The sequence below is a fragment of the Chelonoidis abingdonii genome, chromosome 11, assembly GCF_003597395.2.
Source record: "Chelonoidis abingdonii isolate Lonesome George chromosome 11, CheloAbing_2.0, whole genome shotgun sequence".
Lineage (NCBI taxonomy): Eukaryota > Metazoa > Chordata > Testudines > Testudinidae > Chelonoidis > Chelonoidis abingdonii.
Window position 1 is genome coordinate 14,160,862 of NC_133779.1, and position 71,898 is coordinate 14,232,759.

The following is a 71,898-nucleotide window of genomic DNA, read 5'->3' on the forward strand; positions in this document are numbered from 1 at the left end:
ACCCACGGGGGAAAAATTAGCTGGTGCTCTGCACCCACCAGCAACCAAGCTCCCCTTGCCCCCATTCCCCACCTCTTCCCCACCTCCCCCTTCCCCAAGCATGCCGCAGACTGGCTCCTCCCCCTCTCTCCCAGCGCTTCCCACTCGCCGCCAAACAGCTGTTTGGTGGCGCTTAGGATGAGAGGCAAAAAATGAGATTTAAATAAAAATCTTCACCTTCCTGGTTTCTGAGTTTCAGGTGCTCGGTTGGGTCACGGTTTCAAGTTTTTCTCTGCAGCCACCAGGGCAAGCAGCTCCCAAACGTCTTCATGCTGTGCCCCCACCTTTGGGCTCACCTCCATTCACACAACCCCCAGGGATCCGAGATTCATAGATTCATAGACTCTAGGACTGGAAGGGACCTCGAGAAGTCGTCGAGTCCAGTCCTCTGCCTTCATGGCAGAACCAAATACTGTCTAGACCATCCCTGCAGCCCAGCAGGACCTGAGAACATGCGCTGGTTTTGGCTCGAGTCAGCCCCCGTCCCTTCGTGCTGCGGCAGGAGCATGCTGACAAGTCCCAACGCTGCGCCACAAATGCACTGTAGCAATGTGGTGGTGGCAGATGGGGGTGGGGCACACTTGTGATCACCCTCTTCCCCCATAACAGGGTTCACTCACCACTGTGGACAGCCCCTTGTGGCTGGGTCTGGGGATCAGCTTTTCCCTGGTCCAGCACCCTCTTCCTTTGCTCACTCACCCCATGGCCCCTCTTGCTCTCTGGGACTCAGGCTGCTCTCTCTTTGTGACTCAGCCTTCTGGCCTGGTCACTGTGTAGTTTTCCCTTTCCAGGATATCAAAGTCTGACAGGACCAGCTCTCCGGTGGCTGACACTTTCACCAGTCCTGCAGCACTTCCCAATGGCTGGTAGGGGGACACAGGTCCTCCCACTACCCCAGGTTCCAATCAACCTGTGGCACTCACTGCCAGGGGAGGTAGGGAAGGCCCAAACTATAACTGGCTTCAGAAAAGAATGAGATAAGTTCCTGGAGGATACATCTATCAATAGCTATTAGCCAAGATGATCTAGGATCAGACACCCGTGCTCTGGGTGTCCCTGCATCTCTGACTACCAGAACCTGGGACTGGATGACAGGGGATGGATCACTCGATAATTGTCCTGCTTTGTTCATTCCCTCTGAAGCACCTAGCACTGTCGGAAGACAGGACACAAGCTAGATGGACCATTTGTCTGATCCAGTGTGGCTGCTTTCATGTTAAGTTGCTTTTGCTTCTGCTGGGTTTCCTCTGTGCCCAGAGCTTTCTCCCTGCAGCCCCCTTCTGCAGCAAACTCCCTGGCTTTACACCTTCCCCCATCTTCTCTCCCAGCAATTAGTAATTTATGAGTTAATTAGCTCCTTCACCTGTTCAGGGCTGGTGTGGGGTGAACACCCCATCCCTCCCTCTCCCGAATTCCCTTTCGTGACCCACAGTTTGGGAAATGCTGATTGCAGCAATGAAACCTGAGATGCTGATGTAATCTTGGGGTGTCTTCAAGTGCTGGAACTTTGGTCTCAGCTTCTAGGAGGTCCCACCAAAAAAGGACGATTCAGATGGCCTCCAGAGGCCCCGGCTCCATTTCCCAGCATGAGGGGTTGAGTTTGGAGGCTGTCTAGCTGCTGAATTCACCCTTCTCCCGAACTTCACTGCAGCCACCAGCATCCATCAGAGAGATCCAACCAGAACTGGCTACTGAGAGCCCACTGAACCCCCAGGAGGAGTTCAGACCAGGAGAACCAGAGAGCTTGGTTGGAGTTAGAAGACCATCTCACCCGGGGTGGAGATAAAGAAAGGAGCATGAGGAAGTGGGAATATTCTGTAGTACAGTATTTTTGTGTGATATGCATGGCAGGGATGGACTTGGCTAGGAATTGCTACAAAATGGGGTGTGAAAAAGTTATAGAGCCACTCGTGGGGCAGAGTGGGAGGTTTGAGGCTGTGCAGGTCATGTGAGCGTGTGGGGTGGAATGAGCAGGTCATTAAAGGGCTGGCTGAAACCAATTCACACCGATGGAAACAATGGAATAGTTGACACTTAACAATGGGAAACACAGAGCATTTGAACTCAGCAGGGGTCTGCAGGAGGAAGACAAGGGACTGAGTGATGACAGGAGGCTAGAATAAGACCTGGCTTTTGTAGAGGCCAGAGAGCTCCCCTGGGACTGGGCAACAAAGGGAGGAAGCCAAGATGGTTTCTTTAGCAGCACGGCTTATGATAGCCCTGACTTGGCTGATTTGGGCACCAGCTGAACATTTGCTCCTCCGTGCTAAGTTACGGACTTCCCAATGCTGGGTCCTGGCTGACATAAATCCTGCTCTGCTTGGAAGAGGCTGCCTGGTGTCACTGCAAATAGTAACAGAGGTGCAATGGGCCTTGAAGAGGGAACAAGTCTCTGACCAGCCGTCTATCTCAGGAGGAATTGCTGAGCAGGAGGGCAGGAGCCAGGGGCTCGGTCTCAGAGGCATGGAGTCCATGGGACCTCCCCTGAAGGAAGAGTGGGACCCCTTCTGGGTCTGGCCCACTGCAGGGCCTTTGGAAAAGCTGGGACGTAGCCCAAGTCCTGTGGATCCATGACAGGGAGCCTTTTGTTTAAGCCGGCCGGCACCACAACACACCATCTCAGGACATGCAGTATCAGCATAACATCTGCCTCAGGAAGGCCCTGGGGAGGGAGCTGGGGTGGGAGGAGCTTGTGTGTGTTAGATGGGAGGGGTTTGGCTTATCTCTCAATAATGATTAATTAACCTTATCCCCTGCCTTCCCCAGAGCCTATTCTCCTGTTTTCAACAAAGTCCCCTCTCCCCTAGTGTTACGCTGTTATTCCTGATAAATCGTTTCTTGGCTGGAGTTTGTTTTACGGACTTTACTGTCCCCTGTATACAGGGCTTTACAGTCCTTGCCAACTAGTCGGATTGTCCTTGATTTCTCACGGGACAACACTCCTGGGTCTGTGACCCTGAGCGCAGGCACCCAGAATAAGGAATCCAGAACCTAACCCACACTATGACTGTGGTGAAACTGCTGCAAATATTGGCGAGAGCAGTGATCTGGGAGAGAAAATGCCACACACATGATTTCAGAAGCTGAGGGTTTAAGAATGTAGCATGAGGGTCATGATGAGAGTCAGTGACACTGGCTAGAACTTTCCCCTGCACTGATGAGACAGACAAAAAAGATGGGAGAAATAAAGTATCTTTGTCTTCCTTTTGCAGATGAGGCACAAAGTGATTCAGGTTTTTCAGAGGCCTGGTCTACACTCAGATTTTGTCCTGGTATAACTATGTTGGTTAGGGACGTGAGATTTTTTTTTTAGGGATACGGTTGTGACACTTCCCAGGGACACCCCAGGTGTGAGGCACTTTTCAACCACCGGCCTTAGCTTGTGTGTGTGTGATGGGTGTCAGCTCCCTAATTTCACTGGAAGCCCAAGCACTCGCCTCTCAGCCTACACAGGCCCTGCTGTCTCTCTGCAGGTTGGCAGTCAGCACACTCCGACCCTCAAGTCCTCCGAGCATCTCCCTGGAGCGCCCAGCCCCTGTTCCCCTGGATGCTCACGGTATTCGCAGACTCGCTGGTCCCAAAAGAACAGCGCCCCCCAGCTTAGCAGTTCCACCTCGCCGCTTATCAAACAGCACATTGGCGTGTTTGTAGTGAAACCAAGTATATGTTTATTGAACAAAGGGATGGAGATTCTACCAGTAGCAAGTCTAGGAAACAGACGACATACAAAATAAAACCGCAACATGCATTCTAGAGCCTAGACTTATTTAGCGAGATACTTTGATGAGCAACCCTCATATGAACTCCCTCCACCATTTCACAGCCCCATGTGGCTGTGAGCTTCCGTTCGGGGCACAAGTCACACCCCATGACGGAAGATGCTGTGTGGTTCCTTGCATTACCTGGTAGACCAGGCTAATTCTTTGATCGTAGTCAGTCCCCTGCTCATTGTTTTGTTCCTGGAGGCAGAGGTGCCGCGTTTCCCTGTTCCCAGGGGGTGCTTGACCCTAGGGTGACCAGACAGCAAGTGTGAAAAATTGGGACAGGGGGTGGGGGGTAATAGGAGCCTATAAGAAAAAGACCCAAAAATCAGGACTGTCCCTATAAAACCAGGACATCTGATCAACCTACTTGACCCCCACTCTGCCCCAGACCCCATTCCCACTCCAACCCTTCCCCCAACCTCCACCCTGCCTCTGCTCCTCCAGAACACCATTGAACAGCTGATTGCAGCATTTGGGAGGCACAGGACTAGGAGCTGAGCTGCAGGGCTGCTAGTGGATGCTGAGCCAGCACGTATGCTTGTAACTTCTCCCTCTTGGGAGTATCGCACTCTTTCAATGAGCATCAGGCTCACTGTGCAAACAGACCGCCACTGTGAAGCGGACCATACACAATGAGCAGACAGGGAAAGAAGAGTTAGTTACCTGCATCTGAGACAACGGTGATGTACTTTACCTTAGAATCATAGAATATCAGGGTTGGAAGGGACCTCAGGAGGTCATCTAGTCCAACCCCCTGCTCAAAGCAGGACCAAGCCCCAGACAGATTTTTACCCCACATCCCTAAAAGGCCTCCTCAAAGATTGAACTCACAATCCTGAGTTTAACAGACCAACGCTCAAACCATTGAGCTATCCCTCCCCCCAGAACCTACCTTAAGAACATAATTTTCAGTACAGATACATGATGCCTTAAATATTATCCTTACGCACATTTCACAATGATTATGATGACCAAGGGGCCACTGGCTCTCAGTAGAGACCTCACATGCCACCCTTTGGTGATTCATGATGCATATATCTGGCCCAGGGGATCCCTGTAAAACCCCATTCCCAGGACCTCTGTCTGCCAGCTAGCAGCAAAGGGTTATAATGGTATAAACCCTAGTGTGGACGCCATTATACTGGGATAAAGGTGCCTTATGCTGGTATAGCTTATTCACCTTCCTGCATGGGAATAATCACCCCAATATAAAGTACTGTATACCTATATAACTATGTCCACACTGTGGGAGAGCTTGTGAGCCTCACAATCCAGATCGAAGGCTTTTGGGTCTAGACAAGGCCTGAGGGTGTTAGCCACCCTATTTTTGGGTGCCTAGAGGCTCTTACAAAAATCCCAGGCTAGGTGACTAACCCAAAGTCACACTGGAAACTGATGGCAAAGCGTTTACAGTGGGAAGCCCTTCTTTGCTTTGCTTCCAGGGGGAAACCCATTGGGGTTTCATGAGATTGCTGAGTGCTTCCTGGATATCTTTGTTCCTCAAGCTGTAAATCAGTGGGTTGAAGAGGGGGGTTAGAACTGCATAAACCACTGCCACCACCCTGTCGTGGTATGAAGGCTGGCTTTGTGCTGGGCGGATGTACATAAAACCAGTGGTGCTGAAAAAGGCCAAGACCACGGTCAGGTGAGAGGCGCAGGTGGAGAAGGCCTTTTGCCGCCCTTCCGAACCCTGGATCTTGATGACGACACTCAGGATCTTCATGTAAGAGAAGAGGATGAGGGTGGTGGGGCCGAGGATGACGAAGGAGTGGAGGGCGACGTCTACGGTGGTGCTGGTGGACACATCAGCGCAGGCCAAGCTGAGCAGCGAGGGGAAGTCGCAGAAGAGGTGCTCTATGCGATGCGCCCTGCAGAGGGGCAATGTGGAGAGCAGGATGATTTCTGGCACGGGCCACATGAACCCGCACGCCCAGCACCCTGCCGCTAGCCACAGGCAAATCTTGGGGGTCATGGCAAATGGGTAGTGCAAAGGCTTGCAGATGGCCAAGTATCGGTCGTAGGCCATTGCTGTGAGCAAACAGGCCTCCGTAATGCCCAACGCGTGGAAGAAATACACCTGCAGGAGGCAACCCCTGTAGGAGATGGGCTTCCTGCTGTCCAGAAGGTTGGCCAGCATCTTGGGGATGGTCACTGTGGTGTACCACACCTCCAAGAAAGACAGGATGGCCACAAAATAATACATGGGGACATGAAGATGCGGGTTGGCCCGGATAAGCATCAGAATGACAGCATTGCCACCAAGAATGAGTAAGTAGGTGAACAACAGGAGGCTAAAGAGCAGGAGGTGAAAGCGCTTGAGATCTGGGAACCCCACCAGGAAAAACTCCACTTCCCATGTCTCGTTGGAGGCTTCCATGTTCCCCGCTGGGCTGATCTGTAACGACACCAAGGTAATAATTACAATACCTAGTGCTTTTCCTCAGTAGGACCCGGTTGTCCTGTGTTCCGGTCTCGCACTGGGAAAAAACAATGTGGAAAGAAGTTTTTGGCACCAGCACAGGCACTGGCTTCTTCCAGGCCCCCAGCAGGAGCTCATTTCCCCCGCTCTGCTCCCACTCAACCCCGTCCTCCAAGCTCCCACCTCTTCCATCCAGTTCCACTCCCTCCCCCAAGTGTTCCCACTCCCCCCTTGCCCCCATGCCTCCTGCATTCTACATCTGATTGGAGCTGAGAGGGAGGCAAGAGAGGAGTTGATCGGAGGGGGGCTGCTGGTGGATGGGAGGCGCTGGAGGGGGAGAGATTGACTGTCAATGGGTGCTGAGCACCCACTAATTTTTTTTCTATGGGTGCTCCAGGATTTGGTGCCTATGCCACAGTGTTATAAAAAGGCATTTTGCAGACCCATAGAAGTGTAGGATTCAAAGAGATCTCGAGAGGTCCAGCCCCTTGCATTCAGACTGTTTCTTCCCCCCCTGCACAGGTGGAGCAGGGACTTGAGCCAGCCCTAACCGCTGGGCTACAAGTTATAAGACAGAACCTCCCCCATATTTTGGGCAAGCTCACCTACCGGGGCCTGATCCGGCTGGTGAGCTCAGAGCACACTTGCAGGATCGAGCCTCTTCCATGTGTTAGGCAGAGAAACACCCATTTCCCCCGAGTCTGTGACTCGTTCTGGGGCCCAGGGAGCTGGATACCCAGCATGGGGCTGCCATGCGTAGGCTCAAAGGCAGGGACAGGGAGGTTTGACTGCAGGTATTTTGGTGCCATGCAAGTTTTAGCACCTCTGTGGGGGCTTTGTTAATTGCATTGAGGCCTGAGCCTGGGAGTTAGGTGCCACAAGTGGGCAGCTAGGTTCCTAAATCCTTTTGTGAATCCAACCCTAAGTGACCAGCCCACAGCCATACACTGTGCGCATGAGTCAGTGGCTGGGGAAGCAGCGTGGTCTAGTGGATAGTACCTTGACATAGGCCTCAGCAGACCTGGGGTCTGTTCCAGTGCTCGGCTGGTGCTCGTGGGGCAGTTGCAGCCCCTGCTATGCCTCAGTTTCCCCATTTGTATAAAGGGCATAATGATACTCAAGGGCGGCTCTAGATATTTTTCTGCCCCAAGTAGGGCGACATGCCGCGGGGGGCGCTCTGCCGGTCACCGGAAGGGCAGCAGGCGGCTTCGGTGGACCTTCCACAGGCGTGCCTGCGGAGGGTCCGCTGGTCCTGCGGTCCGCCCGTCCCGCGGCTTTGATGGACCTCTCGCAGGCACGCCTGCGGGAGGTCCACTGGAGCCACAGGACCAGCGGACGCTTTGCAGGCACACCTGCAGGAGGTCCACCAGAGCCGTCTGCCACCCTCCCGGCAACCAGCAGAGTGCCCCCAGCGGCATGCCGCCCCAAGCACATGCTTGGCTTGCTGGGGTCTGGAGCCGCCCCTGATGATACTCACCTCCTTGGTAAAGCACATTGAGATCCGTGGATGAAAGTGCTGCATGTTATTAGCGTCAGCCCAGTCTGCATTTTTAACACTATGTAAAATGAATCTCCTAATTTAGGAGAGAAATAACAAGGAATTAAGGGACTGGAAAAGAGACAACTAAGTGAGGATGTGATAGAGGTCTATAAAATCATGACTGATGTGGAGAAAGCAAATGAAGTGTTATTTACTCCTTCTCATAACACAAGAACTAGGGGCCACCAAATGAAATCAATAGGCCGAAGCTTTAAAACAAACAATAGGAAGTATTTCTTCACACAACTCACAGTCAACCTGTGAAACTCCTTGCCGGAGGATGTTGGCCAAGACTATAACAGAGTTCAAGAAAGAACTAGGTAAGTCCATGGAGGACAGGTCCAACAATGACTGTTAGCAAGGCTGGGCAGGGATGGTGTTCCTAGCCTCTGTTTGCCAGAAGCTGGGAATGAGTGAAAGGGGATGGATCACTTGATGATTCCCTGTTCTGTTCATTCCCTCTGGAGCACCTGGCATTGGCCACTGCTGGAAGACAGGATACTGGGCTGGATGGACCTTTGGTCTGACCCAATGTGGGTCTTACGACTGATTTTTCCCCCTGCTCTGCACCTTGGGTAGTCTTTGCAAAGGCAGGGATTTTACACAAGTGTAAACGATCACACAAAGTGCAAGGCAGAGGAGTCAGATGCCCAGCAGTTATTCAGAGAGCCCAAGGCCAGCAAGGCGATCATCTGGACTCACCCCCGGTATAACACAGGCCAGAGAACTGACCCCACAATAATTCCTGAGCAGAAAAACATCCTATCTGGATTTTAAAACGTCCAGTGATGGAGAATCCACCACGGCCCTTGGTAACTTGTCCCAATTGCTAATTACCCTCAGTTAAAAATGGATGCTTTATTTCCAGGCTGAATTTGTCTAGCTTCAACTACCAGCCATTGGAAGCTGTATTGAACAGAGGAACTGATAGACTGGGATGAAGTCACCTTTGCTTTGTTAAGTCATAGACTCAGGTCCTTGAGTCTGTCTCTACGAGGTAGGTTTTCTGACCCCCTGGCTCTGCTCTGACCCCTCTTCAATTTACCAACATTCTCCTCGAATGATGGGCACCAGAGCTGGACACAGGATTCCAGCAGTGGTCGCACCAGTGACAAATACAGAGGTAAAATAACCTCTCTGCTCCTACTCGATAGTTCCCCGTTGATGCATCCCAGGATTGCCTTTGCTCTTGTGGCCACAGTGTGGCACTGGGAGCACATGTTCAGCTGATTATCCACCACAACCCCCAAATCTTTTTCAGAGTCTCTCTCCCCAGGGTGAAGTCCCCCGTCCTCAACCTATGGCCTGCATTCTGGGTTCCTAGATGTATAGATTTGCATTTAGCCAGATTAAAAGACACACCATTTACTTGCTCCCAATTTACCAATCAATCCACATCACCCTGACCCATCCTCTTTATTATTTACCACTCCCCCAAGTCGTGTGTCATCTGCAAACTTTTTCAGTGATGATTTTATGGGCCCTTCCTGGTCCTTGATGAAAATGTTTATGTTAATGATGCTCAGTCTCAGGCCATAAACAAACAATCACGAAAAGTTCTGTGTTTTCACCCACTTCTAATGCATCAGGGCATAGGATCGAGTCTGTTCCAGCACCGTAGTCCCTGTCGGTGTTTCTGCACAGTGAAGGAAAAGCTGCACCTGGCATGTGCCAGCCAATGCTTGTGGGGCTCTGGCTGTGGGGTTGTTTCTTTGCTGTGTAGATTTCCAGGCTCTGGCTGGAGTCTGGGATGTAGGATCCTGCAGGGTGAGAGGTTTCCCAAGCTCGGGCTCTGGCTCAAATCCAGAAAACTACACAGCAATGAAAAGCCCTTCAGCCCGAGCCCCAAGAGCTCAAGACAGCTGGTATGGGCCAGCTGTGGGTGCTGTGAACACAAACCCGATGTTCCCAGTAAAGGAAGATTGAATAGAAAGGAAGAGAAACCCTACCACATGAATAAAGATCCCAAGAGCTCATATCTGCTGGTACGTACCTGACATCAGACAGGGCTCCTTGTCGCTCCAACTTCTAGAAAAGAAATCAACGACATTGCCAAGAAAAGAGGAATATAATTTCTTCCAAACAGCCCCAGAGATATCAACTGATAATTGTTGCTGGGATTTTTACTCCCTGGTGGACAGGCTTTCCCAAAGGAAATAAACTCGCTCTGGATTGGAGACAGAAAACAGATCATTTTTAAATAGAAACAAGGCCAGGAAGGAATTGGGTACTGCTCTGTCAGTAAACACTGGACATTATTTTCCAGAAAATATTGACTCGTTTCCATTATGGGAGTGTGACAGGCTGCCCTCTTGGCCGATCCAGGGAGACCTGAAGAGGGGACCCTAGGAGCTAAGTCTGGGAGTCTCCACAGGCTGAGCTAGAGAAGAACGACTCTTTATTGGGGGCTGAGATGGACCCATCTATTCTGAGGAGAAGCACAGCGTGTGGAGAGTCACAAGAACATAAGAGCGGCCATATTGGGTCAGACCAAAAGTCCATCCCGCCCAGTGTCCTGTCTTCTGACAGTGACCAGGCCAGGTGCCCCAGAGGGAATGAACAGAACAGGTAACCATCAAGTGATCCATCCCCTGTCGCCCATTCCCAGCTTCTGGTGAGCAGAGGGACACCATCCCTCCTCATCCTGGCTAATAGCCATTGATGGACCTGTCCTACATGAATTTATCGAGTTCTTTTTTTTTAACCCTGTTATGGTCTTGGCCTTCACAACATCCTCTGGCAAAGAGTTCCACAGATTGACTGTGAACTGTGTGGAAAAAATACTCCCTTTTGTTTGTTTTAAACCTGCTGCTATTAATTTCATTTGGTGATCCCTAGTTCTTGTGTTATGAGGAGGAGGCACCCACCAGTGTCTCCCCCTCCTGCCAGCTGCAGCCTCCCCCGATCAGCTTGTCGCTACCCCCTCCCACCTCCTGCCCACTGCCGTCAGCTCTTTGACGGTGCGCCGGAGGCACTTGGGGGGGGGAGGGGGCAAGAGATGAGGCCTGGGCGATGCATGGTCCAGATGCTGGGAGAGGAAAGGGAAGGACCAGCCCCTTCCAGATGCTACATCCTCTACTGTTTCAAACAGCACTGCATTTGTCAACCAATCCATGTATAATTTTCTGAGTAGAGAATTCTAAAACATATAACCTGTCCTGGCTGGAGTAATTATCATTATTACTTTTATTATCATATTGTGCTTTGTCATTCATTATTTAAAGTAGTACAGTCCTCCTAGAATGTAACTTTAGCTTGTACTAACCTTAGCAGTGCCAGTTTAAAAAAACCCTTAGCTAAACACATAACCTCAGACGCTGGCCAGATGAAGGTGGCTTATTTTCAAATTGTATTTGTAGTTATATCTGTAAAAGAACTTAAAAAGTGCATGAAAATAAATGCAGTTCCAACTATGATACCCTTGAGTCACATGCATGATTGTGCTCAGTAAACATAAATGCCAAAATAATTAGACAAATGAATTCCCTTTCTTAATAAAAAGGAAAAAAACCCTTAATCACATCTGTTATAATTACTCTTTTAGTGAAAGACAATTGAATAATGGCTGTAACACAGAGTTAGAGAAAGGAAGCAGATTTTATTTATTTTTATTTATCTCTATTTAAAATGTGTACAACAAAGTATCAGATGTGTCTTTCTCTGGTTTGAGGAAGGAAAGTGGTGGAATCCCAGGAGGAGTCAACTCCAGGAAGAACATCCAAACACATTGGCACTTTCTAATACAGTTCTTCAAAAAGCCCCACCTCTGCTTGACCATTGTTCTGGGAAATGTCTGGGGAAATGATGGCAGCCAGCCAGCCTCTGCCTTAGAAGACTTCTTCTAGGGATAAACAGCATTAGTCTGTGTAGGGGGGAAACAATCTAAAAAACAATGCAGAGCTCTGCATTGAAACCCAGCAATGTGCTTGTTCTCTCAAGAAACCAGATCCAAACCAGGCAGCATTATCAGAACAACCAGAGAGTGCAGTGGTTTAGGTATGACTGGCTAGAATTTGCCCAGTGGAGGTTGCCAATCATTCAGCACTGATGTACAGTTGCAGTTCTTTATCCTGTCTTAGGATAAGACAACCTGCCTATCACAATGATCATTGGATTTAAAGAGTCGATGGAAAAGGGAATACAGCAAGTTTTGCACTAGACCTATGCCTCATCAGGGGAGCACTTACCTTTCTCAATATTCCAGCAAGTGCTCCTGTTGGGGTGCTAGGTCAGTGATGGTCACAGTTTGAATTTGACTTCTCATAAATAGGAAAAGAATTCCATAAGGAACCAAGTCCAGAAAGAACATCCTAACACATTTCCACTTTCTTATTTAGGTATCCAGAAAGTGCAGCTGTGATTGTCTGTTGTTCCTGGGAATGTCTGGGGAAATGGGGCAGCCAGCCAGCCTCTGCCAGGGAAACCTTTCTTTAAGGATAAGGAGCATTAGTTTGGGGGGGAACCCTAAAAAACCAACAAACTGGAGTTTTGCATTGAAACCCAGCAATGTGCTTGTTCTCTCAAGACACCAGATCCAAACCAGGCAGCACTACCCTACAGGATGGCCAGAGTGCAGTGGTTCAGATACGATTGGTTGGAATTTCCCCAGTGGTGGCTGCTAATCATTCAATGCTGGTGCAGAGTTGCAATTCTTTATACTGTGATCATTGAATTTAAACAATTGTTGGAAAAGGAAATATGGCAAGACAACGCTTGAGAGAGAGAGAGAGAAGAAACGTGTGAATGAGTCTACTCTTAGTGCTATGTGGAGAAAATACTAGATGTTTTTTCGGTCGATCTATGCCTCAACAGGGGAGCACTTTCTCTTGTAAATATTCCAGCCAGTGCTCCTGTTGGGGTGCAAAGTCAGTGAAGCTCCATTGTGTGTCTGTGGGTTCCCCTTTCAACCGCTGGGAAATGTTCTCAGAAATCAGGGATTCTCCTGGAGGTTTGAAGCATCCAATGGACAGGATCCCCTATGGACTCCAACGTAGAAACAATGCCCAGACAGAGCAGCACTTCTAATTTAACTCTTCAGGGAGTGCCAGCTGTGTTTGGAGATTGTTCCTGGGAATTTGGGGGGGAAATGGTGGCTGCCAGCCAGCCACGTCCAGGTCAATGTTCTTGTAGAAAAAGAAAGCATTAGCCTGTGCAAACCAAAAGGAGGAGTTCCCCATTGACACCCAGCAACTTGCTTGCATTTCCCAAGTAACCAGATCCAAATCAGGCAGCACTATCCTATGGAATGACCAGAGAGTGCTGTGGTTAAGACAGGATGGGTTAGAATTTCCTGTTGGGAGGTTGCTCCATATTCAGTGCTGGAGGCCAGGAGCAGTTCTTTGTCACATCTTACAGTGAGACAGCCTGCAGTTCACTAAGATAATTGCATTTAAATGATCGGTGATTTCAGAAGAGGAAACTGAGAATAAGACAGAGCCTGAAAAGATACAAATAAGCCTTGTGGGTTTGTGCTGTGTGGAGACAATGCTGTAGTATTTCACTGGAGCTAGGCCTCAACAGGGGAGCACTTACCTTTCTCAATATTACAGCAAGTGCTCCTGTTGAGGTGGTAAGTCAGTGATGGTCCATTTGGATGGTTTGAATTTGACTTCTCACAAAAAGGAAAAGTTCTCAGAGACCAAAGAGTCTCCTGGAGAGTGAAGGAATGCGACCGGTGGAATCTTATAAGGAACCAGCTCCAGAAGGAATGTCCAAACACATTACCACTTACTTATTTAGGTGTTCAGAAAGTGTGGCTGTGTGTGGCTGCTGTCCCTGTAAATGTCTGGAGAAATGATGGCAGCCAGCCAGCCCCTCCCTGAGAAATCTTCCTCTAGGGAAAAAGAGGATTAATGTGTGTGGGAAAAAAACCCAAAAAACCCAAGCAGAGTTCTGCCTTGAAACCCAGCAATGTGCTTGTTCTCTCAAGAGACCAGATCCGAAGATCTTAATACGTTTGTTAGTCTATAAGATGCCACAGAACTCTGCCGCTTTTACAGATCCAAAGGAGGCAGCGCTATCCTACAGAATGACCAAAGAGTGCAATGGTTTGATATGATTGGTTGGAATTTCCCCAATGATGATTGCTATTCAGTCAACACTGGAGCAAAGGTGCACATCTTAACCCCGTCTTTGGATAGGACTAATTGTTGTTCACAGTGATCATTCAATTTAAACAGTCAATGGAAAAACGGAAAACAGCGAGAAAACACTCAAGAGAAAGGAAATATAGGAATGAGCATCATCGTTTTGTGCTGTGCAGAGAAAACACTGGATTTTTTTTCACTTAACTTATGCCTCAACAGGGGAGCACTTACCCACATCAATATTATAGCCAGTGCTCCTGTTGAGGTGCAAAGTCAGCAAACCTCCGCTGTGATTCTGTGGCTTCCTCTTCTGACCATGTTCTCAGAAATCAGCGACTCCTGATGGTTTGTAGCATTGGACTGAAAGGATCCTGTACAGACTCCATTGCAGGAAATACACCCAGACAGAGCAGAACTTTCTTATTTATCTGTTCAGAGAGTGCCAGCTCTGTTTGGATCTCGGTCCTGGGAATTTCGGGGTGGAAATGGTGACTGCCAACCAGCCACGTCCAGGTGAGCATTACTCTGGGAAACAAAAGGAATTTCCTATTTGGAGGTTGCTCCACAGTCAGTGCTGGAAGCCAGGTGCAGTTCAGTGCCTCAAGCACAGCTACACACAGAGGTGAGAGCTGTCCTAGCACTCTGTGTAAACCACCTCAAAGAGGGGTGTTGCTCCCAGTGCTCGGAGGCTGTCTACACTGGCATTTCACAGCACTGACACTTGCTGAACTCGGGGTGTGGAGGGGTGAGTTTTCACAGCCCTGGTCGAGAAGGTTTCAGCACAGTAACTTGCCAGAGTGAGACAGCCTGCAACTCACAATGATTACTGTGTTTAAACAATTGGTGATTGAGAAGAGGAAATCAAGAGCAAGACAGAGCCTGAAATCATACTAATAAGCCTTGTGGATTTGAGGTGGGTGGAGACAACGATGGATTTTTTTCACTAGATCTGTGCCTCAACAGGGGAGCACTTACTTGTCTCAATATTCCAGCAAGTGCTCCCATTGGGGTGGTAGGTCAGTGATGGTCCATTTGGTTGGTTTGGACATATAGGAAAAGTTCTGAGAGTTCAGAGATTCTCCTGCTGGTTGGAGTGGAATTCCAGAAGTCAACTCCAGGCAGAACATCCAAACACATTGGCACTTTCTTATTTAGGTATTCAAAAAGCCCCACTTGTGTTTGGCTATAGATCCTGGGGATGTCTGGGTAAATGTTGGGAGCCAGCCAGCCTCTACCTGGGAAACCTTTCTTTAGGGATAAACAGTATTAGTCTGTGCCAAAAACCAAACCAAACCAAACTGACCAGCAAACGAGAGTTCTGCATTGAAACCCAGCAATGTGCTTGTTCTCTCAAGAAACCAAATCCAAACCAAGCAGCACTATCCTACAGGACGACCGGAGAGTACAGGAACTTCCCCAATGGGGGATGCTAATCATTCAACTCTGGAGCCCAGGTCAGTTCTTTATCCCATGTTACGGTTACACTCCTTGCAGTTCACAGTGCTCACAAGCATGCAGTCAATGGGACAGGAAAAACAGGAATAGAAAACACTCACGAGAGAGGAACCTATGAATGAAAGTCACTGTCTGGAGAAAATGATGTATTTTTTCACTTAAGCTATGCCTCAGAAGGGGGCACTTACCCCTTTCAATATTCCAGCAAGTGCTCCTATAGGGGCAGTAGGTCAGTGATGACCCATCTGGATGGAAAAAGTTCTCTGAAACAAGGGAGCCTCCCTGGGTGAAGCGGCAGGTGGGGGAAGAGTGAGAGAGTGAATGAAAATATCTTTTTATTTTCAAAGGAAACACATGAAGAAAATGTTCTACACACACAAGTATAAAGCTAATGCCCTTCCAGGCTTAAACATACTTCCTGTCTTGGCTTTTTTACCCAATGTAGGAAAGTGACTTGCCAGGAGAATTTTGATTAGGAGCACTAGGAACTCACCAAGGAAACCAATCAATGTGCTTTGGGGCTGGTCTCTATCAACCAGATCCAAACTAGGCAGCACCTTCTAGTTCAAAACTCTTGGTAAACAGATGGAGCAAAACAGATGTAAAGAAGGACGAGGCAGAAGGCTGAATGGAGAGAAAGCCAAAGACAGAGAAAGAGATGAATGAGATGTAAGGAGAGAGATGCTGAGAACAAAGATGGGGAACAGAAAAACAGAATTACCAGACACAAAAAACCCAATGGTTCATCTAGTCTAATTTCCTGCTTACAGTGGCCAACATCAGATAACTAGATGTGTCCTGTGGCTTCCTTTTCCCAAGAGAAGCACCAGTGTTTTTACCCAAGCTATGCTGCTAAGGTTCATATAATCAAGTGTCAGCTCTGCAAAGCAGAGCAGGACTTACCCATCAGTGTGAGTCTCATTCTCCCCAGGTCCAGGCTGGCTGGGAGGGATTCTCCAGGCAAAGCGTCATCTCATCAGGGACTCTGGCACAGCTGGGCCTCAGAGGCAGCATGGTCTCTCCCAGGGCTTGTGGTGTCTCCTGGCCTTGAGCCTTTCCAGTCTTTCTTATATTCTGGGGCCTCTGCTCAGTGTCTCCCTCCCAAGTCCCTCCCTGCCCTTTAATCATCAGAGGGAGTCGACACGTGGTCTTCATGGACTTGCAGGGAACAATAGCCAGGCACATCAAAGGAGCATCAGGCTGAGCTGGTGATTAAATCAGTTGATGTTGCAAACATCCAAGAAAACCCCCACTGTGCATGGGCACAAGCCTTACCACAGGGAACCTTATGGGATGGGGCTGGCAAATGGTTTCCAAAGGCAGCAGAAAGAGAAGCCACATGGATAGGAATTTGGGGTCCTGTTCTGGGCTCTGGGCACACACTTCTGGACTTTTTCACATAAACTAGACTCCAACAGGGGCTACTCCAGCTCACTGGGTTTTTAACCTCCCCCTGCCCCCCAGCCTGCTCATTAAGTTGTAGACTCATATCCAGGCCCTGATACTATTCAGCTACATTCCATCACTGCTGGTTGAGAGTCCAAAAAACATGAAGACGGAAGACCATACACACCTCTGTGTGGTATTTCAGTGTCTATTCATGCAAGTGTGTCCTTAACTCCGTGTGGGAGTGTATATGCTTTTGCGTTAGAGCATCTTGTGTACCTGAGCATATTTTTTGTGTGACTGTATCTGCCTGCCGGACTGGGGTGGTTTTCTGCTTTATTTGTTTGTGCATGCGTGTGTGTATGTGCGCTTGTGTTCATGTTTGTGTGCGGGCGTTCCACACTTCTGTGCAAGAGTAACGGAGTTACCTTTGGTTTAAGCCTATATGACATTAGCCTCATCCGCTGGGATATTGCTGATACAGGGCTAGCAGCTTGGTTGCAAAGTCAGCAGAGAGAGAAGCCATGTGGTTAGGAATTTGGGGTCCTGGTCTGTGCCCTGTGTATAGATTGCTGTACGTTTATAGATCCACCAGCCTTCAACATGGGACTGCTCTGCTCTGTGTCTGCAATACTGTTCTCCACCAGAAAACAGCAGCAATAAGAGACTGACACCTTCAATATCCCAAACACTTCACGAAGGGGTCAGCCTTCCACCAGCTCCCCCATTCCATCCCTGCTGGTTTCGACTGAACCCCACACTCAAAAAGGATGCATTCTACATCTAAAGGATGCTGAGGACTACGAAACTTTGCTGGCACAGTTACCCAGACAAACACTTCTAATGCAGACGTAGCTAATCTGCTGGCCCAGTTTACACCAGTTACTTGAGAGATATCAGCTACAGCAACCAATTCACACCCCTGAGAGACACAGTAAGGCTGACCTGAGCCCCAGCTTAGCCAACACTTAGGTGTAATGAAGAAATCTTCCATCAACCTATCTTCTCGCCTTTCCGGGAGGTTTGTTTACAGAAGAACCGTTCCATAACTCTAATAATGTCTTCACTACATTATTGCAGACACAGAGCAGGGCCTAACACCAGGCCTCAGAGTGACCCTATGTTTAAAGTTGGGTTAGCTGTAAATGGGTAGGGTGGTATAGGTGTGTCTACTCTACAGCTTATACTGACAGAGGTATCTCTATATCAGAATCATAACCCTCTCTGATGTAGCCATGCCAATGTATGTTTCAGATTCAGACCAGTCCTTTAATGGAGAAGCAGGTTAGGAGTCCAAAATGTGATGGACTAAAGACGTAACCTTCTCAGTCGCAGAATATTGAGCTAAAGCCCATAATGGGAATAAGCTTGAGTGGCAGAAGGTTTTCTTGTCAAAGCTGCAAACTTGTAAGTGTGGAGAAGCCCTGTGTGTGTGTGTGTTTGTGCTTCTGTCCAAGTGACTGAGTGTGTGAATCTGCCTCTGGCTGTGTGTTTGAGTCACTGCTAGCGTGCATGTGAGAGATTGTATTTGTTTGGGTCCGAAGGCATGTTTGTAGGCGTTTCGCTACGTGTTGTGTATAGAAGAATGCGTTGCTGTGTGCTCATGTGTATGTGACTGTCTGTTCCACAGACATAGTTCTGCTTTAATTAGGTGACTATTTCTTAAGGAACAGAGTCCACAAAGAGCAGCAATGTTGTGACGGGGTCCCCAGGGTGCAGCCTGGGCTGTGGAACCTCCAAGCCCTCAGAAGGCACCAGTCTGGCCTACCTGATACTGTAATGCCGATGCCAAGCTGCAAACCTCTGACAGCCTCTGGATGTATGCAGACATCCACAGGCAGGGAGCCACCCAAATGAGTTACATGAAAGATTTCCCAGCTGCCCATGAACTATCAATAGGGAGCCAATTCCCTGTAGCTCCCCAGATTTGCACTCCAGACCCGTATTGTCTTACATGATCAGAAACCTGACCAGTGTTAGCTCATTACCTATTTCACCTTTCTGACAAAAGGGTGACATGGAACAGCCCTCGTTAACCTGAGCAGAGATTTCCCGAGCATCTCAACCAAACACACGGCTTTAGGTAAAACATAAAACAGATTTATTAACTACAGAAAGAGTGATTTTAAGTGATTTAAGTGGTAGGCTAAATCCCTTAAAAGTCAGAGACACTTACCTTAAGAAAATGAAAAGTAAACACACATTCTAAAGTCTCATTTTTTAGTCTAAGTGGAGCTGAAGCAAACAGCTTTTCTCACTCCAACTGATGGCAGAAGCAGGTGACAGTTCCTGAATACATAGGCAGGAACTACCTTCCAGACTGGGACCACCCTTCCCCAATTCAAAGTCTTTTTCCTCCAGATGTTCTTCCAGGTGTTGTGTGGGTGGGGGTCAGAAGAGATCAAGTGATCATGCCACTGTCTCTCACTTTCTTCCAGCTGTTGAAAAGATCCTTGCTGGGACATGGGTTAGTTGCCCTCACATTTCATATGTGCCTCCACCTAGAAGTCTCTAGGATAGTGGATTGTGTGTAGATGAGCCGTTTATGCCTGTCTCTCCATTTATGGCTACTCCTTTGTTGTAACTGAAGGGCTGGTTGTGGGTGTCCCTAACCTCACAACATAGCTCAGTGACACATATAGCAATACTTCATAACTTCACATACAATGGTCGTACACACAAACAGTACAACAGGTTATTATTGTTCAACAGTTCAATATTTTCAAATGATACCTCACAAGGCATACATTATACAAAACACGTCAAAATAATGTCACAGCGGTGAATATGGCAGTTCCAGGGTGCTACTTTGAGATACAGAGTGTCACAACTGTATTAGTCAGACACTCAGACAGTCCTTGTTCGGGTCTGGTAGTGTGTGGTTTGTGGAATTTGTATGTAAATGATTATATGCACAGTGCTGCTGTTTGGGTATAGTTCTTGAGAATCTCTGGGTTTGCACTGGCAGACTGACATCACCTTCCAATCTGCTATTGTGCAAAATCTCTATATAGACCTGTCCTGGTCTGTATCGCTCCCTTTAGGTCTTTATTCAGCACAGGAAGTAGCCATATGTTCTTCATTGCCTGGCAGAACCAGCCAGGTCAAAGGAGTTAACCTGCAATGGGGTGCTAACTCCCTCTCAACCAGCTCATTCAATCACTGGGGATTAGACTCAAATCCATGTTAGAACTGGATGCAAGTTCATTTTAGATCCTGCAATGGGGAAGAGTCCAAAATGTGATGGCACAAGGAGAAACCCATCTCGATAGCACACTGTTGAGCCACAGGCTTTTCTGTGTATACAGGCTTTTCATCATTGTATCCACTCATGCTCCACATCTAAACATATTCATCATATGAACAACATACCCTCATATCTCGATGTCTGTACCTTGACCCGTTAACCTTTTGCCCCCAACTGGGGATATTGCAGACTATGTAGTCTTTACACCATCCAATTTTAAACTGAACTTCGCACCCCTTAATAATCTGTGCGTTATTCCCTGGTAACCAGAAACGTCTACACTTAAACTCTGTATCATTCACATTTTTTAAACATCATCTTAATAAGATTTCATATTGATGTGTGAAGATAAAAGCCAAGTACAAGACACTTGCAGTTTTCATTGACTAGGTTTTCTAAAAACTATAATAATTACAGACAAATGCAAAAACGAGAGACCCTGTTTTTATAGACATGTTTATTCATGACAGAAACATAACTTCAATATCATCTAGAATGTGGATTTCAAATGAGAGTTCAGCAGTGAAAGGATGCATATATATGTGCATTTAAAAAGCAATACATTTGTATAATCTTTTCAGAAAGCTGAGAGGGGATCCGATTCTTCTCTTAAATACATCAAAGGGATAAACAGCAGGCTGGGAGAAGAGTCTAAGGCCACGTCTACACTACATAAGAACATAAGAACAGCCATACTGGGTCAGACCAAAGTTCCATCCTGTCTTCTGACAGTGGCCAATGCCAGGTGCCCGAGAGGGAATGAACAGAACAGGGAATCATCAAGTGATCCCTCCCCTGTTGCTCATTCCCAGCTTCTGGCAAACAAAGGCTAGGAAAACCATCCCTGTCCATCCTGGCTAATAGCCATTTTTGGACCTATCCTCCATCAAGTTATTAAGTTCTTGTTTGAAACCTGTTATAGTCTCAGCCTTCACAACATCATCTGGCAATGAGTTCCATAGGTTGACTGTACATTGTGTGAAGAAATACTTCACGTTGTTTGTTTTAAACCTACTGCCTACAAAATTACCTTGACCTAACTTCCTTCCACATACAACCACTACAGTACTTTCAACGCTTGTGTGTGTTGTCACTTTGCTCCTTGTGTTAGCTGTGTGCATGCTCACCAGAAGCTCATCCTTTGCACTGTCAGTGTGGGGCATTATGGGAAGACTCCTGAAAGCCATTAATAGTCGACTTAAGCAATGCAGTGTCTACACTAACACTATGTGTTGACCTCACTACATCAACCTTGACTCTACACCATTCACAGAGGTGGAGTATTAAATTGGTGTAGCTTGACAGTTATGTCGGTGGGAGAAAAAATTAAGAGTAGAGACTTCCATAGCTTGTCATTGTAAGCTGCCTTGCCTTGACCTAACTTGCAGTCTAAGGAGCGTAAGGACCTGTTTACAAAGGAAAATGGGCCAGCAGTACTAAAACAGAGTAGTGATTATGCTGGTGTAATTCCCCACATGGACACACTATTCCTGAATAAAAGGGACTTCATTTTGGAATAATTACTTCTGCTTCTCCTTTTGTTCTAGAATAGAGGGGCAACATAGGTTGTTATGCCATAGTAGTTATATAGGGAGTCGCTCTGGACCAGGGCCCCATTGAGCCATAACAATATTATATGACCACTATAGCTCTGCCAGTCATTTTCCTTATGTAGCAAGCAGGCCAGTGTTTCTATATGCATGAGTGAATGAGTCTCTGTGTATTTGACTGTGTATTTGTCTACAAGCACATGGGTGTGTGTGGCTCTTTGGATATATTTCTTAGGGATCTCTGGGGTGAGCATGGCAGCCTGAATGCAGCTTCCTATCTGTACAGGTAGAAAATCTGTGAGCAAACCAGACCTAATCAGTATCTCTTTTCTAACTCCCCCAGGGTATTTAATCACCAGAGGCAGTTACCAAATACTCTTCATTGCCTGGAGGAGAACAATAGCTCTCTCTCTCCAGCCTTACCAAAGGAGTGTGAAACTGAACTGCTGATTAGTTCACCTGAATGGGGTGTGAACTCCCACTCAGGCAGCTTCTTCTGTCACTGGGGGATGGATTCAAATCCATGTTAGAACTGGATGCAATTTAGAGAGTGGGATGGGGAAAAGGGGTTAACACTCCACAACGAGATGCCGCAAATACAAAACATCTCAATAACACAATTTTGAAGCAAAGACTTTCCTGTCTAGGGAAGGTTTCAGGTAGAAACGTTCTTGCATATGTGTTTTTCAAACACCAAATAAATCCACAGTTTTCACTGACATTTTATTTTAAAAAATGATAAATGGTGCTATTTTTACTTTAAAAGTATTACAGAGAACATCCTACATGACAGGTCCTGTATTTGTAGACAGATTGCTTATTTATGACATAAACATGACATGAAAATGCTTGTGATTTTAAATATAAGTTCAGCAATGAAACAATCCAAATATGGGGGGGGGGGTGTTTAAAAAGTAACAGCAATATTTTAAAATCTTCCTGTTAACTTCTCACCACTATCCCTACAGAAATATTAATGAGTTATCAAACCAGGCAGAAACAGCATGTGATTATTAATTCTCATATGTTGTGTACATATTAATATCTCTCTATTTTTCCGATTGAAAACTGTGGCACAGAGACATATAGTAACTTGCTCAAGACACACAAAGAATCAATGGTACAGCTTCATTTATAATCTTGGAGTCATGATCCCAAGTCCTATCTTTCACAACCCACGATTTCTAACTCCCAGCCCTTCTACTCCAACTCAGAAACACCAGTCCACCCAGAGCCAGGGATAGAACTCAGCAGTCCTGGCTCTCAGCACACCTCCATCTAACCAGTAATGCTTAGTCCCCTCCCAGAACCCATTAAGTGCTAGCTCCTAGACTCCTCTTCTCTAACCCACAAGACCACCTAGAGATAAGGGGAGAACCCAGGAGTCCTGGGTTCTCTCCTACACCTCAATATAAGCACTGGATCCCACTTCACTCTCAGAGCTGGAATAGAAGCCAGGAGTCATAGTACCTGCTCCTATTTTCAGTCTCCTGGTACCATCCCAATTTCACAGCTCCAGGAACAGAATCCAAAACTAGTTGGGTTTTCTTGTTTAGCCACTCAGCAGGTGCACGTTTCTGGGTCAGTGTGTGGTTCATGATGTTTAGCGTGTGACCATGTTTATTTGCCTTTCTGCTTTTATGCATGATTGTGTGTCTGTGTGTCTTTTAGATCTGGCCCATGTAGGCCTCACTTGGTCTGAGTGGGACCAGTACTCAAAAGCACGGCAAGAGATAAGCTGTGTAAAAAGAAGTTCAAGAAATAATTAGAAGGGCAGCTATGGCAAAGTTCATGTGGAAGGAGACTTATCAGACAGGGTGAAAACTAACAAAATACACGGAGGGAACTAACCAAATATGCTGTGTGCGTGTGGCACACCAAGAGAGCATGACACAAACAGGAACTGGTTCTAAAATAATGTGACCACTCATAATGTGCATGAAATGACATAGATTGGAAGACTCATGCACAGGGTCACATTTGTATATAAAGTAACCAATATTGTTTGAATTTGTGCTATACCCCTCACCCATCCCCTATACATGAGTCTGATCAGATCTGTGTAAGTGTTAGTATACACCAGTAAAGAAACCTGAGTGATGAGTCTGAATTAGAGATAAGTTCTTGAGATCCACAAGGCTAAGGGCAGGAGAGAAAATCCAGCAGACTATGCACAAAGATCCACCTATTTAATTAAAGGTGAGATTTTAAACTAGGTTAGATCCCAAAGGAAATAACTCTGGGCCCAGTTCTGTTCTATATCTTCATCAATGATTAAGATAATGGCATAGAGAGTGCACTTATAAAGTTTTCAGATGACACCAAACTGGGAGGGGTCGCAAGATCTTTGGAGAATAGGATTCAAATTCAAAATGATCTGGACGAACTGGAGAAATCATAAAAACAATGAGGAGTCCAGTGGCACCTTAAAGACTAAGACATTTATTTGGGCATAAGCTTTTTGTGATGCATCTGACGAAGGGGGCTTTTTGCCCATGAAAGCTTATGCAAAGATAATAAGGACAAATGCAAAGCGCTCCACTTAGGAAGGAACAATCAATTGCACACATACAAAATAAGATATGACTGTCTAGGAAGTACTGCAGAAAGGGATCTGGAGGTCATGATGGATCACAAGCTAAATATAAGTAAATATTGCAGCACCATTGCAAAAAAAGCTAACATCATTCAGGGCTGTATTAGCAGGGGTATTATAAGCAAGACACAAGAAGCAATTCTTGTGCTCTACTCCACACAGATTAGGCCTCAGCTGGAGTATTGTGTCCAGTTCTGGGCACCACATTTCAGGAAAGATGTGGAGAAATTGGAGAAAGTCCAGAGAAGAGCAACAAAAAATGATTAAAGCTCCAGAAAACATGACCCGTGAGGGAAGATTGAAAGAACTTGGTTTGTTTAGTCTAGAGAAGAGAAGACTGAGAGGGAACATACTAACAGTTTTTGTCGTAAGAGGAGGCGCTGAGATATAAACCTTAGTATCAGAGGCCTGGTTTATATCTCAGGGCCTCCTCTTACTACAGTTTTCAAGTGCCTAAAAGGTTGTTATAAGGAGAAGGGAGAAAAAATGCTCTCCTTAACCTCTGATGAAAGGACAAGAAGCAATGGACTTAAATTGCAGTACGGGAGGTTTAGGTTGTATATTAGGAAAAACTTCCTAACTGTCAGTGTGGTTAGACAATGGGATAAATTGCCTAGGGAGGTTGTGGAACCTCCATCTTTGGAAAGTTTTAAGAGCAGGTTAGACAAACACCTTATTATCTTTTAGATGTTTGTAAATTGATTCCTTAATTATTTGATCCATTATCTTACCTGATACAGAAGTTAAGCTGACTGGCCTATAATGCCCTGGTTTGTCCTTATTTCCCTTTTTATAGATGGGTGCTATATTTGCCCTTTTCCAGTCTTCTGGAATCTCTCCCCTCTTAAATTACTTTTCAAAGATAATTGCTAATGGCTCAGATATCTCCTCAGTCAGTTCCCTGAGTATTCTAGGATGCATTTCATCAGGCCCTGGTGACTTGAAGACGTCTAACTTGTCTAAGTAATTTTAACTTGTTCTGTCCCTATTTTAGCTTCTGAACTTACCCCATTTTCACTGGTTTTCACTATGTTAGCTGTACAATTACCACCAAACTTCTTGGTGAAAAATGAAACAAAGAAGTCATTTGAAACCTCTGCCATTTTCACGTTTTCTGTTATTGTTTTTCCCTCCTCATTTTGTTCTGTGTAACTGTTAGTGTACACCAATAAGAAACCTGAATGATGAGTCTGAACTAGAGCTGAGTTATTGGGATTCATGAGGCTAAGAGAAATTCCAGCAACCTACACACAAAGATCCACCTATTTAATAAAAGTGTGATTTTAAACTTGTTTAGATCCCACAGTAAGCAACTCTGGGTCTGGTTCTGTTCAATATCTTCATCAACCATATAGATAATGACTTAGAGAGGACACTTATAAAGTTTGCGGACAATTCCAAGCTGGGAGGGGTTGTAAAAGCTTTGGTGGGTAGGATAATAATTCAAAATGATCTGGACAAATCTGAGAAATTGTCTGAAGCAAATAGGATGAAATTCTATAAGAACACATTCAAAGTACTCCATGTAGGAAGGAACAATCAGTTGAACATGTACAGAATGGAAAACGACTATCTAGGAAGAGGATCTGGGGGTCATAGTGGATGACAAACTAAATATAAGTCAACAGTGTAACTGTGTAGCAAAATAAACAAAAATGGGACATATCATCAGAGGTGTTGTAAGCAAGACACGAGAAGTAATTGTTCTACTCTACTTTTCGCTGATTAGGCCACAACTGGAGTATTGTGTCCAGTTTTGGGTGCCACATCTCATGGAAGATGTGGACAAACTGGAGAAAGTCCAGACAAGAGCAAGAAAAAATGATTAAAGGTGGATAAGAAGTGGGCTGTGGCCCATGAAAGCTTATGCTCAAATGAATTTGTTAGTCTCTAAGGTGCCACAAGTACCCCTGTTCTTTTTGTGGATACAGACTAACATGGCTGCTACTCTAAAACATGAACTGTGAGGGAAGATTGAAAAAATTGGGTTTGTTTAGTCTGGAGAAGTGGAGAATGAGCGGGAACATGTTAAATGTTTTTAAGTACATAAAAGACTATTACGAGGAGGAGGCAGGTGAATTGTTTTTATTAACCTCTGAGGAGAGGACAAGAAGCAATGGGCTTAAATTGCAGTGATTTAGGTTGGATATTAGGAAAAACTTCCTAACTGTCTGGGTTGTTAAGCACTGGAATAAATTGCCTAGGGAGGTTGTGGAATCTCCATATTTGAAGATTTTTAAGAGCAGGTTAGACAAACACCTGTCAGGGATGGTCTAGATAATACTTAGTCCTGCCTTCACTGTGGGAGATTTGACTCGATGACTTCCTGAGATCCCTTCCAATCCTACAATTCTGTGATTCTACTTTCATGGGTTGAATTTTGCTCCAGGAACAGTATTCAAACAGGGCAGCCCTCTCACCTTAGACACTCGAGAGTACATGTTTGTGTGTTTGGATGCTATTTGTTGGATATTGAGTGTGTGAGAGCCTCTCTGTGTATTGTATGTTTAGATATGAGAGCCTGTTTTCTCATAGATTGTGTGAGCCTGTATTGTGGGCTGTGTGTTTCTCTGATTGTGTATATAAATGACAGTTGTGTTACTATGTGTTTCCACATGTGGGAGTGCATGATTCTGTATCTGTATGACGGTACATTTGTATATGAGTGCAGGGCTGTGTGTGGTGGTTGTTTGGACTTAGTTCCTGGGGATCTCTGGCATCCTGACATCAGTTTCCTACCTATCTAGTTAGTCTATAAGGTGCCACAGGATTCTTTGCTGTTCCTACCTATAGTGGCACAAAATCTGTGAGCAAACCAGGCCTAATGAGTTTCTATTTTCTAACTCCCCCTGGTTCTTTAATCATCAGAGGAGGTTGCCAAATGCTCTTCTTTGCCTGTAGGGGAACAATAGTTTCGTCTCTATCCAGCCTCATCAAAGGAGTGTGAAACTGAATTGCTGATTAATCCACCTCAATGGGGTGTTAACTCTCAGTCAGTCAGCTCCTTCAATCACTGAAGAATGGAATCAACTCCATGTTTGAATTTGATGCATTTTAGAGACTGGAATGGAGATGAGGGGTTAAGACTTCAAAATGCGATTTTCTACAAATACAAACACATCTCTGCAAGAAACCCTCCTTTATATTTATTTCTCAATATGTATGCCAAATAACATGTAAACTAGAAGTTTCCACTGAATTACTTTACTAAAAATAATAAAATGATACTACTTTTACTTAAAAATACAGACACCATCCTACATGAAAGATCCTGTCTTTGCAGACAGATTGCTTATTTAGGACATAAACATAACTTGAAAATCATTGTGATTTTATATACAAGATCAGCAATGAAACAGTCCAAACAGAGATGTGTGTGCTTAAAAAGTAATAACAATCTCACCTCCATCCTTACAGAACTATTCACTGATTATTAAACCTTGCAGAAATACAACCTACTATTTCTCAGATGAGGTTGCATTGTGCATATTATTATTACTCATTTTCTAGATGAAAATTTGTGACTCAGAGACAGACAATAACTTGCTTAAGGTCACAGAAAGAGCCACTGGCATAGCTTGAATTATAGCCTTGGAGTCATGATCCAAAGTCCAACCCATTACACCCCACACAGCCAGGAATAGAACCCATGATTCCTACCTCCCAGCCATTTCACTCTAATCCATTAAACACCACTCCTGTCCTAGAGCCAGGACTAGAACTTGCAAGCACCAGCTTCCAGACCCTCTCCATCTAACCAGTGAAGCCTATTCCCCTCCCCAAACCAGTGAGAGACCCCCAAACCCTAGCTCCCAGCCTCCTCTGCTCTAACCCCACCCTCCACACAAAGATAAACATAGAACCCAAAAGTCCTGGTTCCCAGATGGCTTAGTATAATCATTAGACCCCCACTGGGAGAGAACCCAGGAGTCATAGTACCTGCAGTTATTTTCAGTCTCCTGCTACCACCCCAATTACAAAGTTCAGGAACAATCCAAGCTAAGCTGTGTTTTCTTGTTTAGCTGCTGAGCAAGCGCATGTTTCAGTGTCAGCATGTGGTTCATAGTGTTTAGTGTTTGAGCATATTTATTTGATTTTCTACATAGTTGTGCATTAGTGTATCTGTATGCTGTATGCATGTCTATTAGATCTGGCCCTTGTAGGCCTCACTTGGTCTGAGTGGGCCCAGTAGTCAAGGGACAAGGCAAGAGATAAGCTGTGTAAAAAGAAGTTCAAGCAATAATTAGATGGGCAGCTATGGCAAAGTTCATGTGGAAGGAGACTTAGTAGAGAGAGAGGAAACCAGCAAAATACAAGAAGGGAACTAACCATGTATGTTCTGCACATGTGGCATGTCAAGAGAGCATGATACAAACAGGAACTGATTCTAAAGTAACCTGACCACTCATAAAGTGCATGAAATGATGCAGATTGGAAGACTTATGCATAGGGTCACATTTGTATATAAAGTAACCAATATTATTTGAATTTGGGCTCTATTCCTCACCCATTCCCTACACATGAGTCTGATCAGATCTGTGTAAGTGTTATGTGATACAGTATGGCCAGAGGGCAGCATGAGAGTGTTAGCAGGGGGGCTTATTCCTTGCCAAGGGAGGAAAGTTTGCTTTAGATTAACTAGAACACCTGTAGCCATTTAGAGCACCTGACTCCAATTAGAGCACCTGACGTCAGTCATGTGATAAAAAACCCCTGCTTCAGTCAGACAGTGTGGGAGTTGAAGGAGGAAGGTTTGGTTAGAGAAGAGAAGAGAAGAGAAGAGCAGAGAAGAGCAGAGCAGAGCAGAGCTGTGGTGGATTGTGAAGTCTAGAAGAAACCCTAGATAAGGGGCACCAGGCTTGTGTAGAAGGGAGGCAAGAGGCCCTTCACAAGCTGAAGGATAGGAGAGGGAAGTAACCCAGGGGAAGGAACCGCTAGTTCAAGTGGTTCACCACAACCCTCAGGGCCCCTGGGTTGGGACCTGGAGTAGAGGGAGAGCCCAGGTCCCTCCCTCTCCACTCCCCTCCTCCAAGGACACTAGTGGAGTAATTAAGAACCAGTTCAGAGGCAAGTAATAGTGCCCTGAACCTACCCCAGAGAAGAGAAAGCGTGAGACCCAGCAGATCAGTACTGGCAATTTGCCACAGTTAGTATACACCAGTAAAAAAAACTGAGTGATGAGTCCATTGGAGCTGAATTCTTGGGATCCATGAGGCTAAGGGCTGGAGAGAAATTCCAGCAGCCTATGCACAAAGATCCACCTATATAATTAAAGGTGTGGTTTAAACTAGTTTAGATCCCACAGGAAGCAACTCTGGGTTTGGTTCTGTTCAATATCTTCATCAATGATTGAGATTATGGCATGAAGAGTACACTTGTAAAGTTTGCAGACAATACCAACCTGGGAGGCGTTCCAATAATTTTGGAGGATAGGATTACAATTCAAAACAATCTGGACAAATTTGAGAAATAGTCTGAAGTAAATAGGATGAAATTCTATAAGGACAAATGCAAAGTGCTCCACTCAGGGAATAACAATCAGGTCCACATGCACAAAATGGGAAATGACAGCCTAGGAAGGAGTACTGTGGAACAGGATCGGGCAGTTGTAGGGGATCACAAACTAAATATGATTCAACAGTCTAATAATCTTTCTGGGATGTATCATCAGGAGTGTTGTAAGCAAGACACAAGAAGTAATTCTTTCATTCTACTCCATGCTAATTAGCCCTCCACTGGAGTCCTACAATACTATGATTCTACTTTCACAGGCTGAATTTTACCTCATGGACAGTATCTAAACAGGGCAGCCCTCTCTTAGTTAGACACTCAAGAGTACCTGTTTGTGTGTGTGTTTCTGAGTGTTTGGATGCTGTTGGTTGGATATTGAGTGTGTGAGTACCTATCTGTTAGTTGTATGACTGCATATGAGAGCTTGTGTACTCTTTGGACATTGATTGTGTGAGCCTGTTTTTGTGGGCTGTGTTTTTTTTCTGATTACATAAGAACGTAAGAATGGCTATACTGGGTCAGACCAAAGGTCCAGCTATCCTTGTGTCCGAACAGTGGTCAATACCAGGTGCCACAGAGGGAATGAACAGAACATAGAATCATCAAGTGATCCATCCCATCACTCATTCCCATCTTCTGGCAAACAGAGGCTAGGGATACCATCCCTGCCCATCCTGGCTAATAGCCATTGATGGATCTGTCCTCCATGAAATTATTTAGGTTCTTTTTTTAATCCTGTTATGGTCTTTGCCTTCACAACATCTTCTGACAAGAAGTTTCACAGGTTGACTGTGCATTGTGTGATGAAATACTTCCTTTTGTTTGTTTTAAACCTGTTGCCTATTAATTTCATTTGGTGACCCCTGATTGTCTTTCTATATGTGGTAGTACATCCTTCTGTGTATTTGACTGTGCATTTGTGTATAAGCATAGGGTTGTCTGTGGTTGTTTGAACTTAGTGCCTGGGGATTTCTGGGGTGAGGATGGCAACCTGACATCAGCTTCCTGCCTGTACTGGTACAAAATCTGTGAGTAAAACAGGCCTAATGATTGAGTGTCTGTTTTCTAACTCCCCCTGGCTCTTTAATCACTACAGGCAGTTGTCAAATGCTCTTCTTTGCCAGGAGGAGAACAAGAGCTTTGTCTCTATCCAGGCTTATCAAAGAAGTGTGAAACTGAAGTGCTGATTAATCCACCTCAATGGGGTGTTAACTCCCATTCAGTCAGCTCCTTCAGTCACTGAAGGATGAAATCAAATCCATGTTAGAATTAGATGCAATTTGGAGACTGGTATGGAGATGAAGGGTTAAGACTTCAGAATGTGATTCCACAAATACAAACACATCTCAAGATAATTTTGAAGCCAAAGACTTTCCTTTCTAGGGAAGCTTTCAGGTAGAAAGGTTCTTGTATATTTGTTTCTCAGAGTGAAACCGTATCAATCATATAAACTAGCAGTTTTCACTGACTTTACTAAAAAAAAGGATAAATGACACTATTTTTACATAGCAATACAGACAACATCCTATATGAGAGTTCTGTATTTATAGACAGATTGTTTATTTAGGACATCACATAACCATACATTGAAAATCTTTGTGATTTTATATACAAGATCAGCAATGAAACAGTCCAAATATAGGTGTGTGTTCTTAAAAAGTAATAACAATCTCACTTCTATCCTTCCAGAACTATTAACTGATTATTAAACTTTGCAGAAATATTACCTATTAATTTTCAGATGAGGTTTCTCTGTACATATTATTATCCCTCTAATGTCAAGATGGAAAACTGATGTACAGAGATGAACAGTAATTTTCTCAAGATCACACAAAAAAGAACCAGTGGCATACCTTAAATTATAACCTTAGAGGTGTGATCCCAATACTTTTCTCTACACCCTACTGTTCTCCCAGAATCAGGATTTCTCACTGCCAGCCCTTTCATTCTAACCCATTAAACACCACACCTCAGCCAGATCCAGAGCTAGAAGTCCTAGCCCATCTAACCAAGGAAGCCTATTCACCAAACAAAGCCTGTGATAGTACCCAAACCTTACCTCCCAGACCTCTCTGCTCTAGACCACACACCGAGAGGCATAAAACCCAGGAGTCCTGGCTCCCAGACATGTCAACCTAACCACTAGACACCTCTTTTCCTTCCAGGGCTGGGATAGAACCCAGGAGTCATAATGCCTGCTTATATTTTAAGTCCTCCTCATGCCACCCCAATTACACAGCTCTAGGAACCGCATTCAACATGGGATTTGTATTCTTGCTTAGCCACTCAGCAAGTGCATGTTTCTATGTCAGTGTGCGGTTCATGGTATTTCTATATGTGGGAGTTCATGATTCTGTGTGTGTTTGACTGTGTCTTTGGCCTTGGCTACACTGGCACTTTACAGAACTGCAACTTTCTCGCTCAGGGGTGTGAAAAAAACACACTCCTGAGCGCAGCAAGTTACTGCACTGCAAAGCACCAGTGTAAACAGTGTCCCAGTGCTGGGACCACGGCTCCCAGCGCTGCAAGCTAATCCCCACAGGGAGCTGGAGTACCTGCAGCGCCGGCAGAGCTCTCTCCCAGCGCTGGCGCTGCAACCACACTCGCACTTCAAAGCGCTGCCGCGGCAGCGTTCCTGCTGCAGCGCTTTGTAGTTTTGAGTGTAGCCAAGCACACAGTTGTGTGTGACTGTTTAGATAAAGTTCCTGGGAATCTCTTGGGTAAGGATGGCAGACTAACATCAGCTTCCTCTCTGTACAGGTACAAAATCTATGAGTAGACTAGCCTTCTCTATTCTAACTTCCCTGGGGTCTTTAATCACCAGACGCAGTTGCCAAATTCTCTTCATTGACTGAAGGGGAACAATAGCTCTGTCTCTATTCAGCCATATTAAAGGAGCATGAACCTGAAATGCTGATTAGTCCACTTGAATGGGGTGTTAACTCCCTCTCAGCTAGCTCTTTCTGTCCCTGAGGGATGGACTCAAATCCATGTTAGAACTGGATGCAATTTAGAAACCAGGGTGGGTAAAAGAGATCAAGATTCCAAAATGTAATGCTACAGGGACCAAGCCCTCTGAGCAGAACAACTCTGAGCCATGGGAGGTTTCCTGTGCATGGAAGGTTTCTTGAAGTATGTGAAGGTGAAATTCAAATGCCAAATAACCAGCAGTTTTCACTGACTTATTTTTATAAATAATGAAAAATGTCACTCTTTTTACATAAAAAGAAACATGGACAATATCCCATGTGACAGATCCTGTATTTATAACTGGTTGTTATGTTTATGACATTAACTTAATTTGAAAATCCTTGTGTATTTTAGATACAAGTTCAGCAATGAAACTGTCCTAGTAAAATTGTGTGTGTGTATGTTATAAAATCTTGCACTGACCATATCACCCCATTCAGCCTACAGAAATATTACCAATTATTAAACTTTGCAGAAATCTGTCCTGACTATTAATTCCATGTGAGTTGTCTGCTCTCTATACATATTATATTTTCCCTCTATTGTCCAGGTCAAAACTGTGGCCCAGAGAAGGAAAGTAACTTGCCCAGGGTCATATAAAAAACAAGTGGCATAAGTGGAATTAGGACCCTGAAGTCCTGATGCCTTGTCCTATGCTCTAACCCACTAGACCCCACTGCCTCTCAGAGCTAAGAATAGAACCCTACCCCCAATTAATTAACTCCCTAAGCCCCACTCCCCCACCAATAGTGTTAACTCCCAGCCCTTCCATTTTAACCACTAGACCCCATTGTCCTCTCAGAGCCAGAACCCAGGTGTCCTGATGTTTGCATCTGTGTTCATTCTCCTAGTACCAGCCTAATTAAACACTATATTTCTGGTTCCAGAAGCACCTAACCACTTTAAATAATAAACAGCTCACTCCCACACCGTTTAGACCAACAGGCACAAAATCATAGGCATTGCCAGATAGGACCAGACCCAAGGTCCATATAGCCCAGGATCCTGTTTATGACAGGGCCCAGCCCCAGGTGGTGTAGAGAAGAGTAGGAGCCATCAAGTGGCAGATGGGAAATAATCCTCCAATTAGACCTCCCTTTGGTCTCTAATAGAAAGAGATCAGCTTCAGTCCTGAAGCAGGAGGTTTAATATCCCTACCAGACTGTTTGAGACCTCTAGAGGCACCGCTTAATGACTACAGTCCTTCAACAGTGCAGAAATGATGAGCTGGGGTAGGCCCAGTTAATACCAGCAAGCCTCCCACACCTCAAGTTCCTTGCCAACCTGAAGAGGGGGAAATGCCTTCCTGACCCCAAATCTGAGTTTTGGACACAGCTGCTCACCACTTAAAACAGAATTCTCCTTCCTACCCTGGAACACTGGTCCACCCCAACTACTATCCTGTCGCCAGCTCTCTGATGCTTTGCAGGAAGGTGAGCCACCCACCTACCTGCTCAGGTTAGGAAAAATTCTTCCTGACCCCAGATGAAACCCTGAAGCATGAGATTGGATTGGTCATTATTAGGCTGGGATTTTCATTGGTAAATATATCCAGCAATCATAATCCAAATGTACAGATAAACAATGTGAGAAGAATTCTGCTTGAGATCTTAGAGTTTGATTTAAGACTATTGAGTTTGTGTATTTTGACGTGCTGTTGACAATCTCTGTTTTAACAGCTGCAGGACATTATTGTCTGGCCCCCTGTTGTTCACCACCCCCATAATTTCCCATCACTGTCATAATTTAAATCTATAATTATGGAGGGGAGGAAACTTAGAAATAAACATCCATTGAAGTTATACAAATTAAAAATCAAATTCTACCAATGGTGGCCAACCTGAGCCTGAGAAGAAGTCAGAATTTACCAATGTACATTGCCAAAGAGCCACAGTAATACATCAGCTCACCAGCTCTCCCCACAATAAGCCCCCAGTGCCTCCTGCCCACCAGCAGCCCTACCAATCAGTACCTCCTGGGGGGTCTTGGGGGAAGGGGTGGAGTGAGATCAGAGCCGGGCAGGGCAGGGGGTTGAGCACTGAGTACCCCTCACCACATTGGAAAGTTTGTGCCTGTAGCTCCATCACCAGAGTCGGCACCTGTGCAAGGAGCTGCATATTAACCTCTGATCTGGAACCACAGGTTGGCCACCCATGAAATTCTTCCAAGTCTAGTCATTATCATGATACAACTACAAGTGTTAAGGGAAATGTAGGCAAGTCTCTTTGCCACATGGTCCATTAAGGAAGGGGATAAATGGGGGAAAGGGAGGTGATTCATGATATGGGGGAGGGCAGGGCTGGCGCTTCCATTTAGGCAACTTAGGTGGTCGCCTAATGTGCCAGGATTTGAGGGGGTGGCGTATTGCCGCCCTTGGCAGCAATTCGGTGGCGGGGGGTCCTTCTGCGCTCCGAGTCTTCAGCGGCAATTCTGCGGTGGGTCCTTCACTCACTCCGGAAGTGCCCCGAAGACCGGGAGAGTGGAAGAACCCCCCACCCCCCGCTGCAAAATTACTGCCAACAACCAGGAGCACGGAAGGACCCCCCCAGGGCACCAAAAACCCTAGCCCTGCTCCTAGGAGAGGGATAGCTCAGTGGTTTCAACATTGACCTGTAAAACCCAGGATTGTGAGTTCAAGCCCTTGAAGGGGCCACTTAGAGACCTGGGGCAAAATCAGTACTTGGTCCTGCTAGCAAAGGCAGCAACCTGGGTTCAATGGCCTTTCAGTTCTATGAGATAGGTTTATCTCCATATATTTATTTCTATTATTTAAGGTGTAGATGGGCCCAGAGTTGACATTCCCCTGTCCCCTCGGGCTCTCATGTTTTCAGAGAGGAATTTTTTTTCCCTATTGCATGTTTCAGAGCTGCCTTCACCTCCTTGTTCCTCAGGGAGTATATGAGCGGGTTCAGCATGGGCGTGACCACATTGTAGAGCACGGAAGCCAGGGTGTCTACATACAAGGGGTGCCCAGAGGTGGGTCGGTTATAATTAAACATGCACGTGGTGTAGAACAAGGTGACCACGGCCAGGTGGGAGGCGCAGGTGGAGAAGGCCTTCCACTGGGCCTGGGCAAAGCGGATCTGCAGGACGGCCCTGGTAATGGCCACGTAGGACACTACGATGCAGAGGAAGGGAATGGCGCCCAGCAGCACTGTCCCAGCCAGCAGCACCACCTTGTTGAGGGAGGTGTCCGAGCACGAGAGCTTCAGCAGCTGGGGGACGTCGCAGAACAGATGGGAGATGTGGTAGGAGGCACAGAAGGGCAGGACAGAGGTGAGGCCTGTGTGCAGGGCCGAGTTGAGGAGGCCGCAGGTCCAGGAGGCCACTGCCAGCTGCAAGCAGGTCTTTCTGCTCATGAGGGTGGCATAGCGCAGCGGGTGGCATATAGCCAGGTAGCGGTCATAGGCCATGATGGCTAGGAGGATGCACTCGACTCCCACAAAGGTGATGAGGAAGTAGAGCTGAGTAAAGCAGGCCTGGAAGGAAATGGCCTTCTCCTCTTCCAGGAAGTTATTCAGCATATGGGGCAGTGTGACAGAGATGTAGCAGATGTCTAGGAAGGATAAGTTCTGGAGGAAATAGTACATGGGGGTTTGGAGGCCAGAGTCTAGCCGAACAATGATCAGTATCATCCCATTGCCAACCAGAGCTGTGAGGTACACAAACAGGAGTGCCACAAAGACCAACTTGTGCTGTTCTGGGAAAGTAGAGAAGCCCAGAAGCATGAAACCCAGCTCAGCTGTCCGATTCCCCATCTCCTGCTCGGCTGCATCTGCAAGGGAAGAGGATGAATTATTAATTTAGTGCATAGCTTCAAGAAGCCAAATAGATCTTCCAAAAGCAATGAGTGACTTTGGTGCCCAAATTTTGAGATACCTTTTAAAGGGTTTGAGCTTACAGGCCCCTTGCCTGGAGTTGTAGCCTTTGGCTTGTCTCTGCCCCTCCTCCTCCCCCCCAGGTGGCAGTGGGGCTTTGTCTTTCCCCCTGCCCCCAGGATGGCAGGGATGGGGCAGCCTCAAGCTTCAGTCCCCCTTCCTGGGGTCGTGTAGTAATTTTTTTTGTCAGATGGGGGATGTGGTGCAATGAAGTTTGAGAACCCCCGACCTAGAGTTTGCCTCCCTGACCATCCTGGCTATCCACCAGGAACTCACTGAAGTTTTTTCTGAACTCATTTATTCTTTTGGCCTTCACAACATCCTCTGGCAATGAGTCCCACCTATTGACTCTGCGTAGTGTGAAGAAATACTTCCTTTTGTTTGTTTTAAACCTGCTGCCTATTCACTTTATTGGGTGACCCTGGGTTCTTGTGTCATGTGAAGGGGTAAGTAACATTCCCTATTCACTTTCTCCACACCAGTCATGATTTTATAGCCCTCCATTATATGCCTCCTTAGTCGTCTTTTTTCCAAGATGAATAGTCCCAGTCTTTTTAATCTTTCCTCATATGGAAGCTGTTCCCAACCCCTAATCATTTTCATTGCCCTTTTCTGTATCTTTTCAAATTCTAATATATCTTTTTAAAATGGGGAAACCAGAACTGCATTCAATATTCAAGGTGTGGGCTTACCATGGATTTATATAGTGGCATCATGATATTTTCTGTCTTATTATCTACCCCTTTCCTACGGGTTCCTAACAGTCCATTCGCGTTTTTGATGGCTGCTGCACATTGAGTGGATCTTCTCAGAGAACTCTCCACACTGACTTCACAATTGAATAACAACGGCTAATTTAGATCCCATCATTTTGTATTTACAGTTGGAATTACATTTTCCCGTGTGCGTTACTTTGCTTTTATCAACATTTTACAGGAAAGTACCAGGAAACGGTGAGACAGTATTGACCAGTGAGTTAGTGACTTCTGGCCTTAAAGTCTATACATTAGTTTAAAATGTGAGTTATTTTGGTGGCTGTTTCTGGGGAGCACTTCCTGAGTGCGAAAGGCAGCCTGGTTTGAAAATTTCACTCTTACTCTTCTTCCTGGCATTCCACTTGATGAGTCCTCTCCCTCCAAAGTGCTCTGCTCAATGCCAGATCCTCTATCTGCACCACATGCTAAGGTGGATTTCTTTGTGACATCCCACCACTTCATCATTCGGTCAGCCTCTCTGCCTTTCTCCTTCAGGCTTCATCTGTCCGATTCTTTTATCCACATAGTTGCCAGGATGGAACTTTACATGATCAAACCGTCTGAGCCTACTCTCCCTACTTTTTCCGTTTATTGGTGTTACTTTAAGCATTCCTCACTCACCCATCACTACATTCACATTCCTGTGGATCAGATCACTTGCTCATGGGTCTTCTTTGTTGCCCAATACTCAGCACCATACATTAAAAATAGATGAAGCACTTTTTTATAGACTTTCCCTTTTAATCTCATTAGTATCTTCCTGTCACATAGTACACCGCTTCTCCCTCTGCATTCGAGTTTACTATTCTAGTTCTAATTTCATCCTCCATTCCCCCTGATACTTGAACCCAGATAATTAACTAGTGGGTAAAATAGGACTAAAGATATCTCTACATTGCAATCACACAATCCGTGATTGCAGTGTGGAAACACCCATAGGCTCCTAAGTCACTCATTTGCTTAGAAAGATTTTACCCTTGAGCTTAACAACACTGAAATTATCTTGAATAAAGACAGAGCAGTAAAGGAAACTTACCAAAGTGCAACACGCAGTCTTCAGGTGGCTTGTGGTGATTGTTTTCTTCCTCTCTTTGTCTTGATAAAATAATTAAGGACTGAAGTACCCACAAACTTGAGAGGGGTTATTTTTTTTGAATGGCCAGTTTGGGATCCGAGGATCCTGATTTTCAGATGTACAGTGCTAGGTATCCACAAACGCCAAGCCTATGTGAGTTTAGATAATATCATACTGGGTGCTACAGAAAATCCTAAAATAGGAAGAGAGGGAATGGGGCGGGGGTGTGGTGAGAGATAGATAGATAGATAGATAGATCCAAATTTACCAGTAACTCTCACAGTGCTGACAAAATGCCTATTTCCAGACAATTTGCATAAAATAGTCTGCAGTGTACAAAAGAAAACAGATCCACCCAGGACTGACTCGAATTTTGTTACGTGTCTAAGGTTCTTTTAAACCACCAGTTCCTTGCAGTGGTTTAGGGAGCAGGATATAAACACACTTGGCACCACTGGGATTGAATCACACAGGGCTCATTATGTTCATGAACAAGAAACAAATGTGAGAAAAGAATTATGTTCTTTGATTGAACCCAGAGTGCCACGAGTCCCTAGTTGTGGCACAGATGGGTGCACCAGAGGCCAGACATATTTTGATCATTATTTTTTAAGTGTGTCTGAAAGTAACACAAATCCCAATCAATGACATTGTTTGGCATTAAATTAAGTTTCTTGCCCCTACATTTGGTCAAAGAGAACACATGCTCCCCTCCCCGATGAAACAGTTTTCAAAACGAAAATGAGGCCGGGATTTTGACACTATTTTGGACAGAAAACTTTTGAAACAATTCAAAAGAAAACTGGCGGATTTCACTTTGACTTTTTCATTCAGTTGCATTTTGACTTTTCCATTTTGTTCTGACTTTCGTATTCATTTTGATATTAATATATTATATTATCAAAATTACACTTTTAACACAAAGCATTTGAATAAGGTCGTTTCCAAATCAATTTTTTTTCAGAATCTCCATTTCATGAACATTTCCAAATTTTGACTCTTCATCCTAATTTGTGATGAAAACCAATTTTGAGATGCTGGAATTTCCCCTGGGATGGAATTCCCTTTTCCAGGCCTCTGCGCTTGCCATACTTGCTATTTCAGGGTTCAACAGAGGAACTTAAAGGAGTTTGTTGAGCAACCCCCTAGCCCCCACTTAGCGGGTACTATTGTGTTCCTCTTTAGACAGGGACAGATGGAGTCAGATTGAAGGTCACCAGAGCCTGCTCCAGGCACCAGCCGAGCAAGCTCGTGCCTGGCATGGCAGATTCTACAGGGCGGCTTCCACCCAAACCTAGGGCGACACAGATGCTTTTTTTGTTGTTGTTCGCTGCTCTGGCTGCCTGTAGGAGGCGGAGAAAGGGAGCGCCCTGCAGCACACTTGGCAGGGCAGCCCACGTCCTTCCCTCCCCGCCGACCACAGAGGCGCGGAGCCCTCCCAGTAGGCAGCGCAGCGGTCGGGGTCAAGTGGCGAGCGCCCCGCTGAAGCCCTGGTCCCCCACTTTCTCTCTCTCCTCCCCTGCTCCCTCCCCCTCCCCCCCATTAGACCAGGCATGCACTCTGCAGCACAGAGTCCCCTGGCTCCGGCCACCCTGTAGGGTTTTTGTTTTGTTTTTTCCCCCGCTTTTCTGACTGCGCCGTTGTTTCTCACCCCCCCTGCTTTTCCGCTTCTGTCGCGCCATTGTTTCTCCCCCCTCCACCCTCTTTACCACTCCGTGTTTTTGGTTTTTTCCCCACTGCTTTGCTGCTTCAGCGGGGGGCCTCCATCTTTTTTTTTTTTTTTTTGCTTGGAACAGCAAAAAAGCTGCAGCCGGCCCTGAAGGTTACATATTAACCTAGAGAAGAGCTGAGTGAATGCTTGACCTTTTTGGTTTTGTTTGCAGTTCAGCAAAAGTGGTTAAAAAATTTGGATTAGATTGAATAAAATGTTTCGTTTAGTGCTGCGCACACACATGCACGCACCTATGTACACTCATGCATGCACAGAAACACATATGCGCTGCACATACAGGCACATTTACCCTCCCTCCTCTCAAATTTTCATGCTTTTGAAAAAGTTTTCCCATTCCACAGCAGGATACACCAACCACTTTCCAAAGTCTTTTGTGAAAATATGTGTCCCACTCTGAAATAGCTGAAAGCTCAGGAGTTGGGAAACTCATCTAGCAAGTGGGAGACCCAGTGTATCCTATGGGGTCACACTATAGGATTAAATATTTAGTATTTAGTAAAATCTAGAGACGAGGCAGTAATACAAGAAAACCAAGCATAAATTAAGCCTATTAAATTAACATAAGTAAATTGACCAGTGGCAACCCAAACTCATAAAATACAGTATAATTTCTCAATAACATAATTCTGCAGCAATTGTGCATAAAATGCTGACCGGTAATCATGGGTTACCTGATGGGAAGGCAGCTGATATCAGTTTGAGGACATAGGAGCGGTCATACTGGGTCAGACCAAAGCTCCATCTAGCCCAGTATCCTGTCTTCCAACAGAGGTCAATGCCAGGTGCCCCAGAGAGAATGAACAGAACAGGGAATCATCAAGTGATCCATCCCCTGTCGCTCATTCCCAGCTTTTGGCAAACAGAGGCTCAGGACACCATTCTTGCCCATCCTGGCTAATAGCCATTGATGGACCTGTCCTCCATGAATTTATTTAGCTCACTTTTGAACCCAGTTATAGTCTTGGCCTTCACAACATCCTCTGGCAAGGAGTTCCACAGGTTCACTGTGTTGTGTGAAGAAAAAATACTTCCTTTTGTTTGTTTTAAACCTGCTGCCTATTAATTTCATTTGGTGACCCCTAGTCCTTGTGTTATGAGGAGTAAATAACACTTCCTTATCTACTTTCTCTACACCAGTCATGATTTTATAGACCTCAATTATTTCCCGCCCCCTTCATTTTTTTTGCAAGCTGAAACGTCCCAGTCTTATTATTCTCTCCTCGTACAGCAGCCGTTCCATAGCCCTAATCATTCTTGTCATCTAATCATCTTCTGAACCTTTTCCAAATCCAATGTATCTTTTTTGAGATGGGGCAACCACATCTGCATATAATATTCAAGATGTGGCCATAGCATGGATTTATATAGAAGCTATATGATATTTTCTGTCTTCTTGTCTATCCCTTTCTTAATGATTCCCAACCTTGTTTGCTTTTTTTTGACAGCCGCTGCACATTGAGTGGATGATTTCAGAGAACTCTCCACAATGACTCCAAGATCTCTTTCTTGAGTGGGAACAGCTAATTTAGACCCCATCATTTTATATGTATAGTTGAGATTATGTTTTCCAATGTGCAGTGCTTTCCATTTAGCAACACTGAATTTCCTATGCCGTTTTGTTGCCCAGTCACCCAGTTTTGAGAGATCCTTTTGTAGCTCTTTGCAGTCTGCCAGGGACTTAATTATCTTGAGCAGTTTTGTATGTTCTATAAATTTTGCAACCTCACCGTTTACCCGTTTTTCCAGATCATTTACGATTTTAGGATAGGGCCCTTAGCACACACTTTAAGTACACAATTGCTATGGTGACTAAGTGACATATATGCTAATAAGTTTGAGATAATTAATATACTAATCTACAGAATAAGGACACCCCAACTTTAGGAGGGTGAGGAAGGGGGTAGTGGTGCAATGAAATTTGAGAACCCCTGATTCTAGATCATGCCTGATAGGTATTTGTCTCACCCAGTCTTTCTGAACCCATGAAGTTGCACCCGAAAGTGGGTCACAAGAACATATGAAAGGGGTCATGAACAAATTTTTAAAAGAGATCCTGTTTTGCATACAGTCTTTGTATGCTTTATGCTACACTGTATGTTAACACTGTGAATAACGATGAAGTGTTTTGAACATGCAGGTGCCACCGACTAGCCAGTCCATTGCAATGCATGAAGAGTTATAGGAAAGACCTCACTGGGCAGTGAGGGTCTCACGTCCCAACCCCCCCCCCCCCCGCTCCAGCTGAATGCCTCAGGAAGGGGCACGAGGGAGACTATTGGCCTGCCCACCTATTTCTGCCATGTGCATGGTGTCCTCTGCTGGCACTCCGTTGCCTCACAAGCCACCTGCTGGGCTGCTTGGGTGACATGTGACAGATCAATGACGGGAGGCAGGTGAGAGAGCGGGAGGCGGAGATCTGCAGGCGAGGAAAGCAAGTGCAGCTCGGCACAAGGCAGATGCCTGGTCTCCCGCCGAGCCCCAGCAGCAATCCCAAGTTGCCTCTGAGGAACTTTCAGTGCCCTGGGTTCATCACCTGGCTTTGGGCGGCAGCGGCACTGAAGAGGGCTCCCTGGAGCGGCTCCTTCCCCACTCGGAGTAGCTGGTAAGCACTGGAGGGGTAGGAAGGAGACTATTCCTGCCTTATAAAGCAGTGGTGGATACCAGAATCCCAGGGGGCTGGAGTGCCAAAGAGCTGTGGGAAGTGGGGAAATCCCGACGGTGCACCTTTGCTGCCACTGCTGTGCCATGCATGTATCTGTGCAAACTTTGCCCAATGTGCTGGGAGCTCATGGTAGGGCCCCTTCCAGCACCACTGGTAGCACCACAGAGCTCACTTGGGGGCTGACTGGGGCTCACTCAGGAGCCAGGAACTGGGCACACCATGTTCAGCCTTTCCTAAGAACTTAGCAGAACTATGGGGCAGCTCAGAGGTATCTGGGCACAGTGCCCCACAGAGCACTGGAGGTGGTAGTGGGCAGAGACAGAGGCCCTGGAATTGTGTTCCACAAGGGGCTAGTACCGTGCTCCTGGGGACAGAAAGCCAAGCTATGGGTGAGATGTAAATGTGGGAGAGGCTACAGAGATTGCAGGATCCATGACAGGGCTGCAGGTGGGAGCGGATGATGGTTCTGCATAGTAGGTATTAAGTAATGTGTGTTTTCTACTTAATCTATTTCCTGGGTTTGAACTGACCAGACCCAAATGAGGCAGCACTATCCTGGAGACAGAGCGGAGAGTGCAGTGGTTTTAAGATAAGGTTGTTTGAAATTTCCCAGCAGAGGTTGCTAATCATTCTGCACTGGAGTACAGGTGCAGTTTTTTATCCTGCTTAGGGTAAGGCTATCGCAGTTCACAACGATCAGTGAATTTAAAAATATAGATGGAAAAGGGAAAAAAAGAGAGAAAACACACTAGAGAAATGAAACACACAAATGAGAGTCCTTGTTTTATGCTGTGCTGAGAAAAAACTTTGTTTTTTCACTTAACCTAGGCCTCAACAGGGGAACACTTACTCTTGTAAATATTCCAGCCAGCGCTCCTGTTGGGGTGCAAAATCAGTGAATCGCCATTGTGATTCTGTGGGTTCTTCTTCTAACCATTGGGAAATGTTCTCGGATATCAGGGATTCTCTTGGAGGTTTGAAGCATCTGCCGCGTAGGACCCCATAGGGGCGCCACTGCAGAAACAATGCCCAGACAGAGCAGCACTTTCTTATTTAGCTCATACAGAGAGTGCCAGCTGTGTTTGGATAGTGTTCCTGGGAATTTTGTGGGTAAATTTTGGCTGCCAGCCAAGCACTTCTAGGTCAAAAGAAAGCAATGCAAACCAAAGGAGGGGTTCACCATGGACACCCAGCAATGTGCTTCTTCTCAAGAAACCACGTCCACAACAGGCAGCATCCTCATACAGAATGACTGGAGCATGCAGTGGTTTAGATGTGATTGGTGGGAATTTCCCCAGCAGAGGTTGCTGATCATTCAACACTGGGGTACAGGTGCGGGTCTTTATCCTGTCTTAGGGTATGACTACATGCCGTTTACAATGATCATTCGATTTAAACATAAAAGTCAATGAAAAATGGACAACCGATAGAGAAAACACTCAAGAGAGATAGGAAACGAGAGTCCCCAGTTTGTGCTACGTGAAGACAGCGCTGTATTTATTCACTTAACATATGTCTCAACAGGGGAGAACTTTCCTTTCTCAATATTCCCCCAAGTGCTCCCGTTGGCGTGGATGGTTTGCATTTGGCTACTCACCGGTTGGAAAAGAAATCAGAGATTCTCATGTAGGTTGGAGCAACACGAGCAGTGGAATCCCAGAAGGAGTCAACACCAGAAAGACCATCCAAACACATTGGCGCTTTCTTATAGAGTTACCCAGAAAATCCCATCTGTGCTTGGCTATTCTTCCTGGGAATTTCTGGAAGAATGGTGGGAGTCGGAGAGCCTCTACCTGGGAAATCTTCCTCTAGAGAAACAGAGCATGAGTCTGTGCAAAAAAAACCCACAAACAAACAAAATATAAAACAGCACAACCACCCCCACCCACAAATCGGAGTTCTGCATGAAACCCAGCAATGTGCTTGTTCTCTCACAAAATCAGATCCAAGCCAGGCAGCACTATCCTTTAAGAATGATCAGAGAGTGCAGTAGTTTAGCTATGACTGCTGGGAATTTCCCTAATGGAAGCTGGCAATCATTCAAAGCTGGAGTACAGGCACAGTTCTTTATCCTGTTTGGGGGTAAGACTATCTGCAATTCACAATGGTCACTGAATTTGAACAGTGGATGGAAAAAGGAAAACACAAGAGAGAGAAGAAACATATGAATGTGTCATAATTTTGCGCTGTGCAGAGAAAATGCTGCATTTTTTTTCACTTAATTTATGCCGCAGCAGGAGAGCACTTACCTGTGTCAATATTGCAGCCAGTGCTCCTGTTGGGGTGCAAAGTCAGCAAAGCTCCATTGTGATTCTGTGGTTTCCTCTTCTGACCATTGGGAAATGTTCTCAGAAATCAAGGACTCTTGGAGGTTGGACACATCCGACAGAGTGGATCCTGTGTGGACTCCACTGTAGAAACAATGCCAGACAGAGCAGCACTTTCTGCTTTACCTCTTCAGAGTGTGCCAGCTGTGTTTGGAGATTGTTTCTGGAATTTTGGGGTAATCTGTGTCTTCCAAGTGAACATTCCTCTAGGAAAAGAAAGTATTAGCCTTTGCAAAACAAAAGGAGGAGCTATCCTTGGAGACCCAGCAAAGTGCTTGTGTTTCACAAAAGCAAGATCCAGACCAGGCAGCACTGTCCTACAGAGCAAGCAGAGAGTGCTGTGGTTACGACATGATTTGCTAGGATTTCCTACTTTGTGGTTGTGCCGAATTCAGTGCTGAAGGCCAGGTGCAGTTCTTTGTCATATTTTTGAGTGACACAGCCTGCAGTTCACAAGGATCATTGCATTTAAATGGTCAGTGTTTGGAGAAGAGGAAACCAAGAGTCAGACAGAACCTGAAAACATGCCGTTAAGCCTTGTGGATTGGTGCTGTGTAGAGACAATGCTTCAGTTTTTCACGTGACCGATGCCTCAAAAGGGGAGCACTTACCTTTCCCAATATTCCAGCAAGTGCTCCCATTTGGGCGGTAGGTCAGTGATGGTCCATTTGAATGGTTTGGATTTTTAACATTTTACCAACAGGGAAAGTTCTCAGAGACCAGAGATTCTCCTGGAGGTTGGAGGAAGGTGAGGGTTGGAATCTCTTAAGAAGTCACCTCCAGAAACAATGTCCAAACACACTGGGAATTTCTTATTGAGTTATTCAGAAAATTCCAGCTGTGTTTGGCTATTGGTCCAGGGAATGTCTGGGGTAAACGGTAGCAGCCAACCAGCCCCTGCCTGGGAAATCATCCTCTAGAGAATAAGAGCATTAGTCCATGCAAAAAACAAAACAAACAACAAACTGGAGTTCTGCCTTGCAATGTGCTTGTTCTCTCAAGAAACCAGATCTAAACCAGGCAGCACTATCCTACAGAACAACCGGAAAGTGCAGTGGTTGAGATATGATTGGTGGGAATTTCCCCAGTGGAGGTTGCTGATCATTCTACACTGGAGTTCAGGTGCAGTTCTTCAACTTGTCTTTGGATAAAACTATTTGCCATTCACAATGGTCACACTGAATTTAAACATACAGTCTATGGCAAAGGGAACAGTGAAAGGAAAAAATAAGAGTCACTGTTTTGTACTGTGAAGAGAAAACACAGTATTTTTTTCACTTTACCAAGGCCTCAACAGCAGATCACTTACCCATGTCAATATTCCAGCCAGTGCTCCTGTTGGGGTGATAGTTCTTTCAGATTGCTTGGATTTGACTGTTCACCAATAGCAAATATTTCTCAGAAACCAGAGATTTTTGTGTAGGTTGGAGCAATGCGAGGGGTGGAATTCCAGAAGGAGTCAACTCCAGAAAGAAAGTCCAAACACACTGGCATTTTCTTGTAGAGTTACTCAGAAAGCCCCATCTGTGCTTGGCTATTCTTCCTGAGCATCTCTGGGGAAAATGGTGGGAGACAACCAGCCCCTGCCTGGGAAATCTTCCTCTAGGCAAAAAGTGCATAAGTCTGTGGATTAAAAAAAACCACACACACACACACACACAAAAAGCACAAAAACAACCGCCTTCCTACCCACAATTCAGAGTTCTGCATTGAAGCCCAGCAACGTGCTTGTTCTCTCAAGAAACCACATCCAAACCAGGCAGCATTATCCTACAGAGCGACCGGAGAGTGCAGTGGTTTATATATGACTGGTGGGAATTTCCCTTATGGAGGTTCCTAATCCTGCAAGGCGGGAATACAGGTGCAGTTCTTTATCGTCTTTTAGACTCGGACTACCTGCAGTTCACAATCGGATAACAGAGAAGGGAAAAGAGAGATTTAACATGAGCGAGAATGGAGAGAGAAAGAGAAATATATGAAAGAGTGTCATTGTTTTGCACTGGGCAGAGAAAATGCTGTATATTTTTTTACTTAACTAATCCCTGAACAGGAGAGCGCTTACCCTTGTCAGTATTCCAGCCAGTGCTCCTGTTGGGGTACAAAGTCAGTGAAGCTCCATTGTGATTCTGTGGATTCATCTTCTGACCATTGGGAAATGCTCACAGAAACCAGGGACTCTCTTGGAGGTTGGAAGCACCCAACTGAGAGGATCCTGTATGGACTCCATTGTAGAAACAAAGCCCATCAGAGCAGCACTTTTTTTATTATTTAGCTCTTCAGAGAGTGCCAGCTGTGTTTGGAGATTGTTCCTGGGAATTTTGGGGGGAAACTGTGGCTTCCAGCCAGCCACAAGCAGGTGAACATTACTCTGGGAAACAAAAGCATTAACCAATGCAAAACAAAAAGAGGAGCTCTCCATGGACACCAGCAATGTGCTTATGTTTCACAAGAAATGAGATCATATCCAGGCAGCATTGTCCTGCAGAGGACCAGAAAGTGCTGCAATGATGACATAATTAGTTAGAATTTCCTATTTTGAGGTTGCTCCGCATTCAGCGCTGGAAGCCAGGTGCAGTTCTGTACCATATCTTTGAGTGAGACAGCCTGCAGTTCACAAGGATCATGGCATATAAACAAACAGTGATTGGAGAAGAAGATACTGAGAGTGAGACAGACTAAAAACATACAATTAAGCCTTGTGGATTGGTGCTGTGTGGATACAATGCTGCGGTTTTTCACATGACCAATGACTCAAAGGGGAAGCACTTACCTTTCTCAATATTCCAGCAAGTGCTCCCATTTGGGTGGTAGGTCAGTGATGGTTCATTTGGATGGTTTGGAAAAGTTCTCGTAGATCACAGATTCTCCTGGAGGTTGGTGGAAGGCAAAGGGTGGAAATCCATAAGGAGTCTTTAAGCGTAAGAATACCTGCAGTTCACAATGATCATTGAACTTCAGCTGGGGATGGAAAAGGAATACAGTGAGGAAAGGGTCGAGAGAGAGGAAACATATGAATGAGAGTCACCTTTGTGCTGTGGGGAGAAAATGCAGCGTTTTTTCACTTGACCTATGCCTCAACAGGGGAGCACTTACTCTTGTAAATATTCCAGCCAGTGCTCCCGTTGGGGTGCAAGTCAGTGGATCACCATTGTGATTCTGTGCGTTCCTCTTTGGATCATCAGGAAATGTTCTCAGAAATCAGGAATCTCTTGGAGGTTTGAAGCATCTAATGGATAGGACCCTGTATGGAGTCCATTGCAGAAACAATGCCCAGACAGAGCGGCACTTTCTTATTCAGCTCTTCAGAGAGTGCCAGCTGTGTTTGGATAGTGTTCCTGAGAATTTGGTGGGGAAAGGTGGCTGCCAGCCAGCCACATCCAGGAGACAATTCTTCAAGGAAAAGAAAGAATTAACCTGTGTAAAACAAAACATAAATTGGAGTTAACCACTGAACCCATCAATGTGCTCGTTCTGTCAAGTAACCAGAACCAAACCAGGCAGCATTAGCCTACAGAACAACCAGAAAGTGATGCAGTTTAGAGAGGATGGGTTAGAATTTCCTGTTTTGAGGTTGCGCCACATTCAGTGCTGGAGGCCTGGTGCAGTTCTTTGTCATATCTTAGATTGACACAGCCTGCAGTTCACAATGATTATTGCATGAAACAGAGCCTGAAAAAGTAGAAATAGGCGTTATTTCTACTTTTTCAGGATTGATGCTGTGTGGATTGTGGATTGATGCTGTGTGGAGAAAATGCTGTCGTTTTTTCACTTGACCAATGCATCAACAGGGGAGCACTTGCCTTTCTCAATATTCCAACAAGTGCTCCCATTGGGGTGATAGGTCAGCGATGGTCCATTCATACCATAGGGAAAGTTCTCAGAGAACAGAGATTCTCCTGAAGGTTGGAGGAAGGCGAGTGGTGGAATCCCTGGAGTCAACTCCAGAAAGAACATCCAAACACACTGGCACTTTCTTATTTAGTTATTCAGAAAGTTCCAGCTGTGTTTGGCTATTGTTCCTGGGAATATCTGGGGAAATGGTGGCAGCCAGCCAGCCTCTGCCTGGGAAATAGTCCTCTGGAGAAAACGAGCATTAGTCTGTGCCAAAAAAGAAAAACCGAACATCGGAGTTCTGCATTGAAACCCAGCAATGTGCTTGTTCTCTCTAGAAACCAGATCTAAACCAGGCAGCACTATCCCACAGAACAACCAGAGAGTGCAGTGGTTTAAATATGATTAGTGGGAATTTTCCCAGTGGTGGGTGCTAATCATTCAAAGGTGGAGTACAGTTCAGTCCTTTATCCTGTTTTGGGGTAAGATTACCTGCATTTCACAACGGTCACTGAATTTAAACATACAGTCAATGGAAAAGGCAACAGAGACAGAAAACACTAGAGAGAGAGTTAGAGGGGAAATATGAATGAGCATCATCATTTTGTGCTACGCAGAGAAAATCTGGTTGTTTTTTTTTCACTTAACCAATGCCTCAGCAGGAGAGCACTTCCCTTGGTCAATATTGCAGCCAGTGCTCCTGCTGGGGTGCAAAGTCAGTGAAGCTCCTTTGTGATTCTGTGAATTCATCTTCTGACCATTGGGAAATTTCTCAGAAATAAAGAACTCACCTGGAGCTTTGAAGAATCCATTTGATAAGATCCCCTATGGACTCCAGTGCAGAAACAATGCCCAGACACAACAGCAGTTTCTTATTCAGCTCTCCAGAGGAGCGCCAGCTGTGTTTGGATAGTGTTCCTGGGAATTTTTTTGGAGGGGATGTGGGGGAATAGTGGCTGCCAGCCAGCCATATCCAGGTCACTCTTCTAGAAAAAGAAAGCGTAAACCAATGCAAACCAAAGGAGGAGCTCGCCATGGACACCCAGCAATGTGCTTGTTGTCTCAAGAAACAGATCCAAACCAAGCATTACTATCCTTCACAATGAGCGGACTGTGCAGTGCTTTACATGTTATTGGTGAGAATTTGCTAATCATTTGAAGCTGGAGTACAGGTCTGGGTCTTTATGCAGTCTCAGGATATGACTTTATGCAGTTTACAATGATCATTGAATTAAAACAAAGGGTCATTGAAAAAGGGAAAACAGGGGAGAGAAAACACCGGACAAAGATAGGATGCATGTGAATCAGAGTCCTTGTTTTGTGCTATGTGGAGAAAAGACTGTATATATTCACTTGACCTACGCCTCAGAGGGAAGCAATTTCTTTCTTAATATTCCAGCAAGTGCTTCCTTTGGGGCCGCAGGGCAGCGATGATTCATTCAGATGGTTTGGATTTGATGATTCACCAATGGGAAAAGTTCTCAGAGACCAGAGATTCTCCTGAAGGTTGGAGGAAGGCAAGAGGTAGAATCCCTGAAGTAGTCAACTCCAGAAACAATGTCCAAACACACTGACGCTTTCTTATTTAGTTATTCAGAAAGTTTCGGCTGTGTTTGGGTATTGTTCCAGGGAAAGTCTGGGGAAATGCTGGCAGCCAGCCAGCCTCTGCCTGGGAAATCTTCCTCTAGAGAAAAAGAGCATTAGTCTGAGCAAAAAAAGCAGAAAACATATTGGAGTTCTGCACTGAAACCCAGCAATGTGCTTGTTCTCTCAAGAAACCAGATCCAAACCAGGCAGCACTATCCTACAGAAAGACCGGACAGTGCAGTGGCTTACATATGATTGGTGGGAATTTTCCCAGTGGAGGATGCTAATCTTTCAACACTGGAGTTCAGGTACAGTTCAACTTGTCTTTGGATAAGACTACTTGCAATTCACAATCATCACTGAATTTAAACATACACTGGATGGAAACGGGAACGTGAGAAAAAACATTAGAGAAAGAGGAAACATATGAATGAGAGTCTCCATTGTATGTCGTGCAGAGAAAATGCTGCATTTTTTCACTTAATCTATGCCTCAGCAGGGGAGCACTTACCCTTGTCAATATTCCAGCAAGTGCTCCTGCTGGGGTGCAAAGTCAGTGAAGCTCCATTGTGATTCTGTGGATTCCGCTTCTGATCATTGGGAAATGTTTTCAGAAATCAGGGACTCTCTTGGAAGTTTGAAGCATCTGACAGAGAGGATCCTGTGTGGACTCCACTGAAGAAACAATGCCCAGACAGAGCAGCACTTTCTGCTTTACCTCTTCAGAGAGTTCCAGCTGTGTTTGGAGATTGTTCTTGGGAATTTGGGGGAGGAATGGTAGCTGTAGTTTTTCACCTGACCGATGCCTCAACAGAGGAGCACTTACCTTTCTCAATAGTCCAGCAAGTGCTCCCGTTAGGGAGGTAGGTCAGTGATGAACCATTTGGATGCTTAGTATATGACTTCTCATGAATGGGAAAAGTTTTCCGACACCAGAGCGCCTCCTGGGGCACGGGGAAGGAGGGAGAGTGAGAGAGTGAAAAGAAAGAGAGAGAGAGAATGAAAATGTGTCTGATTTTTCAAAGGAAACCCAAGAAGAAAATATTCTACCCACAGACACAAGTATAGAACTAATGTACTTTCAGTCTGGCTTAAACATACTTCTTTGGGAAAAGATGTCCTCCTGTACTGGCTTTTCTATCAAATGCAGAAAAGCTATTTGCCAGGGCAATTTTCAGTAGAAGCCACTAAATCTTACCAGGAAAACCAAGCAATGTGCTTTGAAATTTGTCTCTGTCAACGAGATCCAAACTAAGCAGCACCTTCCATTTAAAAACTATTGCTAAACTCATGGAGCAAAACGGTCAGAGACACAGACAGGGAAAGAGGGAAAGGTGGACAGGCAGCAGGCTGGATGGAGAGAAAGCAAAAGACAAAGAAAGATGAGTGAGACGTAAGGAGAGCGGTGCTGAGAAAAAAGATGAGGAACAAACAAATAGAAATTACCAGACACAAACAGATCTACGATCCCTCTAGTCTAATTTCCTGCTTACAGTGGCCAACATCAGATAACTAGATGTGTCCGGTGGCTTCCTTTTCCCAGGAGAAACACCAGTGTTTTTATCCAAACTATGCTGCTAAGGTTCAAAAAAATCAAGTGTCAAGTCTGCAAAGCAGAGCAGGACTTACCCATCAGTGTGTAAGTCTCATTCTCCCCAGGTCCAGGCTGGCTGAGATGTCTCCAGGCAAAGCATCATTTTGTCAGGAGCTCTGGCACAGCTGGGCCTCAGAGGCAGCACAGTCTCTCCCAGGGCTTGTGATGTCTCCTGGCCTTGAGCCTTTCCAGCCTCTCTTATATTCTGGGGCCCCTGCTCAGTGTCTCCCTCCCAAGTCCCTCCCCGCTCTTTAATCATCAGAGGGAGTCACCACATGGTCTTCATGGACATGCAGGGAACAATAGCCAGGCACATCAAAGGAGCATCAGGCTGAGCTGGTGATTAAATCAGATGCTGTTGCAAACATTCAGGAGAAACCCCAGCCTCCCCACAGGGAACCTTATGGGATGGGGCTAGCAAATGGTTTCCAAAGGCAGCAGAAAGAGAAGCCACGTGGATAGGAATTTGGGGTCCTGTTCTGGGCACAGACTTCTGGACTTTTTGACATAAACCAGACTCCAACAGGGACTATTCCAGTTCATTGGGTTTTTAATCTTCCTCTCCTCCAGCCTGGCCATGAGGCTGTAGACTCATATCCATGCTAGAACTTAATATAGTTTAGCTACTGAGCTGGAAAATGGGGTAGAGAGTCAAAAAATGTGATAACAGAAGGCCATGCACATCTCTGTGTGGTATTTCAAAGTCTATTCATGCAAGTGTGCCCTTTTTTTCCAGAGTGGGGAATAGCTCAATGGTTTGAGCATTGGCCTGCTAAACCCAGGGTTGTGAATTCAATCCTTGAAGGGGCCACTTAGGAATCTGAGGCAAAAATCAGTGCTCAGTCCTGCTAGTGAAGGCAGGGGGTTGGTCTTGATGACCTTTCAAGGGCCCTTTGAGTTCTGAGAGACATATATCTCCAATTATTAACTTTTTTATGATGTGTGAGTGTGTATGTTTCTGCACTAAACCATCATGCATACCTGAGCGCATTTTTTGGTGATTCTGTCTGCCTGGTTTTCTGGTTCCCTCTGTTGGGGCATGTATGTTTATGTGCGATTGTGTTCATGTTCGTGTGTGGGCATGTCGCATTCTGTGCATCTATAGGCCACGTTGCACCAGTTTATGATGGTGCAAGAGCAACTGAGTTACCTTTGATTTAAGCCTATATGACATTAGCCTCATCCCCTGGGATATTGCTGATACAGGGCTAGCAGCTTGGTTGCAAAGTCAGCAGAGAGAAGCCATGTGGTTAGGAATTTGGGGTCCTGTTCTGCGCTCTGTGTATAGATTGCTGTACGTTTACACATCTACCAGCCTTCAACACAGGGCTGCTCTGCTCTGTGTCTGCAATAACGTTCTCCTCCACAAAACAGCAGCAATAAAAGAACTGACCCCTCCAACACCCCAAATACTTCACTGGGGTGTCAACTCCCCACCAGCTCCCCCATTCCATCACTGCTGGTTTTGACTGAACCCCACACTCGAAAGAGACACATTTTACAGATTGAGGACTTGTCTGCACTAATTTTGCTGGTACAGCTACACAGGCAAATACTCCTCGTGTAGGTTTCAGAGTAGCAGCCGTGTTGGTCTGTATCCGCAAAAAGAACAGTAGTACTTGTAGCAGCTTAGAGACTAACAAATTTATTTCAGCATGAGACGCAGTTTGTAATGGCATCGTAGTTATTCTGCTGGCTCCGTTTATACCCGTTACCCAAGAGATATAGGCTACAGGAACCTGTTCACGCCCCTGAGAGACACAGTTAGGCTGACCTGAGGCCCAGTGAAGCCAGCCCCAGGTCTAAGGAAGAGTTTTTCCATCGCCTCTCCAGAAGGTGTAGTTATGACAGTGACAGAAGAACAGCTGAATTACTGTAATTATGTCTGTACTCCATGATCTCAGACACAGAGCAGAGCCTAACACCAGGCCTCGGAGTGGCCCCATGTTCAAGTCTGGTTTAGCTGTGAATGGGTAGGACTGGTATAAGTGCCTCTACGCTACAGCTTATACCGACGGAGCTCTCTCTGTAAAAGAAGGACAGCCCTCTCCGATGTAGCCACGCCAGTGTATGGTTTAAACCAGCTCTTTAATGGAGAAGGGGGATAGGAGTCCAAGATGGGATGGGCATAAAGACAAACTATCTCAGTGGCAGAATTTTGGGCTTAAAGCCCATAATGGGAATAAGCTTGAGTGGCAGAAGGTCTTATTGTTAAAGCTGCAAACTTGTAAGTGTGGAGAAGCCCTTTGTGTGCGTGTTTTGTGTTTCTGTCAGGGCCAGTGCAATCACTAGGCAAACCAGGCAGCCGCCTAGCGTGCCAAGATTTGAGGGCACCAAAAAGTGATGCCCAAAATGTCTGGGATGCTCAATCGGCGCCGGCTAAACGTGTAACCCTGGCATCACCCTCCCACCTCTCATGGGGGGGCTGCGTAGGGCTCCAGAATATCTACGGACGGCCCCAGTACCCGCCACCCTGCCCGCAGCCAGCCCCTGCTGCATCCCCTGCCTCGCCCAGAGCCAGCCACACACCCCCTGCCCTGCCTCCAGCCAGTCCCTGCAGCACCTCCTCCCCCTGACCGCAGCCAGCCCCACGCCCCCTGCCCTGCCTACAGCCAGCCCCTTCTGCACCCCCTGCCCCGCTTGCAGCCAGCCCCACACCCCCTGCCCTGCCCACAGCCAGCCCCACATCATCTGTCTCCAGCCAGCCCTTGCTGCACCCGCCTGCCCAAAGCAAGCCCTGCACCCCCTGTCTCCAGCCAGCCCCACACCCCCTGCCCTGCCTTCAGCCAGCCCCACACCCCCTGTGTCCAGCCAGCCCCACACCCCCTGTCTTCAGTCAGCCCTGCCGCACCCCCCCTGCCCGAAGCCAACTAGCCCACATTCTGTCAGGTTATTCATTTATTTTCATTAAATATGTAGATTAAATAATGAAATTAATAAATTTTCAAGCCAAATGTGTATTAATTCTAATGAACAATCCCACATTATGCTGTATTTATTTTTGAAAGTTTATAATAAGCGATGCTCTGGGGGGAGAGGTGGGGACACAAGGTGGAAGTTTCGCCTAGGGTGCAAAATATCCTTGCACCAGCCCTGGTTTCTGTCCATGTGATTGTGTGTGTGAATCTGCCAATGGCAGTATGTTTTTTTGAGTCACTGTTAGCATGTGCGTGAGAGACTGGGTTTGTAGGCATGGGTTTCACTACGTGTTGTATATAGGAGCATGTGTTGCTGTGTGTTTATGTGTATGTGAGTGTTTGTGCCACACTGGTAGTTCTAATTTAGTTAGGTGAATATTTCTCAAGTAACAGAGTCCAAACAGAGCAGCACTGTTGTGACAAGGTCCCTGGGGTGCAGCCTAGGCTGCGTGACCCCTGAGCCCTCCGAATACACAAGATGGGCTGCCTCCCAATCTGTGATGCTGATGTCCAGCTACAAACCTCTGGCAGGTTGTGTGTGGATGTTTGTATATAGTTTCTGGGGCATTCTGGGATAAGGATGGCAGCCTGACCTCAACTTCCTACCTGTACTGCTACAGATCTGTGAGCAAATCAGGCCTAATGAGTGTCTCTTTTCTAACTCCCCATGGCTCTTTAATCACTAGATGCAGCTGCCAAATGCTCTTCATTAACTGCAGGGAAACAATAGCTCTGTCTCTATCTAGCATCATGAAAGGAGTGTGTAACTGAACTGCTGATTAATCCACTTCAGTGGGGTGGTAACTCCCACCCAGTCAGCTCCTTCAATCATTACAATTTGATGCAATTGAGAGACAGAGATGGTGAAAAGGGGTTAAGTCTCCAAAATGTGATGCCACAAATACAAAACCATCTCAATAACACAATTTTGAAGCTGTCTAGAGAAGGTTTCAGGAAGAAACTTTCTTGCATATGTTTTTCAAGGTGAAAGTCAAACACCAAACAAACCAGCAGTTTCCACTGACACTATTTTTACTTAAAAAGAAATACAGACAACATCCTACATGACAGGTCCTTTATGTGTGTGTGTTGAAAAAGTAAAAACAATATCACCACTATCTCTACAGAACTATTAACCAGTTATCAAACCTGGCAGAAATATGACCTGACTATTAATTCTCATATGAGGTTGCTCTGTACATATTATTATCCTTATAGTTTCCATATGGAAAACTGTGGCACAAAAAAGGGAAGAGACTTGGCTTAAGTCACACAAAGAACCAGTGGCATAGCTTGAATTATAACCTTAGAGACATGAGCTCAAGTCCTCTCCTCTACACTCCTCGCTGCCAGACCTTTCTTACTACCCCATTAAACACCACTCCTCACCCAGAACCAGGGCTAGAACTCATAAGTCCTGGTTACCATCCCCTCTCCATCTAACCAGTGAAGCCTATTCCCCTCCCAGAACCACTGATAGACCTCAAGCCCTAGAGCCCCCTCTGCTCTAACCCACAAGACCACACTCAGAGATAGGCAAAGAACCCAGGAGTCCTGGTTCCCAGACACCTCAACCTAACCACTAAACCTCACTCCCCTCACAGAGCTGGGATAGAACCCAGGAGTCATAATACCTGCTCCTACACTTAGTGTCCTCGTACCATCCCAATTACCTAACTCCAGGAACAGAATCCAAGCCAAAGTTGCTTTCTTGTTTAACCACTCAGTGAGTACATGTTTCTGGGTCAGTGTGTGGTTCATGGTGTTTAGTGTGTGAGCATGTTTATTTGCTTTTCTGTTTTTATGCATGATTGTGTGTTGGTGTATCTGAGTGTCACGGAGTCCCCGGGCGATGTTCTGGAACTGCCCCCCGCCAAGCCAGTCATGAGTTTGAGGAGCCTCCTCTCCCTTGGAGCAGGCTGTCTCCAGGGCAAGAAGCTCACACGGCTTCACTGCTTGGGTCTCTCCTTGGAGCATTCAGCATGTGCCCCTCCATGCGCTTCCCACAGCGAGTCCACCCCGGCAGGGTCCTGGGGAAGCCAGAGGGTCCTGCACCCCAGCTCCGCAGTCAGACGTGACTCTTAGCCAGCCAGTAAAACAGAGGTTTATTTGATGACAGGAACAGGATCTAAAACAGAGCTTGTAGGTACAGCGAACAGGACCCCTCTGCCAGGTCCATTTTGGGGGGCAGTGAGCCAGATACCCGCGTCTGCACTTCAGTCCTCATCCCCAGCCAGTTTCAGACTGAAAACCCCCTCCAGCCCCTCCTTCTCTGCTCAGTTCCTTTCCCAGGCCAGGAGGTCACCTGATCTCTTTGTCTCCAACACCTTCAGTTGGCACCTTTGCAGAGGAGGGGTCCAGGCCATCAGTTGCCAGGAAACAGAGTGTCATGTATTTCGGTGCACTGGCCCTTTGCTCTGCCAGGTACTTAAGAACTGCATAGGGGACACTGAGGCACCACCACAGTATTCAGAGAAAACATTAAGAACATTCCCAGTTCATCACACTGAGTGCTCTGTGTCTTTTGTAGGCCTCACTTGGTCTGAGTGGGCCCAGCAGTAAAGGACAAGGCAAGAGACAAGCGATGTAAAAACAAGTTCAAACAATAATTGAGTCAGCAGCTACAGCTAAGATCATGTGGAAGGAGACTTAGCAGAGGAAACTAACAAAATACAAGGAGGGAGCTAACCAAATACGCTCTGTACTTGTGGCACATCAACAGAGCATGATACAAACAGGAACCGGGTCTAAAGTAACCTGAGCTCTTCTAAAGTGCATGAAATGAGGTGGATTGGAAGACACATGCACAGGGTTACATTTGTATATACAGTAACCAATATTCTTTGAATTTGTGCTATACCCCTTGCCATCTGCTACACATAAGTCTGATCAGTTGTAACGGTTAGTATTCACCAGTAAAGAAACCTGAGTGACAAGTCCGAATTAGAGCTGAGTTCTTGCGATCCACGAGGCTAAGGGCTTGAGAGAAATTCCAATAGTCTATACACAAAATTCCGCCATCTTAATTAAAAGTGTGATTTAAAGTAGTTTAGATCCCACAGGGATCAGCTCTGGGTCCATTTCATCACAGGTTTATATAATGCCTAGAGCAGCGGTTCTCAAACTTCAGCAATCCAAGGACACCCATTTTGATTTAAAATTTTGAGGGGACCGCCAAACCCTCCCACTCAGCTGCAGGCCCTGCCTCTGCCCCACCTCTTCTCAGCCCCCACTCACTTTATCCCCACTCCCTCCCTCGCTCACTCTCCCTTACCCTCATTCTCTTTCACCAGGCTGGGGCAGGAGGGTGGGGTACAGGAGAGGGTGCAGGGTGCAGGCTCTGGGAGGGAGTTTGATTGTGAGGTGTGGGATCTGGGCTGGGCAAGAGGTTGGGGTGCAGGAGAGGGTGCAGGGTTTGGGCTGTGGGAGGGATTTTGGATGCAGGAGGGGGCTCAGGGCTAGAGCAGGGAGGTGGGTTCAGGAGCGGGTGTGGGGTGCAGGCTCTAGGATGGAGTTTTGGGGGGGTTCTGGGAGGGAGAAAAGGGATCTGGGAGTCATATTGGATCACAAATTTTAAATATACGTCAAAAAGCAAACAGCATTCTGGGATGTATTAGCAGGAATGTTGTAAGCAAGACACGAGAAATAACTCTTCAGCTCTACTCCACGCTGATACTGTCTCAGCTGGAGTATTGTGTCCATTTCTGGGCCCCACATTTCAGAAAAGATGTGGATAAATTGGGAAAAGTCCAGAGAAGAGCAACAAAAATGGTTAAAGGTCTAGAAAACATGAGCTGTGAGGGAAGATTGAAAAAATTGGTTTGGTTAGCCTGGAGAAGAGAAAACTGAAGGGGAACATGATAACAGTTTTCAAGTACATCAAAAGATGTTAGAAGGAAAAGGGAGAAAAAAATTTCTCCATAGCTTCTGAGGACAGGGGAAGAAGCAATGGGCCTAAATTGCAACAAGGGCAGTTTAGGTGGGACATTAGGGAAAACTTCCTAACTGTTAGGGTGGTTAAACACTGGAATAAATTGCCTACAGCAGTTGTGGAATCTCCATCACTGAAGATTTTTAAAAGCAAATTAAAGAAACACCTGAAGTGTCAGGTATGGTCTAGATAATACTTAGTCCCGCCATGAGTGCAAGGGACTGGACTAGATGACCTTGTGAGGTCCCTTCCCATCCTATGATTCTCTGACTCTAGTTTCATGGGGTTAATTTTGCTCCAGGAACAGTATACAAACAGGGAAGCCCTTTCTTATTAAGACACGCAAGAGTGCATGTTTGTGTGTTTGTATCTCAGTGTTTAAATACCATTGGCTGGACATGGAGTGTGTGAGTGTCTCTCTGTTCTGTGTTTGTATATGAGTTGAGCTCATGTACTCTCTGGACATTAATTGTGAGAGCCTGTGTTTGTGGGCTGTGTGTTTCTTTGATTGTGTTTATATGTGAGTATGTGTTACCTTGTGTTTGTACATGTGGGAGTGCATGATTCTGTGTGTGTTTGACAGTGTTTTTATAAATGAGTGCATGGCTGTGTGTGGTTGTTTGGATAAAGTTCCTGGGGATCTCTGGGGTGAGGATGGCAGCCTGACATCAGCTTCCTATCTGGACAGATATAAAATTTGTGAGCAGACTAGCCTTCTCTGTTCTAACTCCCCTGGGGTCTTTAATCACGAGAGGCAGTCGCCAAAAGCTTGTCTATTGCCTGGAGGGGAACAATAGCTCTTTCTCTATCCAGCCATATCAAAGGAGTGTGAAACTGAACTGCTGATTAATCCTCTTCAATGGAGTGTTAACTCCCGCTCAGTCATCAGCTTCAGTCACTGGGAGATGGACTCAAATCCATGTTAGAATTGGATGCAATGTAGAGAGTGGGGTAGGTAAAAGAGGCTAAAATTCCAAAATGTGATGCCACTGGGAAGAACCCATTTGAACAGCACAATTCTGACCCAAATTCTTTCCTGTGTATGGAAGGTTTCATGTAGAAATATTCTTGAATATGTGTGAATGAAGGTGCTAGCCAAATGCCAAATAACTAGCAGTTTTCACTGACTTACCTTTATAAATAATGACAAATGGCACTATCTTTGCTTAAAAAGAAATACAAGCAACATCTTATGTGACAGATCCTGTATTTATAACAGGTTGTCTATTTATGACATAAATATAACTTGAAAATCTTGTGGATTTTAAATACAAGTTCAGCAATGAAACTATCCTAATAAAATGGTGAGTAGGTGTGTTAAAAATAATAACAGTGTTTTAAAATCTTCCTCTGAACATAAATGTTACTGATTATTAAACTTTGCACACATCTAATTTATTAATTTCATATGAGGTTGTTCTGTATATATTATTATCCCTCTGTTTTTCAGATGGAAAACTGTGGCCCAGGGTCATAGAAAGAACAAGTGGCATAACTGGAATCAGGACCCTGGAGTCCTGATACCTAGTCTTATACTCTAACCCACTAGACACCACTCCTCTCCCTGAGCTAATGATAGAACCCAGGAGTCCTGGCTCCCAGGCCCCAATTCTCTAAGCCACTAAGCCCCACTCCCCCACCAGAGCTGGCAATAGAATGACTCTCAGGCCTCCCACTTCCACCATTAGACTGCACTGTCCTCCCAGAGCCAGGGATAGAACCCAGGAGTCCTGATCCCTATTTTTGTGCTCAGTTTCCTAGTACCAGGCTAATTCAACAGCATATTTCTGTTCCAGAAGCACCTAACCATTTTCAGTAACAAAGAGCTCACTCCCACACCCTTTAGACCAATGGGAACAAGATCACAGGCATTGACAGACTGGACCAGACCCAAGGTCCATATAGCCCAGGATCTTGTCTATGACAGACCCAGCCCCAAGTGCTGCAGAGGACAGTGTAAGAGACATCATGAAATAGATGGGAAATAATCTGCCCCCCTCCCCTATTAGGTCTCGGTTTGGTCTCTAATAGAAAGAGATCAGCTTCAGCCCTGAAGCAGAGGGTTTAATATCCCGACCACAGTGTCTGATAACTCCAGAGGCACCACTTAATGACTGAGGCCCTGCAACAGAGCAGAGATGATGAGATGGTGTGTGCCCAATTAATGCCATCAAGCATCCCACGCTCCAGTCTGCAGAGAAAGGAGGGAAACCTCCAAGTTCCCTGCCAATATGATCTGGGGTGAAATATCTTCCTGACCCCAAATCTGATTTTGGGGCATATGAGCAAGAGACAGCTGCCCAGCACCAAAGACAAAGGATTCTCCTTCCTACCCTGGAGCACTGGTCCACCCCAACTGATATTCCATCTCTAGCTGTGGCTGATCTCTGATGCTTCACAGGAAGTTGACCCCCCCCCTCCCCAACACACACACACCTCCTCAGACTGTTAAAAATTCCCTCCTGACCTGAGATGAGACCCTGAAGCATGAGATTGGATTGGTCATTGTTTAATATCAATAAAGATCACTTTCAAGGTAGTGTCATAAACAGATAGCTAAGGGTTAATGTTTCTTTTACCTGTAAAGGATTAACAAAGGGAACCAAACACCTGACCAGAGGACCAATCAGAAAACCGGATTTTTCAAAGTCAGGGAGGGAAGTTTTGGACTCTGGGTCTTTTGTCTGTCTCTCAGCTATGAGAAGCTTCTTTCTTCTTCTAATCTTCTGTGTCCAACTTGTAAGTACAGGTAGAAAAACAATATAGGCTTTTATGTTGTTTTGGGGGTATTTACATGTGTGTAACTTGCTGGAATGTTTCAAATTGGATATCTTTTTGAATCAGACTGTTTATTCATATTTTCTTATAAGCAATAGCCCTGTATTGTCATCTTGATGCAGAGTTTATATTCTTATGTCTTTTTCTTTCTTTTTTTTTTTTTAAAGTTTTCTTTGTAAGACTTGTTTGAGTTTTTCTCTCTGGGTAGGTTAAGGAACAAGGGGAGGGAATTCTCTTTGTGTTAGATCTACAGAGGGTAAGCTCTGCAGCACCAGGGAGTTGGTGGGAGGGGGAAGAGATAGGATCATCTCTGTTTCCTTGTATTTGGGGTTTGTCTCTTTGTGGAATAAAGGAGACATGCTTCTTGGTATTGTGATGTAAAGAGATTGCATCAGTACTATCAGGTTAGCCCAGAGAGGAAAGTCTGGGTGGGAGACCGAGGAGGAAGGGAAGTGGTTTATTTCCCTTTGTTGGAGACTCAAAGCATCTGAGTCTTGGGGGTTCCCCAGGGAAGGTTTTGGGGGGCTCAAGTGTACCAGGCACTGATTCCTGGTTGGTGGCAGCGAGATAAGATCCAGGCTGGTAATTAAGCTTGGAGGTTCATGCTAAGCACCCAGATTTTGGACGCTATGGTCCAGATTTGGGAAAGAGGCTTATGATAAAGGTACACACAGAAACCTAATTTAGATTCCATCATTTTGTATTTATAGTTGGAATTATGTTTTCCAATGTGCATATTTTGCATTTATCAGCATTGTACAGGGAAGTACCAGGAAACAAAGAGACAATATTGACCAGTGAGTTAGTGACTACTGGTCTTAAGGTCTTTGAGTTAGTTTGAACAATGAGGTAGTTTTGTGGATGTTTCTGGGGAGCACCTCCTAATGTGAAAGGCAGCCTGAGAGAAAGCACCAAAGGGCTTGTTTGAAAATTTCACTCTTATTGTTCCTGGCATTCCACTTGACAAGTCCTCTCCGTCCAAAGTGCTCTGCTCGATACCAGATCCTCTCTCTGCACCACATCTTCCTTTGTGACATCCCACCGCTTTGTCATTGGGTCGGCCTTTCTGTCTTTCTCCATCAGTCTTCATCTGTCGGACTCTCTTACTCACATAGTTGCCAAGACGGAACTTTACATGACCAATCTCTCTGAGCCTGCACGTCCTCATTTTCCCATTTATGCGTGTTACTTTAAGCATTCCTCACTCACCCATCGCTACATTTGCATTTCTGTGGCCCAGACCACGTGCTCATGGGTCTTCTTTGTTGCCCAATACTCAGCACCATACATTAAAAATAGATGGACCACCCTTTTATAGACTTTCCCTTTTAATCTTATTAGTATCTTCCTGTCACATAGTACACCGCTTCTCCCTCTGCATTTAAGACATCCCTTTATTATTCTAGTTCTAATTTATTACCCCTATTTCTCCAAATTCTGGAACCCAGATAATTAACAAGTGAGTAACATAGGACTACAGGTATCTCTACACTGCAATCACACATCCCGTGAATGCACTGTGGAAATAGCTGTAGGCTCCCAAGTTGCATATTTGCTTATAAAGGTTTTACTCTTGTGGTTTGAGGAAGAAGTGGGTTGGAATCCCAGAAGGAGTCAACTCCAGAAAGAACATCCAAATGCACTCACACTTTCTTAGGTAGTTATTGAGAAAGCTCCAGCCGTGTCTGGCTGTTGTTCCTGGGAACGTCTCGGGAAATCTTCCTCTAGGGAAAAAGAGCATTAGTCTCAAAAAACACAAAAAGCAACAAATAGGTGACCAGATGTCCCAATTTTATAGGGACAGTCCCAATTTTGGGTTTTTTTTCTTATATAGGCTCCTATTACCCCCCATCTCCTGTCCCAGTTTTTCACATTTGCTGTCTGGTCACCCTAGCAACAAACAGGAGTTCCACACAGGGCCACCCAGAGGATTCAGGGGACCTGGGGTCTTCAGTAGTGGGGAACCCTGCTGCCGAATTGCTGCCAAAGACCCGGCACTTTGGCGGTGGGTCCCGGGGTGGAAGGACCCCCTGCCACAGGTCTTCAGGGCACTTCGGCGATGGGTCCTGGAACGGAAGGACCTCCCACCACCAAAGACCCGGAGCGGAAGAAGCAAGAGTTTTCTGGGGGCCCCAGAGCAAGTGAAGGACCCCGCTCCAGAGGCCCTGAAAAACTCTTGGAGGGGTTCCTGTGAGGCCTGGGGCAAATTGCCCCACTTACTCCCCCTCCCTCACTGGGTGATCCTGGTTCCATATCGATACCCAGCAATGTGCTGGTTCTCAAGAAACCAGATCCGAACCAGGCAGTACTATCCTACAGAACGACCGGAGAGTGCAATGTTTTGGATATGATTGGTGGGAATTTCCCCAGTGGAGGTTGCTAATCATTCAGCATTGGCGTCCAGGTGCAGTTCTATGTCTGTCATAGGGTAACACAATCTGCAGTTCACCATTATCAAAAAATTTAAAAAGTCGATGGAAAAGGGAAAACAGCGAGAAAATGCTTAAGAGAGAGGAGAGATATGAATGAGAGTCACTGTTTTGAACTGTGAGGAGAAAACGCTGGATTTTTTTCACTTAAACTAGGTCTCAACAAGGGGCACCTACCCAGCAATATTCCAGCCATTGCTCCCGTTGGGGTGCAAAGTCAGTGAAGCTCCATTGTGATTCTGTGGATTCCCCTTCCGATCACTGGGAAATGTTCTGAGAAACATTGGAGTGGGTTGGAAGCACCCAACGGAGAGGATCCTGTACGGGCTCCACTGTAGAAACAATGCCCAGACAAAGCCGCACTTTCCTATTTAGCTCTTCAAAGAATCCCAGCTGTGTTTGGCTATTGTTCCTGGGAATTCTGGAGGGAAATGGTGGCTGCCAGCCAGCCATGTCCAGGTGAAGATTTCTCTAGGAAAAGACAGCATTAGCCCGTGCAAAACAAAAGGAGGAGTTCTCCATGGACACCCAGCAATGTGCTCATGTTTCACAAGAAACCAGCTCCAAACCAGGTAGCACTATCCTACCGAATGGCCAGAGAGTGCTGTGGTTAAGACAGGATTGGTTAGGATTTCATATCTGGGTCTGGAGGTTGTTCTGCATTCAGCGCTGAAGACCAGGTGCAGCTCTTTGCCCTCTCGTAGAATGAGACAGCCTGCAGTTCACAATAATAATTGCATTTATTCGATAGTATTTGGAGAAGAGGAAACTGAGTGTGAGAAACAGCCTGAAAACTTACGAATGAACCTTGTGGATTTGTGCTGTGTGGAGCCAGTGCTGTAATTTTTCGCTTGAACTATCTCTCACCAGGAGAGCACTTACCTTTCTCAATATTCCAGGAAGTGGTCTCGTTGGGGTGCTGGGTCAGTGATGGTCCATTTGGATGGTTTGGATATGACTGCATATGAAAAGGGAAAGTTCTCAGAAAGCACAACCACCTAAAGATTTGTGCCTGCCGATAGTAGGGGAGCTCAGTGAGAGCACAAAGCCTCAGCAGTGTTACTAAGCATGCAAAGTCCATGTGAGCATTCTTAGTGCAAGCCAAACTGCAAATTTGAGAGGGCATATGTCCCAGCAATCCCCCCCGCCCCGAAAAAAAACCAACAGCACGTGATCTCTACTTTGAGGAACGCAAGGGGTGAAATCCCATAAGGAGTCAGCTCCAGAAAGAACATCCAAACACTATGGCACTTTCCTATATAGTTATTCAAAAAGCTCCAGCTGCATTCAGGTATTCTTCCTGGGAATGTCTGGTGAAACGCTCGGAGCCCACCAGCCTGGGAAATCTTCCTGTTGGGAAAAAGAGCATTAGTCTGTGCAAAACAAATAAAAAAACAACAAATCGGAGTTCTGCATGGAAACCCAGCAATGTGCTTGTTATCTCAAGAAACCAGACCCAAACCAGGCTGCACCATTCTACAGAATAATCATGGAGTGCAGTGGTTTAGATATGACTGGTGTTAATTTCCCCAGTGGAGGTTGCTAACCATTCAATGCTGGCGTAGGGGTGCAGTTCTTTACCCTCTCTTGGGGTAAGACAACTTGCAGTTCTCAATGATCATTGTATTTAAACACAAAGTTGATGAAAAAGGGAAAACAGACAGAGAAAACACTTGAGAAAGAGAGGAAATGTATGAACGAGTGTCATCGTTTTGTGCTATGTGGGAAAATTTAACCAATGCCTCAACAGGAGACCACTTACCTTTCTCAGTATTCCAGCAAGTGGTAGGTCAGTGAAGTTGCATTCAGAAGGTTTGGATTTGACTTCTCATGAATAGGAAACATTTCTCAGAAACCAGAAAGTCTCTTGGAGAATGGGGGAATGCAAGGGATGGAATCCCAGAAGAAGTGAACTCCAGAAAGAATATCCAAATGCACTGGCGCTTTCTTATTTATACAGGAATATCCTGGTGTCTCTGGCCATTGTTCCTGGGGATATCTGGGGGAAAGGTGACCAGCCACCAGCCCCTGCCTGGGAAATCTTCCTCTACAATAATAGCAATAATCTGTGCAAAAAAAACCCTCAAACAGAAGTAGGAGTTCTGCATTGAAACCCTACAATGTGCTTCGCCTCTCAAGAAACCAGAGCCAAACCAGACTGCAACTCCTACACAATGACCCCAGAGTGAAGTCTTTTAAATATGACTAGTTGGAATTTCACCCAGTGGAGGTTGCTAATCATTCAGTGCCGGAGGACAGGTACCTTATCCTCTCTTAGGGTAAGACAACCTGTAGTTCAAAATGAGCTTTGAATTTATACATACAGTCGATGTAAAGGGAAAAGAGGGAGAGGAGAAAGATATCACTGACCATCCTCAGTGCTGCGTGGAGACGAGGCTGGATTTTTTTTCACCTGTTTGATGCCTCATCAGGAGAGCATATGTCATAGGTTATTAAGGCTGGAAGGGACCTCAGGAGATCATCTAGTCCAACCCCTTGCTCAAAGGGAAACCAATCCCCAAAGGGCCCCTCAAGGACTGAACTCACAACCCTAGTTTTAGTAGGCTAATGCCCAAACCACTAAGCTATCCCTCCCCTGAACTTGTGCAATGTTCCAGCAAGTGCTTCCATTGTGGTGGTAGGTCAATGAAGGTCCATTTGGGTTTGACTTCTCACCAATAGGAAACATTTCTCAGAAACCAGAGAATCTCCTGGAGGCTGAAGAAAGGCAAGGGGTGGAATCCCTGAAGGAGTCAACTCAGAAAGAACATCTAAACACAGTGGCACTTTCTTCTATAGTTATTTGGAAAGCTCCATCTATGTTTGGCTATTCTTCCTGGGAATATCTGAGGGAATGATGGCACACAGCCAATCACTCCCTGGGAAACAAGATTTTGAATGTCTGCAAAAAACCTAAAAAAACAACAAATCGGAGTTCTGCATTGAAACCCAGCAATGTTCTTGTTCTCTCAAGAAACCAGAGCCAAACCAGACTGCATCTTCTTACAGAACGACCGGAGAGTGCAGTGGTTCAGATATGAGTGGTTGGAATTGCCCCAGTGGAGGTTGCTAATCATTCAACACTGGAGGCCAGGTGCAGTTCTTAATCCAGTTCACAATGAGCGCTGAGGTTAAACAGAGAGTGATTGTAAAAGAGAAGAGAGTACTGTCCTGCCCGCCTATGTCTGCCACTTGCACTGTGGCCTCTGCTGGCACTTCGCTGCCTCGGAAGCGGCCCACTGAGCTGCTCAGGTGACATGAGGCAGATCCAGTGGGGAGGCAGGTGGTGGAGATCTGCAGACAAGGAAAGCGAGCGCAGTTTAGCAGGAGGGAACTTCCTGGTCTCCTGCCGAGCCCCAGCGCCATCCCTCAGTGCCCCTGGGGAACTTTCAGTGCCCTAGGTTCATCACCCAGCCTTTGGCTGCACCAGCCTCGAGAGGGAGGGTGGCCAAGCAGCCCATTCCCAGCCCAGGAGAGCTGGAAAACACTGGCAGGGGGGAATACTGGAGTTCTGGGTAGCTGTGGGAAGGGAGCAGTCTCCATGGGGTGCCTTTACAGCCACTGAACCTGGTGCTCTGCAAGCGGCTTGCCCTGCAGGTGCCTGTGCAAAATTTGCCTGGTGCACTGGATGCTCACGGTGGAGCCACAGGCTTGCTATGCACAGTGCGTCCCTGATGGCACCACTGCTAGTGCTGCAGAGCTCACTTGGGAGCCAGGGGCCAGGAACCCACGTTCAATCTTTCCCAAGAATCTGGCAGAGTTGGGCAGTTCGGGGGCAGCTGGGCACAGTGCACCACAAAGCGTGGGAGGCAGTAGGGGGTAGAGTTTCCAGGACTGCGCTCCACTGAGGGCTGGTAAGAATGCTGCTAGGAAGGCTGCACAGAGCGCCAAGCGATGGGTGAGGAAGTAAACGGAAGGGAGGCTACAGTGATTGCAGGGTTCGTGACAGGGCTAAGGCTGCGTGTGCCAGGCAGCTGATGCGAGGGGGTGATTGCGCTCCATAATAACTATTTTGGTGAGAAAATACTTGTGTGTTTTCTACTTGAGCTATTTACTGGGTCAGGATTGGCCATCGATGTTTACAGATAGGCCCCGGTCCAAAAAAGATTGAGACCCACTGGTCTAACCTGTTCTTAAAAACCTCCAGAGACAGAGATTGCATAACCTCCCTAGGTAATTTGTCCCAGTGCTTAACTACCCTGGCAGGAAGTTTTTCCTAAAGTCCAACCAAAACCTGTTCTGCTGCAATTCAAGCCCATTGCTTTGTGTCCTGTCCTCAGAGGTTAAGGAGACTTACTCCTAGGGGAATTCCGCGCTATTCCATATGTGCGTAATTAATGAGCTGTGCATATTTTTCATTTTCTTTACAAAAAAATACTGCTGCCAAAATGTCTCTGCAGTTCTGACTTTTGACCACCAGGGGGCGCTGTGGCACAAGAACAGCAGCAGCTCCCAGCAGAAAATAATTTCTGCAGTTCCACCATTTGCCCACCAGAGGACGTTGTGGCAACAGAACAAAGCAGCAGCTCCCCACCAGCTAGGAAAGAGGCTGCAGGGCCATGTTAGCTGCAGCTGTCAGGAAGGTCAGGAGACAGGGGCTATGGGGAGACAGACCGTGTGGGATTGGGGTGGGGGTCAGACAGGGGCTCATAAGGGCTAGTGAGGGGGACAGATTGGGGCAGGGGCTGAATGGGAGTGGAGGGGCAGGACCACATGGTGATGGGGGAGGTGTGCAGAGCTACACAGCGACAGGGGAGTGGCTGGGTAGGGGTACAGAGATACAGCAGGCTGGGGTGCAGGGATGCATAGTTCAGTGGCTTGAGCTTTGGCTTGCTAAATCCAGGGCTGTGGGTTCAATCCTTGAGGGAGCCATTTAAGGATCTAGGGCAAAATCAGCACTTGGTCTTCCTAGTGGAAGCAGGGGCTGGGCTCAATGACCTTCCAGTTCTGAGATAGGTATATTTCCATCCTTGGCTCATATTTAATTTGTGATGCACTCTAACCCCCATATCTTTTCCCACAATATTCGTTTCTAGACAGTAATTTATTCCTATTTTGTACATGTGCAACTGATTGTTCCTTCCTAAGTGGAGCGCTTTGCATTTGTCCTTATTGAATATCATCCTATTTACTTCAGACCGTTTCTCCAGTTCATTTTGAATTGTCATCCTATCCTCCAAAGCACTTGCAACCCCTCCTAGCTCGGTATAGGCGGCTAACTTTATGAGTGTTCTCTCTATGCCATTATCTAAATCACTGATGAAGATGTTGAACAGACCTGCACCCAGAACTGATCCCTGCAGGACCCCACTTGATCTGCCCTTCCAGGTTGACTGTGTAACCCTGATAACTTCTCTCTGGGAATGGTTTCCCAGCCAGTTATGCACCCACCCTATAGTAGCTCCATCTTCTTTTCTGTATTTCACTAGTTTATGAATTGGCCAAAACTCCTTTGAGGTCAGTGGGCCAGGCCTCCAGCTGGAAGTTCTTTTTGATGCAATGAGTTTGTTGTTATTTTACATCTGTTGAAACCATCATGGAGCTTAACGAGCTCTGAGTGTTCCGGGCCACCAGAGACCTTCCCATTAATTGGCTCGTTATAACTTGTTTCATTATCCGCCCAATGCCACAGGGAGAGGAAAGGCCCCCAAAAACTTCCTCGAGCCTCACTCGTGTGTTATCAGGGCCAGATCCTCAGCGGATGTAAACCAAAATCCACTCCAATGGAGCAACAACGAGTTACGTCAACTATGGATCTTTCCCATTAGCCTCCAGGGACACCTTTGTTCTGGCAGTGACGAGAGCTGGAAATGCCACAGCCTTATAATAGCAGCGTGTCACAGGGCGTGTCACAAACGACATTCTCCTCTCAGGGCCAGGGACACTTGGATTCTGACTTGATGCGCCTTCCTTTTCATGCACATCAGGTAAAATCCTTTAGCATCTTTCTTAGACTCATAGGCGCGAGTGGCAGAGACAGCCTGTAGGCCAGAAACAGACCCCTTTTGACCAGTGTAGGATTTTTTTCTACTCTATTATCCATCTGGTTTCTCATCCCATCATCCTCCATGGATTACGGGCTACTGATGCAACAGTAGGTTTGTCTTAGTTACTTTCTGACTGATGGCTTCAGATCTGCCGGAGCTGGTGTGTGTAGCTACCGCCCAGGGGAAGCCGACTTTTCGGTTTGTTAGCTGGTGCCACTAATTACAGACTTAGCCATGCTGTTATTGTAGGGGGTAGGAATTGCCAGACTGGAGCTGCCCAGGGACCCATCGAATCTGGGATCCCATCTCCAACAGCACCTGCTGCTTCAGAACGGCTGGGAGATTGGTTTGGGCACTAGCCTGGTAATCAGCAGATGCAGGTTCAACTCCTTGCTTTGCTACCGGTTTCCTGTGTGACCTTAGACAATCCCGTAGCCTCTCTGTGCCTCAGTTTCCCCATCTGTACAATAAAAGTAATAGCACTGCCCTATAGGGGGAAGGGGGGTTGTGAGTAAAGACTATCAGGGGTTCAGACACTGCAGTGATGGGGCCCATCTAAGTCCCTTAGTAGAGAGACGCACACAAGCCCCTTGTCCCTGACGCTTCATCTCTCTTTGCAGCTCATTGCTCCCTTACAGGCAGATTCTTTCCAAGCCCAGGACGGAGAAGATAGCGACACTGTGTGCTGCCTGCACTGGACCCCTCAGGCACCTGCCCCTGCCAGGTACATGCTGGAGATGGAATCTCACCCCAGGGGTTTGGTTCTTCCGGTAACGATTCTGCTCTGCGGTGCTACAGCTCCTTCCATGTGAGCATCTCTGAGAGGACGGGGACCGTTAGTTAGAGCATTTTCCTGATTCTCTGAAGTGCTGTAATTCTATCTATCTATCTATCCCCATCCACCCCCTCTATCTATCTATCTGTCCCCATCCCCCCATCTATCCCCATCCCCCCATCTATCTATCTATCCCCATCCAACCCCTCTATCTATCTATCTATCCCCAGCCAGCCACCCCCTGTATCTATCTATCTATCCATCCCCAGCCACCCCCTCTATCTATTTATGCATCCTCATCCACCCCCTCTATCTATCTATCCTCAACCAGCCAGCCCCTCTATCTATCTATCTATCCCCACCCATCTATCCATCCCCAGCCAGCCACCCCCTCTATCTATCTATCTATCCATCCCCAGCCACCCCCTCTATCTATCTATCCTCATCCACCCCCTCTATCTATCTATCCCCAGCCACCTCCTCTATCTATCCCCATCCATCTATCTGTCCCAACACCCCCCATCTATGTATCCCCTTCCACCCCCTCTATCTATCCATCCCCATCCACCCCCATCTATCTATCTGTCTATCCATCCCCATCTATCTATCCATCCCAACACCCCCTATCTATCTATGCATCCCCATCTACCTGCTCTATCTGTCTATCTATCTATCTATCCCCATCCACCCCCTCTATCTATCTATCCACTCCCTCTATCTATCTATCCTCATCCACCCCATCTATCTATCTATCCATCCATCCCCATCTATCTATCTATCCCCAGCCACCCGCTCTATCTATCAATCTATCTATCCCCAGCCACCTCATCTATCTATCCCCATCCACCCCCTCTATCTATCTATCTGTCCCCATCCACCCCTTTATCTATCTATCTATCCCCATCCGCCCCCTCTATCTATCTATCCCCATACACACCTCTCTCTCCCCCGCCCCCACCCCTCACTCTCAGATCCAGAGAGTTTTCTGTTCCAACATTTCAAAATTCACTGCAAGATGGAATTCTGAAATAAATTTGTTTCAGGTTGATCAAATCTTTCCGATAAAATTGCAACAT

The 71,898-nt window shown here is 46.0% G+C and overlaps 2 protein-coding genes across 2 annotated transcripts; both read right to left on the reverse strand.

Annotated features, from left to right (window-relative positions):
- Positions 1-5,172: 5,172 nt before the first annotated feature.
- LOC116832346 (olfactory receptor 6N2-like) lies at positions 5,173-6,180 on the reverse strand. Its single transcript, XM_032793046.1, has one exon. It carries the CDS (start codon positions 6,178-6,180, stop codon positions 5,173-5,175), a length of 1,008 nt encoding a protein of 335 aa, XP_032648937.1.
- A 50-nt stretch (positions 6,181-6,230) lies between these two features.
- Positions 6,231-36,321, reverse strand: LOC116832348 (olfactory receptor 1F1-like). Its single transcript, XM_075071260.1, has 3 exons — positions 35,409-36,321; positions 34,885-34,941; positions 6,231-6,280 (listed from the first exon to the last, which is right to left on the reverse strand). Exons 1-3 carry the CDS (start codon positions 36,319-36,321, stop codon positions 6,231-6,233), a joined length of 1,020 nt encoding a protein of 339 aa, XP_074927361.1.
- Between the last annotated feature and the right edge of the window lie 35,577 nt (positions 36,322-71,898).

What these genes read in the sequence shown, in the direction of transcription:
- LOC116832346 (XM_032793046.1), bottom strand. Translation starts at nt 6,180, where the DNA reads ATGGAAGCCTCCAACGAGACATGGGAAGTGGAGTTTTTCCTGGTGGGG.
- LOC116832348 (XM_075071260.1), bottom strand. Translation starts at nt 36,321, where the DNA reads ATGGGGAATCGGACAGCTGAGCTGGGTTTCATGCTTCTGGGCTTCTCT. An exon ending in TCTGAAACATGCAATAGGGA is followed by an intron (nt 34,942 to 35,408) that starts AAAAAAATTCCT and finishes CACCGAATTGCT; the next exon opens with GCCAAGGGCGGCAATACGCC. An exon ending in CACATTAGGCGACCACCTAA is followed by an intron (nt 6,281 to 34,884) that starts GTTGCCTAAATG and finishes GTTTTTTCCCAG; the next exon opens with TGCGAGACCGGAACACAGGA.